General features: G+C 34.8%; 1 protein-coding gene, 1 long non-coding RNA gene and 1 other non-coding gene across 5 annotated transcripts; 2 read left to right on the top strand and 1 right to left on the bottom strand.

Annotated features, from left to right (window-relative positions):
- Positions 1 to 28179: 28179 nt before the first annotated feature.
- On the bottom strand, positions 28180 to 29048 carry LOC139858486 (uncharacterized). Of its 2 annotated transcripts, none has more exons than XR_011762964.1 (2): positions 28945 to 29048; positions 28180 to 28543 (listed from the first exon to the last, which is right to left on the bottom strand). It is a non-coding gene; the product is annotated as an uncharacterized lncRNA (long non-coding RNA). The 2 variants fall into 2 exon arrangements; XR_011762965.1 differs by lacking the exon at positions 28945 to 29048 and adding an exon at positions 28845 to 28866.
- A 4486-nt stretch (positions 29049 to 33534) lies between these two features.
- Positions 33535 to 36528, top strand: LOC139858670 (homeobox-leucine zipper protein ATHB-16). 2 transcript variants are annotated; one of them, XM_071847507.1, is made up of 3 exons: positions 33535 to 33991; positions 34737 to 35098; positions 35859 to 36528. In XM_071847507.1, the coding sequence occupies exons 1-3, from the start codon at positions 33931 to 33933 to the stop codon at positions 36270 to 36272; spliced, it is 837 nt and encodes a 278-aa protein (XP_071703608.1). In that variant the 5' UTR covers positions 33535 to 33930; the 3' UTR covers positions 36273 to 36528. The 2 variants fall into 2 exon arrangements, with proteins under 2 accessions (XP_071703608.1, XP_071703607.1); XM_071847506.1 differs by having other exon boundaries at positions 33536 to 33991; positions 34734 to 35098.
- Positions 36529 to 52091: 15563 nt separating this feature from the next.
- LOC139860929 (small nucleolar RNA R71) lies at positions 52092 to 52198 on the top strand. The gene has a single exon (XR_011763555.1). It is a non-coding gene; the product is annotated as a small nucleolar RNA R71 (small nucleolar RNA).
- The last annotated feature ends 19891 nt before the right edge of the window (positions 52199 to 72089 follow it).

Below are 72089 nucleotides of genomic sequence, written 5' to 3'. Positions count from 1 at the left end.
TTGTAAAATCAATATATTTAAAATTGTAAATATTTGAAAAATTAATATAAGTTTGGTGTGAATTTATAATATGAATTTTTAAATTAAGTTTGGTGTGAATTTTTTATTTTTAAAATATGAATTTTTAATTTTATGCATTTCAAATTTTAAGTTTAGTGTGAATTTTTAATATTAATTTTGAATTTTATGTATTTTTAATTTAAGTTGGTGTGAATTTAAAAACAAAAATTTACTTTATCTCATTAAGTTAAAAATATGATTTTTAAAATTCGTCGTAAGTTGAAGACTAGGTCGTTGAACCGAAATTGCTTTACCCAAGGGAGGGACGAGAACTTTTATTATCATTATTTTTAATCTTATTGAATTAAAGTATGCCAAAAACATTAAAAAACTAAAAAAAATCTAAACTTTTAAAACAATCGCTTGAAAAAGACAAATTTTAAAATTTTGTCGAAGGACGGACTAGGACATCGATCCGAAACGACCTCGTCCTAAATAACAAGGGAAACAAAATTTTAAAATTAATTACTTAATTGTTTTAATTAGTATAAGATATAAAAAAAAATACAAACTCCGCGACTCGCGGAGTTTGATGGGTCAAACACCGCGACTCGCGGAGGGACCGAAATACAGAAAAAAATAAAACGCAAAAAACTGATCAGTTGAACACCACAACACACAAAACACTGCGATAAAACCCGCAAAAACCCGAAAAAACACCCCCAAATTCACAATTTTTGACCGTTAATCATCAAATCTTTTACTAAAATCATGTTGAGAAGGATGCTATCAACGAATTACTCAAGAAAAACGGTAAATTTCTACACCTAAACACCATTTAATCCGAAAATTAGTGTTCTTGAGCAATTTTTTCCTCAATTTGATTTTGATGCTTTTTAGTGTAATTATGCTTAAATTGTTTATGTATTATGCTTGTATAACCTAGATTGATGCTATTTAACATGATTAGAAGCCTTAAACTTCAAATTTTGAGTAATCTAGGATTTGTGTTCTTGAGCAATTTGGGGCTTATTGATATAAACAGGTTATGGCCGATTTTTGTCATGAATTGTTGCTAAATTAAGTAGTGTAACATGTTTAGGTAGTTAAATGATCCAAACTTTGAGCCTAAACATGATTTTGAGAATTAAAGTGGACTTTTTCAAGTCTAAAATTCATGAACTTGATTTTTGAAAGATAATGCCATTTGAAACTTGTTTAATTGCTAGTAATGATTATTTTGACATGTTATTTGAGTTGAATGCTTATGAACTTGGCGAACATTTTCGTATATGCTTATTTGAAAAAGTGTAGATTTGATGAAAATATGAAAATGAGCTTAAGTTTGATATAAATTGATCATGTCATTGTAATTATTTTGATTGATGATTTTGCTGACACTAATGCATATTTGGATGCACAAAAATTGTGTTTGATGTGTTTTGCAGACTGAAAGGGGTGAATCTTCATCCCAAGCTCGCAATGCTCCTGCTGAGAATGCGGAACAACAGGAGGTGGATAACTACTACAAACAAGATATACCTCATCCAGTCATGACATTTTTTGATATGCACTTGGAAGATTTGCACCCGAACCTGAGATTTGACAGACTTTGGATAGATTATCCAAAATACCAAAGGGGTTTGCATACTCTTCATTCTAAAGTTGTTGAGGTACCTAGGGTCATAGAATGGGGACCATTAGAAGCTGTAGAATTGGCCGGGCCAATTAGGGAATTACTTGCACAGAGGTATGGTAATTCTACTTATAACGATTGGGAACGGTTATTCAACATGCGTAGACCTGTATATAAAGTATGGTGTGAAGAATTGTTGTGTAGTATAGAATTAAATGATCGGGTAGCTAGTTTAACCGATCGATCTTTTATTAGATTTTTGTTAGGAGGTTCGATGTGCCACATGTCTTTACTAGACATGGCTCAGGCTTTACGTATATATACGCCTGAGGAGTTAGCATCTGCCGATTGTAGAGGGTTGATACTAAATGGTAGAAAGATAGACGAAAATTTTGATACGCATGGTGTATGGAGTCAAATGACTAGCCACACCGATTTAAAGGGGGAAATTACTCTTATTTGGATATAGATAGAGCTGAATTAAGAGTAATTCATAGGTTTTTAGCTAATTCGATTACACAAAGAGGTAAGAACAAGGAAAAGGTAAATGAACAGGATTTGTTTTACCATATGTGTATTCGAGACCCACAAAGCGCTGTAAGTATACCTTATTGTGTGGGTTATTATTTATCAGCTATGGTTAGGGGGATGAGACCGCATAGCATAATAGGAGGTGGTATATTTATTACTTTGATTGCTGAATATCTCGGTGTGGATATAAGTCGGGGGGGATTATTAGTCGAAGAACCAGAACCCCGCGATACAATAGGTTTAAATGTATACCATGGTGCAAAAATTTTGAAGAGGCGAAATAACGCCGCAGTACAATACCATGGTAGACATCCACAGGTTGAGAGAAACCAACAGCAAGGTAATGTAGGAGGGGGGAAATGAAATGGCAGAAATGCAAAGGTTTATAGCTTCACAAGAGTATGAAAATGCTTGACATAGAGCATTTGAAGATTGGCAAGTTCATCAAAACCTAATCATAGCTTATTGCCAACATATAGGTAGAAACTATATTCCTACTCCATCACCCATATTCCCTCCCTGGTGTATAGAGATTCAACCACCGTATCCTACGTATAACCCAGCCGAAGCATTTTATAGCACCTATGGTTATGCATGGAACCCCTTCTGGTATCAGTATCATCCCTAGTCTACTTAGTTTTTTTTTTATTTCATTATTTGTAATGTTGATACATTTAATACTTATGTTGGATTTGTAATAGTTTTATTATTTTCTAAATTTTATTATTAGATTTTAATAATTTTTGAATGTGGGGTAATATACCAAACTTCAAAAGTATGTATATATGTTTGCAGTTTATCTTATGTACACAACAGGGTAAAACAACGCATTTTCAAAGACTGGTATTAAGTTCAGCAAAAGCAACTAATTTTGACGACAAGATGCAAAATATATGTGAAATAACAACAAGACGGAATGAACAAATGATGTGCACCATTTATCATTCAGCAAACAAACGCCAATATATTTGGAAACTTTGGTAAAATTTAATCGTTTTCACACAAATCACCCTCAATAATTTAAATTATTACTGATTTCTTGCAAATGAGGGCATTGCAAGATCTTAAGTGTGGGAAGGGGTTAAATTCTTTCGGATTTTTAAAATTTTTATCTTAAACACTTGGTTACCATTAAAAAAAAAATACTAGTAAAGTAGTAGTTGTATTAGAATCTAGTGCTCTCTGATAATAAAGAACAGCCCTAGTCTTATATACTGACTACCCAATCCTAGTAAAATTTTTCAAAATTTTCAATTAAATGAACTCAAAATCATGTTTATACATATTTATGAATGATAAAACTAGGTTTTAACACCGAAATTATTGTTACCTCGGAAAGGACATAAATTGAGAAACAAACCAAAATATTAAAATTCATTTAAAATGGAATAGAGGACAATAAAAAGGAAAATAAAAGCCAAGTGTGGGAAAATTCTCCAAGTTATTCAAAACATATGTCACATATTTTTGTACAAATAACTGAAAATACTTTTGCTTTGGACTAAACTAAACTGTTTTACCCGATGAAAGAAAAGAAGATATGGATCTACACGATGAATCAATTCCATCATTAAAAGGAAGTAAAGTCTTCCGAAAAAGAAACGCGCTTCTTGATTTAGGTCAGGAAGTTGTCGTCCAGACCAGCTGTAGGTTGACGAAAAATTTAGAAAAGTCATCACTAAAATCAGCAGGAAATCCACGGACCTCAGCATAAAACAGGGTCGCCAAGTGGTCAGACTTATCCTAACCATGAGAGGATCTGTCTTGTAAAATGGGGAGGGCACCGTGCAAATTAGCTAGATAAGACTAATGAATCAGATCCCCAGAAAGGATAATCTCCTTAAAGATTAAAAATCAGCTTTTAAGCCTGATATTACTCAATCTTAGAGATTGACCTTAAAGATTGAGAATTCAAACTCATGGAATTCAATGATATCTAAACTCGAGCTTGAACGAGAAAATATTTTGATAAAATTACAAACCGATTTGTTTTCTGAAAACCCTATTTTCAATGCGTTCATTACCATTGAACTTAAAATCCTAGAAATTCACCTGGAATTCATTAGGTCACCTGAACTAAATCGGGTGTCAACCGTAAGAACGGTGGTTGCATAGCATGGTCAAAGACAGAAACTTGTGCCAGACCGACAAATTATAAGGGTGAGCTTTACTATTGCTCCTACCAAGGATAGTAATTGCGTCCGACACGTTATAGACCATAATTAAAAGCATGTCAGGGGACATTGCCTTAACAGTTGCTTGTTCAACGCTTTCCTTTACAACCGGATGGTAGTTTGCCGAAAGGTAATATACGGGACAAGTAAACTGGACGTGTTGCTTTAATAATACAAGGTTAGCAAGTGGGTAACACAAAACCACAAGTTTTGAGCTAAAATTTTCAAATCTGAAACCCACCAAACCCACAAAAATAATTTGCAAACACCGATGAAGGGTTATTCCGGAAAACTTATCTAGGGTAAAAGATAGATTTAATTTTCAAAAGATCAAATGTTTTCATAAAGATCCAATTTCCTTAATGGATCTAAATTTTTATAGTCATGTGGGACTGTAAACCATATCGTTACTACCATTGTTTATACCGCCGTATAGAAATCACTGATGTACAAAGTGTGAAGAATAAAGAAGTGATTCTAGTATTTCAAGACTATATTGCTTGAGGACAAGCAACGCTCAAGTGTGGGAATATTTGATAATGCTAAAAACGAACATATATTTCATAGCATTATTCCCCAAGAAAGACAAGCTTTTAGTTGCAATTGTTCTATTTACAAGTGATATTCGTTTAAATATTAAAAGGTGAAGACAAAAGACAGATTCGACGAATTGAAGACGCAAACGACCAAAAAGCTCAAAAGTACAAAATACAATCAAAGAGGTTCCAATTATTGATAAGAAACGTCTCGAAATTACAAGAGTACAAGATTCAAAACGTAAAGTACAAGATATAAAATAGTACGCAAGGACGTTCAAAAATCCGGAACCGGGACCATAGTCAACTCTCAACGCTCGACGCAACGGACTAAAAATTACAAGTTAACTATGTATATAAATATAATATAATATATAATGAATTATATTAATTATATATATATTATATTTATAAAATAAATAGTCGGCAAACAAAGAGCCAAATGTGGGTGAGCTGTAAAAACAAACTCCGCGACTCGCGGAGTTTGAAGAAGGAAAGGGTCGCGAGTCGCGGAGCCCCAAATTTAGAAACTGCCTATAAAGCTCGCGCATTCTGATCATAAAAAAACTAACATATATATCCATCCATCTATCTAAACGTAATATTTATATTTATAATTTATATTTTAATTTTAATTTTAATTTTAATCCTAATAATAAGGGTATGTTAGCGAATGTTGTAAGGGTGTAAGTCGAAATTCTGTCCGTGTAACGCTACGCTATTTTTAATCATTGTAAGTTATGTTCAACCTTTTTAATTTAATGTCTCGTAGCAAAGTTATTATTATGCTTATTTAATACCAAAGTAATCATGATGTTGGGCTAATTACTAAAATTGGGTAATTGGGCTTTGTACCATAATTGGGGTTTAGATAAAAGAACGACACTTATGGAAATTAGACTATGGGCTATTAATGGGTTTTATATTAACTAAACAATACCTTGTTAATTTAATATACAAACTTATAAATCGACGTATTTATATATAACCACATACGCTTGACTGGGTACGGTGGGCGGGATATCTATAAATACCAATAATTATTCATTTTACCGGACACGAAACTGGATTAATAGTTAATAGACTTGTTGAAACAGGGGTGAATTACATTCAAGGGTAATTGGTGTAATTGTTAACAAAGTAGTAAAACCTTGGTTTACACGCAGTCGATAACCTGGTGTATTCATTAAAGAAAGTATTAAAACCTTGTTACAATTCGAATCACCAATTAGTTGGAATATTTGACTTCGGGAATAAAAATAATTTGACGAAGGCTTTCGCTCTTTATATTTATGACTGATGGACTACTATGGACAAATCCGTATGGACATATTAAATAATCCAGGACAAAGAACAATTAACCCATGGGCATAAAACTAAAATCAACACGTCAAACATCATGATTACGGAAGTTTAAATAAGCATAATTCTTTTATTTCATATTTAATTTCCTTTATTTTATATTTAATTGCACTTCTAATTATCGCATTTTTATTGATATTGTATTTAATTGCACTTTTAATTATCGTACTTTTTAATTATCGCAAGTTTATTTTATCGCACTTTTATTATTCGCAATTTCATTATCGTTATTTACTTTACGCTTTAAATTAAGTCTTTTATTTATATTTTACATTTGGTTTTAACTGCGACTAAAGTTTTAAAATCGACAAACCGGTCATTAAATGGTAAAAAACCCCCCTTTATAATAATAATATTACTTATATATATATATATATATATATATATATATATATATATTTGTAATTTTATAAAAGTAACTAATATAGCGTTAAGCTTTGTGAAAAAGATTTTCCCTGTGGAACGAACCGGACTTACCAAAAACTACACTACTGTACGATTAGGTACACTGCCTATAAGTGTTGTAGCAAGGTTTAAGTATATTCATTCTATAAATAAATAAATATCTTGTGTAAAATTGTATCGTATTTAATAGTATTTCCTTCTAAAATTTAATAGTATTTTATACCCCTTAGCTTTAACTATCAGCATGCTAGTTTTTACACTAGACACGTTTTTCGGTTTTAACCTCAAATTCCGATCGAGGGTAACTGAAAATCGTAGTCTCAGTCGGCGATTAGCAAGCTATTCGCCCCCATAATCGAAGTATCATGGAACTTGAAACCGAATGTCCTAAAAATGATTTTACACAATATAATTCATAAAATAGCATAAGTTTTAGAGTAAAATTATATCGTGTCCAAATATCATCTGTGAACCATGAGTTTGTACACCTCAATTTGTTATGGCATATGTATGTTGACCGCGTTCAAACATAGATGCGTTTGATCTTTACGGAGATCATCCATCTGGGGATTAGATTCATTAGTCTTAAAAGCTAATTTGCATTGTGCCCCCCATTGTACGAGACAGATCCATCTCATGGTTTGGATAAGTCTGACCCCCAAAAGCCCTGTTTGATGCTGAGGTTAGGTGGATTTCCAGCCGATTTTAGGGATGACTTTTCAAGATTTTTTATCAACCTACAGCTGTTCTGGACTACCTCTTCAAACATAAGTTAGCAAGTGTGTCAGTTTGACTTCCTTCACAGTAATTGGTATACTCAGGTTTATACATTCCAAATCAATGATATCTACAATAAACTTCATGGAAACTTGTGATAAATGGTTCTAAACATATGGGTTCATAATTTTTTTTTTATATACTTGGTTTTCCTTTATATTGTTTTAATCAAATAAACTTATGTATTTTTAATGTATGGAGACAATAATTTCGATTTTTGACACCTAGTCTTTAATTGCTCGTAATTACCTTAAAAATTGATTAGATATATTTGTTTAAAAATTTTCAAAATTTTCATAAAAATCACCAAGTTATAAGTTCTCGAAAATTTATATATTTCCACCCCACACTTAAGATTATGTAATGCCCTCATTACATAAAATCAGATTAAATGTATAAATTTGAGAGGACAAAAAAATGTAAAGTGTTTAAAACTTCCTTTGTTAAGCAATTGGAGATTGTAAAATGCTTAATGTATGAACATATCCAATCCTTTTTATCACAATAATGCTTTCGTGTTTCGCTATGTCGAATCTTATCATCGTAAGTACATGTCAACAAATATATCAAACACAAACGAGATGGGGTTGTACTTTAGTAGTACAAAAATTTTACCCCACACTAAAAGTTTTTGTAGAAATAAAATAAATAAAGGTAAAAGTAAATTAACACACCATAAAAATTATTTTATACAAACAATTACAAAATAAATAGTTCTAAAACTAAAAAGAAAAACTAGAAAAATGACCACGCAGGGCCTCCTGATCTTCCTGTTCTCGCTCCTGTTGCTGTTGGTTAACAGCTCTCATTCTAAAGAATCCCTGCATAACATTTTAAAACAAAAGAATTGTCCCGATTGGGTATGTTAATCTTAGCAAAGAATTCATCCTGACATACAAGCTTGTTTCAACACCATAGGAATCAATCAACACTTTACTTCTAATAATTAAAACAAACAACAATAAAACAAAAAATCATAATCATTAATCAAGTTTCAAAAACAAAGTTTAATTCCCAAGTGGAAACACGCAATGATCTAAGCATATATAATCTAATTCAATCACATTGCGTATAATCCGGCTCCTAATCATCTTTATACTTGATTCATGACAATTACAAAAAATTATAAAATTTAGCCAAAAATTAAAATCACAAAATCAATCAATCAAACTTAAATTCAAAGCTTCTACTACTATCAAAACATCTAAAAACATTGAAAAAGACCCAAAATAACACAATTCAATAGCAATTCCTCAATTTTCCCAATTTACATAAACCCTAACTTTTCAATAATTAATTAAACATCAAATTCTTATGCTAATCGGGTTTAACATCACACTAACAACATAGATATAGCATTAATCAAGCAAAAATTCAACAATATCATGCATTAATTCGGATTAAAGCCATAAAAATAATAAATGAAAAAGTTGAAAAACAAGTGGTAAAAATGGGTTTAGGACCCTTACCAATCTCGGCATGTTGAAAGGTAGATGAATTGGAAGAGATTGATAGTGTTAATGTAGTGTTTGGGTGTGATTTTTGGGGTTTTTGTGTTTCTTCTTCGTCCACAAAGAAAAAAAATAAGGGAGTGTGAAGGACAAGCTGCTGCTCGATCTGATATCTGGACTGATTTTAAACTCTACGCGTTTCGTGTAGTACTACGCGTTTTGCGTAGATTTTATTCTACGCGTTTCGTGAGGATATCCCCAAGATCCGCGTAAGTATTCGGCTATTTTTTTTCAACTTTATAATTAATCAAACTTATAAAATTTCTTTTTATAAATTTATATTTGTTGCTACGAAAATTTCGGTTGTTATACCTAGTCCTTATCCGTTTATAAATTTTAAAAATTAATTTATAAAATTTAATAATTTAAAAGTTAAAGTTTTTTAATATTTTTCGAAAACAACTTGAAAATAAAACACTCTATTTTTTTTTCTTATTAAATTTTATAAAAGAAAATTAATATTTAGAATTAAAAACAAGTACATAAAAAATAAAAATTAAATGAATTTAAAATACACTCTATATTTGTTTATATATATATATATATATATATATATATATATATATATATATATATATATATATATATATATATATATATATATACTTTTAAACCAACTAATTTTCAAACTTAAAACTTTGTTTCCTATCAACTAGGTAGAGACAATCTCAGTTGTTACACCTATCATTACCCACGACAAAAGTTTACAAGTTATATATCTTTACGGTTATTGATAAAAAGTATATTTTTAGTAGTTTTAATTTTTCTTTTGTTTTTGGTGGTTTACTATTTAAAAGATATATTATGAATCCAACAATAAATTTCGTGCAATTTGAAGAACGACAATTCAGTTATTACACTTAGCATTATCGTTTTCAATGAAAACATGTTAAACTCAAGGTTTATCAATTTTAAATGGTAGACCCTTTTTAATAAAAATACAACAAACAATTACAAACTAAAACACACCAAAACATAAATTCAAAAACACAAAAATTCACAAAATCAAAAATGCACAAACACATAATTGGCGAGAAAAAGGATTAGATTGTGAAACCGCGTTGACTCGCCTCGTAGTGGAGTCGCATCATTTTGCCCCCCATGGCTTCATAGGCATAACCTCGTTGGTTTAAGAGGTTTTCCTTTGAACATTTAAAAGGCCCTTCTCGGCATAAGGTTACGTACTCGAAATTAGAGTCCGTCTGGTTCCTTGGGCACTTTCCGTAATGAGCTGGTTTTCCACATTTTACACACTTGCCTAAATGACGCGCTCGACGTTTCTTAGCTGATCTTGATTTTCCTTTGGCATAATTTTTCTCGTTAAGTTCTTGCCTTATTTCTTTACTCACCTGATCGCATCTTCTTTTTATATCTAAAACTACATCTCTACGTAAAATTTTATCGCATATCAAAAAGAAGTGGTTGTAGACATATTGATTGCGCATCTTGAAAATAAACAAAAAACGAAAAGAAGAAAATAAAAATAAAAAAGGTAGAATGGAGGGAGAAGACTAGTTCTTTAGTGTCTGCAAGGGAAAGACCGAACAAACCCCACTCTTAAAAATGAAAATAAAGTTCGAGAATGGAGTTGAAAACCTTAAAGTTACCCTGAATTTACTTGTCCTTAGGGTAGAATGTGATCTCGTCTCTTTCCGTAGTATTGATTCCTTCAAAGTATAATTTAAGTCGATGACCGTTCACTTTGAAAGTTCCACCGTCTTTGCTATATAATTCTGCATATCCAGATGGAAAAACTTGTTTTATTATATATGGCCCAGTCCATCGGGATCTAAGTTTCCCAGGTGAAAACTTAAAACGTGATTGGAATACTAATACTTTATCCCCTTGTTCAAATTCTTTCTTTTCTTTTAACCGTGCATCGTGCCATCTTTTAGTTTTCTCCTTGTATGTTTTAGAGTTTTCATATGCTTGTAGTCTTAATTCATCTAATTCATTTAGTTGTAAGAATCGGTTTTCTCCAGCTTTCACAAGATCGGTATTACATTCTCTCAGAGCCCAGTATGCCTTGTGTTCAACTTCGACGGGTAGATGACACGCCTTACCGTAAATCAATCAGAAAGGTGTAGTACCGATGGGTGTTTTGAACGTAGTTCTAAATGCCCAAAGCGCATCATCTAGCTTTCGATGCCAGATTTTTGGATTATTTTTAACTGTTCTTTCTAAGATACGTTTAAGACCTCTGTTTGTGTTTTCAACTTGACCACTCGTTTGAGGGTGGTAAGAAGTTGAAAAACGATGATTAACTCCGTACCTTTTAAGCACTTTCTCGAGTAGTTGATTTGTAAAATGAGTTCCACGATCACTGATTAATGCTTTTGGAATCCCAAAACGCGAGAAAAGATTTTTAAGAAAACTGACAACAACTCGAGCATCGTTAGTGGGTAGGGCTTTTGCTTAAGCCCATTTAGAAACGTAATCGACTGACACGAGAATGTATTTGCATTTGTTAGAAGCGGGGAATGGACCCATGAAGTCAATACCCCAAATGTCGAATACTTCGCATACTAGGATGCTTTGTTGTGGCATTTCGTCTCTCTTGGAGATATTTCCAGATCTTTGACAAGCATCACAAGTTTTTATCATATTATATGCATCTTTGAAAATTGTAGGCCAGTAAAAACCTGAGTCAAAAACCTTTTTGGCTGTATAGCTTGGTCCGAAATGTCCACCAGCCGGTCCTTCATGACAGTGCTCTAGAATTTGTTGCGCTTCTTTGCCGTATATACATCGACGAATAACTTGGTCAGCCCCTATACGAAAGAGGTTAGGGCTTTCCCAAAAGTAAAACTTCAGATCAGCAAAGAATTTCTTCTTTTGCTGATAAGTTTGATTTTTAACAAGAATTCCTGCGGCTAGATAATTAGCATAGCCCGCAAACCATGGAATTTCTTCTTCTATTTCAATTCTCATAAGGAACTCGTCTGGAAAAGTATCGTAAATAACAGATTCGTCGAGTGTTTCTAAGTTAGGATTTTCAAGACGGGATAAGTGATCCGCAGCGAGATTTTCAGCACCTTTTTTATCCTTAATTTCAATGTCGTATTCTTGTAGGAGTAGAATCCAACGAATTAGTCTAGGTTTAGCATCTTGCTTTTTGAATAAGTACTTTAGGGCTGAATGATTGGTATAAACAATTGTTTTAGATAACACTAAGTAAGATCTAAACTTATCGAAAGAAAAAACTACTGCAAGGAGCTCCTTCTCAGTAGTCGTGTAATTCAACTGAGCTCCTGTAAGTGTTTTACTTGCGTAGTAGATTGGTTGAAATTTGTTATCTTGACGTTGACCTAAAACAGCTCCCATCACGAAATCACTAGCATCACACATTAGCTCGAAAGGTCTGGACCAGTCGTGTGATACCATAATGGGCGCATTTGTAAGTTTATCTTTTAGAATTGAGAAAGCTTGTAAGCATTCGTCATTGATGTCGAATGTACTGTCTTTCTCGAGAAGTTTAGTCATGGGTCTAGCGATTTTGGAAAAATGCTTTATGAATCGTCGATAGAATCCCGCATGTCCTAAGAAACTTCGAATTCCTTTAACGTTAGTTGGAGGAGGAAGCTTTGATATTACATCGATCTTAGCTTTGTCTACTTCCATTCCATCTCGAGAAATCTTTTGTCCTAAAACAATGCCTTCCTTCACCATGAAGTGGCATTTTTCCCAATTTAAAACAAGATTTGATTCCTCACAACGAATTAACATTCGCTCAAGGGTGGAAAGGCATGAATCGAAGGAGTCTCCAAAAACAGAGAAATCGTCCATAAAGACTTCCATACTTCCTTCTATCATGTCATGAAATATTGCTATCATACACCTTTGAAAGGTGCCTGGCGCGTTGCATAATCCGAACGGCATTCGTCGGTATGCGAATGTACCAAATGGACAAGTAAATGTTGTCTTGTGTTGGTCTTTTGGATCAATGGGAATTTGAAAATAACCGGAGAATCCATCAAGGAAACAATAGTATTCTTTTCCCGCTAAACGTTCTAGCATTTGGTCAATATAAGGAAGTGGGAAATGATCTTTCCTTGTGGCATCGTTTAAACGACGGTAGTCTATACAGACTCTCCAGCCAGTGACTGTTCTTGTAGTAACAGGTTCATTATCATCATTAAGAACGACAGTTGTACCTCCTTTCTTGGGTACTACTTGTACAGGACTAACCCATGGGCTATCGGATATAGGGTATATTAACCCAGCATTAAGTAACTTGATAACCTCCTTCTTGACAACTTCTTTCATGTTAGGGTTTAACCTTCGTTGTCTTTGTACCACGGGTTTAAAATCTTCTTCCATTAGAATCTTATGAGTACAATAAGCTGGATTAATCCCTGGAATATCGGTTGTTTTCCAAGCAATTGCTTTCTTATGAGTTTTTAGAACGAACATTAACCTACTCTTTTCGTCATTGGAAAGTTTTGATGAAATTATAACAGGTAATTGTGATGTACCTTGGAGAAAAGCATACTCCAAATGTTCCGGGAGTTCTTTAAGCTCCAAGGTTGGTGGTTCTTCCAAGGAAGATTTTATTCGGAACCTTTACCATCGGTAATATCTTCAAAGGGTTCATCTTCCTTGGGAATTTCTTCCTCACAACAATCTTCATCGATTACTACTTTCAATAACTCGTCAAGTTCGAGTTCTACATCGAATTCATCACCTTCACTCATTGAGCTGAAGTTCGAGGTGTCGACATTTAGTAATTCTTGCAATTCTTTTTCGACACAACAATCAACAATATCTACCTTATAACATTCGTCATTGGAAGAGATAGGTTGTTTCATAGCTTTATCTATGTTTAGGGTAACTCTATCTTCCCCTACACCTAGACTAAGCTTTTTGTCTTTAACACGCACAATTACGTCAGCGGTATTTAAAAATGGTCGCCCTAGAATTAGGGGAACCTTACTATCTTCTTCCATTTCGAGGACAACGAAGTCGGCAGGAAAGATTAAATGATTGACTTTAACTGGTAGGTTTTCGGCAATACCAATAGGATAGTTAAAAGTTCTATCTGCTAGGTGTATACACATCCTAGTTGGTTTTAGATCATCTAGGTTTAGTTTTAAGTATAAGGAGTGTGGCATAAGATTGATACTTGTGCCTAAGTCAGCTAATGCATCGTACATTACTGAATCTCCCATCAGACACGGAATAATGAAACTACCAAGATCTCCGAGTTTCGGTGGCATCTTTTGCTTTTGTAAAATTGATGAGCATTCCTCATTGAGGAATGTGGTTGAAACTTCTTCATATTTACCTTTACCGGCTATGAGATCCTTAATAAACCTTCCATAATCTAGCATACCCCTAAGAACTTCTGCGAGTGGCATGTTAATGCTAATTTGCTTGATTATATCTGCAAATTTTTGATATTGGCTCGCGAGTTTGTCTTTCTTTAATGCTTTCGGGTATGGAATAGGTGCTTTGTGCACCTTCAATGGTGGTTCTTCAATTTTCTTTGATATGATCTCAGGTGGATCATCTTTTTCTTGTTCTTTCTCAACATGCTCATCTATATCAACAGGTTCTTGTAAAATAGGAGAAGATAAAGGAACTTCTGAGGTCTTACTAGTTTCTGGGTTAACAGTTAAACCACTTCTAGTAGTTATAGCATTTACATGCTCATTCCTTGTTTGATTGTTATTGGGATTCAATTGAGTATTTGAGGGGAGAGCGCCTGGTGGCCTCTCTGATAGTAACTGTGAGATCCTTCCAACATCTCTTTCTAAATTCTGAATCGTAGCTTGTTGATTTCGAATTTGTTGAGTTTGAATTTCTGTAGTTTGTTCGTGCTTAACCATAAAATCTCTTAAGAGATCTTCTAAACCGGATTTCTTCTCGGGCTGTGGTTGTATAAGTGCTTGTGGTTGTGGTTGTGGTTGTGGTTGATTGTGTTGGAAATTATTTTGATAAATTCGTTGAGGTTGATTTCGGTTGTTTAGGTTATTGTAACCTGGTGGTGGATTTCTTTGATTTTGATTTTGATTTTGGAAATTCCGGTTGTTTTGGTAAACCGGATTTCCTCCTTGATAGTTATTATTATTTAAACCTGAAGGTCCCCCTGTTTGATAGTTGTTAATTGGAGGATATTTTCGGTTATTTGCTTCTATCGCTGGAAAATCGTTGAAATTCATTTCACCTTTTCGCAAGTAACCTAGGAAATTTACTTGCTCTTCCATCGTTGTTTTATCACAATCTCTAGTAAGATGGTGGCCTTGGCACATTTCACATCCTACCCTGATAGCATGCATTTCCTTGGTTACTTTCTCAATTTGTCTTGCTTGATTTGCCATTTGTACTTTTAAAGAAGCAATTTCATCATTGCTTTCGATATTAGCAACGGTTGATGATCTAGAGAATTCTATCTCTTGATGCCAATTATGGGAATGTGCTGCTATATCGGCAATGATTGTGTGAGCGTCTTCTGGCGTTTTCTTCATTATCGAACCACCGGCTGCAACATCGATATCTTTTCTAGTAGCAACATTTACTCCTTTATAAAATATTTGGACTTTTTGGAATTTATTCAACCCGTGTTGAGAACATACCCTAAGCATTTTGTTGAATCAGGTCCAAGCTTCATAAAGGGTTTCGTTAAGCTTTTGTTTGAAGTGATTTATATCACTTTGCAATTTTACTGCTTTTGAAGCAGGGAAGAATTCTGACAAAAATTTGTCCATCATGTCATTCCAGTTTTCGATATAACCTTCTGGTAATGAATCTAGCCAATCTCTTGCATCGTCCTTTAAGGACCATGGAAAGATTTTCAAACATGCGACTTCATCGGAGACATCCTTAATTTTGAATAGTTTGCAAATGCTTACAAACTTACGAAAATGCTCGTTAGCATCCTCATTTGGAGCTCCACCGAATTGGCATGTATTAGTCACCATGTGAAGGAATTGACCTTTTATTTCAAAGCCGTCAGTCATCGTAGGTTGAATAATTGCGTGATCTTGACCTGTTCTTGTCGCCTTCATTAATGCTTCCATCGTTTGATTTGTAACAGCCATATCTGGTTCTATGATTTGTTGAATATCTGGTTCAGAGTTAGAATCTAATGAAAGTGATTCTAAATCCTCGGCGAGAGATTCTACTTCTTGAGCTCTTAAGCGTTCGTGAAATTCTCTTTCAGGTTCAGGATATGGAGGAGTTAATTCAGTGTTGGAGGAACGTAAATTCATGCATTAATTTCTATCATAACACTAAAAACTTTTCTAGGAATGAATTCCTATAAAAGGTTCGAATAACCTAAAGTTTATTAAAATTGTTTAAACGTAACTGTTCCCCGGCAGCGGCGCCAAAAAGTTGATGCGTTGAAACAGTACCTTTATTTATGAACGGATTTGAGTTGTTTTGTTACACGAATTGTTTTATTGTTTATATGGTGTTTTAACGATTTTAGGTTGGTTTCAAACATATATAGGCAACTGGTCCTATCCGTGTAGTTTAGTTTGTTGGTAAATCCGGTTCGTTCTACAGGGAGACAGTGTTCAATGGTTTTTAATAGTCTTTGAAGTTAAACTTTTTTTAAGGGGAGTTTGGATTAGGAATTGATAATACTACATAATAATAAAATATAACTTAATCCTAATTTAATTTAACTACTTATTAATTTATACGAATACATTATTTATAATTATTAACTTAAAAGTGAATTAATTGAAGTTATTCTAATAAGTTTATTACTAAATGATAGTTAATAGAATAATAACTTTTAATAAAACTAATTGATTAGAATTTTGTTTTGAGCAATTATATTATAAATTTATTTAAATTGACTAAATAACATGTTTTAACTAAATTAATATAATTTAATAGGAATTATAATAATTAACTAAGTATAAACTAATTACTAACTATAAATTATAATAATTAATACTAATTAGTAAGATTAAAACATGTATAAAAGAAAATTATAATAATTAATACTAATTATAAATTAAAAACTTAAATATAATAATAAAATATTTAAAACCCTAAATTTTAACCTAATTCGCTACAGTATTCGTATTTATACTTACGCGTTTCGCGTAGTATTATACGCATTTCGCGTATGATTTAAAATATACGCGTATCGTGTAGAATTATACGCGTTACGCGTATGATATGATTGATGTGACAAAACAGTGACGAATAAACTGAATTATAATGTTGTGTAATAATTTTTTTAGTTTTACTTTACTGAATAAATAAACGTAAATAATAATAATAATAATTAGCAATATATAAATAGGGAGTGTTTACTTAAATGTGTCACCTCTAGATCCATGGATTGTTTTAAGTTTAAGCTCGTATTAAAATGTTTAGTATAAAACTTATATTTTCCTTTCGAATAAATAATAAGTTTTGACTAACTAAATTAAATCTAATTTTCATTGGATTATATTTAGATAGTTACTAGTCCTTAAGTATTAAATTGAGATCCAACCCAGTTTTGACCTTCGCCAAAACCCAAATCATAACGGTTTCCCTTTTTACAATTTCACTATTATATGACTAGTGATATTACCCAAACCACCGAACCTTACTTTTAATTTAGTGTTAGTAAATTAGTCATAAGTTCGTCTAGATCACTTTTAATGTTGAAGCTTAATTTATATAAATAAAAATAACTTTCGTTATTTTAATCTAACAAATTAAGTGACAGGGGTTAAATATCCAAATACATAATAATGGTTCTTTTAATTAGACTCAATGTTAAAAATACTAAAGTTACCTTTTAATTTTTACAAATGATAACAATCCATTTCACTAGGGGCTCTACATCTAAGCAAACACTAGGGAAATTAGCTACTCATTATACTAGGGAAAACGTAAAATATAAATATACAAACATAATAATAACGATAAAAATTGATAACGATAATTTTAATAGAATATACTTACGAAAATCTTCACTCTCATTTACTTTAAACGGTAGAAAATTACAATAATAACACCCCTTTAGCGCGTACAATAATACCCTTAATCACGAACAATACACCCTTAATATTTGAAACTATCCTAATTCTTCAAACTTGAAAATTAATTTGGTACAGAACTAAATTATACGGAGTACTTGAAAATACAAAAATAGTAACTAAAGTAATAAATTGTGATGTAAAGTAATTGGTGTAGTATCTCTGTCTTGAACTAGTATCAGTATTATAGCATTTGAGAGTTTGTGTAGTAGGTCAAAAGTATCATCTTTGCTGTACCACTTGAAAAAGAATCGATATTAAAACATAAAAGCAACCGTCCCATTTGCATTTGAATCTGGATCTGGACAGACTATTACGCATTTCGCGTAGATACCCACACGATCCGCGTAAGGCTTAAATACTACGCGTTTCGCGTAGACCTTCACACGTTTCGCGTAAGAATAGCCAACAGTTTTTTTATTTTTATTTTATGTTTTGTTCTCTGTTGATCCCGTGTTTACGTATATCGACTTGTAACTTTTTATTTGAACTCTTCTCTTCGATCATCTTGAACTTGCATTCGGGTAAACATTATCTTGATACATATTTGGTTTAAATCCGTCGTTTTTATCGTTGTTTTATCAAACTTCAAGCTCGTGTTTACTTTTGTCGTTTTTCTCGTGAATAATACCTTTGAATGTCTTCGTTTCGGTAAAAGCTGATGAAATATAAATGATATTGCGTCGGAATATATGTATGTTTAAAGCAATATCAGTAGACAAGGGTAAGGGTGTTCATTTGGATTAGGGGCCTCCCGCTTTGTTTTGATAGGGGATGCTTTGGATGAAGCTTTTGGAAGTTGATCTAGTTTTGGGTAGTTTAGCCCCAAACCATGCTCGAGTGTCGTTTGGTTTAAAACTATCATCTATGGGTCGAACTTGTATTACAATTGACTAATGGCCTTCGTGCCTTTTGTAAACATTAAAAAATTGCAAGTTTAAATGGGATTATGTAATGGTTTACATCTTCCGATTTATCGAATGGCGCGTTATTGGTTTATATTAATAAAAAAAATTATCCAGTTGAATACGGGTTGGGTTGTTTTAAGTGGTGTCAGAGCATGGTCAAAGGGATTTATGTGACTTGAGATAGGTGCCTAGACTTAGATTTTATTGTGTATGTGTTTTATGCGGGACTTGTAGGAGATGGGTCAGACCGGGTGTGGTTAGTGCCTAGGTTATGTGATCTAACCTTGCGCTAATTGTTTTGTGTTGCATTTGCAATCATCAAGCGAGATAGACATTGTACTAGCAAGTTAACGCGACGTGCTCGCGTAACAATGATTAGCTACCATTGTTACGGGTTCAAATCATGTCTAACAAGCGATGTACGACGATTGTTGAGCAAGATGGGGCGGTGTGAGATGTACTTTTATGCTTTTATGTAAAGTCCTTTCGTTTCATTGTTTAACCTATTTCCGTTTTATAGTATGAAGACGAGAAACGGACCTGAGAACAATGAAGGGGGTACGAGTGAGGATTTCGAGTTTACGGCCAAGGTTGAGGCCATTATGCAAATGCGTCATGTGGCCTTTTTAGAAGACGTTAAGAAGATGTTCTTAGATTCGATTGACGAACAAGTAGTCAATCTAGTCAAGGAATAAGTTAAGATTGTTCTTCAAGAAGATAACGTCGGAAGGCTAGACTTCCACTATAAAAACTTCAAAGATGCTCAACCTCCTACCTTTGATGGTGAACGAGACCCACTCCAGAGTGCTCGTTGGATCTCCGACATGGAGGGGGCTTTTCGTACTAGTGAGTGCCCTCTCGATAAAAAGACGAGGTTTGGTAGTAGCATGATGAGGGGTGATGCCAAGTTGTGGTGGGATGCGAAAATCCGACTTTATGGCAAAGAACAAAGTATGAGTTTGACGTGGGACGAGTTTAAGGCGGAATTTTTCAGGGAGTACTGAACTTCGGCCGATCTTTCAAGGCTTAAGGACGAGTTGCGTACTTTGAGGCAAGGGTCAATGGATTTGAACACTCTCAAGTCCACTTTCTTATCAAAGACCCAATTTTGCCCGGAGTATGTCGGGAATGACCATATGTTGAAAGAAGATTTCTATCGAACCTTGAATGATAATTATCAAGAAAGGATTAGTAGGAATTCGGCGAAAACTTTTGATGAACTATTTGATATCGCTAAGGGTTTTGAGTCGCTTGCTCCGAGAAAGAGTGACTTCACCTTTGGCAAACGAATATTTGAAGCTACTAGTCACTAGAACAAGGAGAGTAGGAGTGTGACCGAGAGCGTCGGTAGTGCGAAAAGGGGGCTTCTAAGAGTTTTGGACCCACGTGCTACAATTTTAGGCGATAAGGGCACTTGGTCCGTGATTGTACGAACCCATCTTCTAACAAAATCGTTTGTTTTAATTGTAATAAAGAGGGTCACCGAAGGACGGAATGTCCCGATTTGAGGGGTGATCAAGTTAAGAAGCTAGAAAAGGCGGCGGGGACGGCGAGGGGACGAAATTACTTAATGACCCATGATGAGGCCAAGCAATCAAACGAAGTTGTCTCAGGTACTTTCATGGTTAAGTCTAATCCGGCAACGATCCTATTTGATAGCGGTGCTAATTTATCGTTTGTTTCTTCAAGAATTGTGTCTAAGCTTGATAAACTGCTAGCTAAGTTAAGTCATTCGGTAGAAGTTGAAATAACGGATGGTAAGACGGTGCTAGGGGTTGATGTTTATAATGATTGTGATATTGTGTTTGGTTCTGAAACGTTTAAAATTGATCTTATCCCGATGACCTTGGGTGAATTTGATATTGTCATTGGTATGGGTTGGCTCGATCGTCATAGAGCCGATATTGCATGCCATGAAAAATCTATTCGTGTGAAGACCCCAAGTCAGAGAGAGTTAATTATTCATGGCGAGAGAAGGAGAAGACTTGTGCCACTATGCACTATTGCACAGGCACGTCGTTTTCTTACTAGTTGTGGTATGGCTTTTCTTGCTCATGTAGTTGATACTCGTGAGGAGCCACCATCCATTCGTAAAATTCCGGTGGTTAGTGAATTCGAAGACGTTTTTCCGGATGAATTACCGGGTGTTCCAGCGGAAAGACAAGTCGAATTTCGCATTGAGTTGGTTCCGGGGGCTACTCCCATTGCTAAAACTCCTTATCATTTAGCACCGAAGGAAATGCAAGAGTTGTTAAATCAAACTCAAGAGTTGCTTGAGAAGGGTTTTATCCGACCGAGTGCTTCGCCATGGGGCGCTCCGGTTTTATTCGTGAAAAAAAGGATGGTAGTATGCGGATGTGCATCGATTATCGAGAGTTGAATAAAGTGACGATCAAGAATCGTTATCCATTGCCTCGGATTGACGATTTGTTTGACCAACTCCAAGGTGCAAAGTATTTCTCTAAGATTGACCTACAGTCCGGCTATCACCAAATGCGGGTCCGTGAGGAAGATATTGAGAAAACGACTTTTCGAACGCGTTACCGGCATTATGAGTTTGTAGTTTTGCCTTTCGGTCTTACAAATGCACCGGCGGCATTCATGGATCTTATGAACTGAGTGTGCCAACCTATGTTGGACAAGTCGGTGATTGTGTTCATTGACGACATACTTGTCTATTCGAAGAGTATGAAAGAGCATGAACATCATTTGCGTAGTGTGTTGAAGACGTTGCGAAAGGAAAAGTTGTATGCAAAATTCTCCAAATGTGAATGTTGGCTAAGGGAAGTTCAATTCCTTGGCCATATTGTGAACAAAGATGGTATTCAAGTAGATCCGGGGAAGATTGAGACGGTGAAGAGTTGGGGACGACCGACTACGCCTACGGAAATCTGAAGTTTTCTCAGATTGGTCGGTTATTATCGTCGATTTATCCAAGACTTTTCTAAAATCGCTTCTCCATTGACAAAATTAACGAGAAAGAACGCGAGATTTAATTGGGAAAATGAGCAAGAAATTACTTTTCAATTATTAAAAGAGAAGTTATGTCAAGCTCCGGTGTTAGTGTTGCCGGAAGGGGTAGAAGACATGACAGTTTATTGTGATGCATCTTTAAATGGGCTCGGGTGTGTTTTAATGCAAAGAGGTAAAGTCATCACTTACGCCTCTCGACAATTAAAGGAACACGAAACGAGATATCTGACTCATGATCTTGAATTGGCGGCAGTGGTTCATGCGTTGAAAATTTGACGTCATTTCTTGTATGGTGTTAAGTGCATGATTTATTCGGATCATAAGAGTTTGAAACTTCTTTTTGATCAACGAGATTTGAATTATCGTCAACGTAGATGGATGGATGTGGTAAAAGATTATGATTGTGAAATACTTTATCATCCGGGTAAGGCGAATGTGGTCGCGGATGCATTAAGTCGGAAGAGTCAACATCCGGTGATACGAGTAGGATCGTTACGTATGATTATTACTAACAATTTTCATATAAAGCTTGGCGATACTCAAATTGAAGCTTTTGTTAACAACAAACATGAGGAACGAATCGTGGGCCAAACAGAGTCTATTACCTTAGGCCCGCATGGTTTGTTGTCCTTTCAAGGACGAGTGTGGGTGCCTAGAATGGGAGATTTCCGACGAGTGCTACTCGATGAAGCACATAAGTCAAGGTATTCCATTCATCCGGGCGCGACGAAAATGTATCTTGATTTAAGGAAGGAGTATTGGTGGCCGGGCATAAAACGTGATGTTGTTAAGTATGTTGACCAATGCGTCATGTGTTTGCAAGTTAAAGCCGAACACCAAAAGCCGTATGGTATGTTACAACCGCTAGAAATCCCGAAATGGAAATGGGAGCACATTACCATGGATTTCATTACAAAGTTACCAAAGACGGCGAGAACCCAATTTGATTCGATTTGGGTGATAGTTGATCGACTGACGAAAAGTGACTTGTTTTTTCCCATTCGGGAAGCGATATCGTCGGAGACTTTGGCTAAGTTGTTTATCAAGGAAGTGATATCAAGGCATGGGGTTCCTATATCTATTATTTCGGATCGAGATACTCGTTTCACATCTCGGTTTTGGGAAAAGTTTCATGAAGATATGGGTACACAATTGAAATTGAGCACGGCGTACCATCCTCAAACGGACGGTCAAACCGAACCTATGAATCAAACATTGGAGAATATGTTACGAACGTATATTATCGATTTTGGTGGTAGTTGGGATGAGCACTTACCTTTGGTGGCATTCTCGTAAAACAATAGCTATCATGCTAGTATTGGAATGCCACCGTATGAGATGCTTTATAGGCGTCGGTGTCGGACTCCTATATGTTGGGGGTGAAGTGGGACAAAGAGAAATCGGGAGTACCGATTTGGTTTTAGAGACGAATAGCAAAATTGAGATGATTCGGGCGCATTTGAAAAAGACTCAAGATAGACAAAAGTCGTATGCCGACAAACGAAGGCGACCGATCGAATTCCAAGAAGGCGACATGGTAATGCTTAAAGTTTCGCCATGAAAAGGTGTTATTCGGTTTTGAAAACGAGGAAAGTTAGCTCCTCGATTTATCGGTCCTTTTAAGATTTTAGCTCGTGTTGGTGAAGTCGCGTATCGTTTGGATTTACCCGAAGAGCTTGCGGAGATCCATAATACATTTCATGTTTCCCATCTCCGTAAGTGTCTTGCGGATGATTCTTCATGGGTACCATTAGACGAGATTGAACTAAACAACAAGTTAGAGTTTGTTGAGAAGCCGATTGTTATACTCGATGAAAAGGTAAAGAGGTTGAGACATAAAGAGGTGAGAACTTTTAAAGTTCAATGGAGTCGTAGTAAGGGTTCCGAGTTTACATGGGAACCCGAAGAGTTTGTATTGGTGTATTTTCTGACTTGTCATGCGGCTTGGATCGCGAGGACGCGCTCCGATTCAAGTGGGGGAGAGTTGTAACACCCTGTTTTCTTCATACGTGTCTTAAGGTACTTATTTAATCGTTAGAACGTTTATAGTTCGCTCGTTTATGTGATGAAATGAAATAAAGTGTTAGTTGATGTGTGTGTGTGTGTGTGTGTGTGTGTATATATATATATATATATATATATATATATATATATATATATATATATATATATATATATATATATATATATGTTTGAGAATGTATGCATGTATAAGTATATGCATGGGTTTTGATAGTATTAAGTCATGTGAGACTTAAATACGAAGTTTATATATATATATATATAGGAAGCGTGAACGAGGTGTACAAGTCGAATAAATCAATAGTTGTGTTAAGTTGTCAAAATGGTCAGTTGTAGGCCATTGCCGCGCCGCGAGGTTCCTGGGCACGTCGCGACACATAAAGCAAACCAAAATCAGGAGTGGATTAAAACAGCTCGAAAATCTAGTGTATTGCCGCGCCGCAGCAATTGAAGTCGCGCCGCGACAAACCTGCAGATCTGACCCGTTTTTCTTATTTAAAAAGGGGTGGTCCAAGGGTATTTTCATCTTTTCACGTATGGATCTGATTGGGACATTAAATCTCAACCACTTATCCATCTTTATTCAATTCTGTTCTCTTTTCTTTCTTCATTTTGCTCTAAAACTAAAAACCCACTTAGATTCAAACTAAGATTTGAAGGTGAGGAATTGTGAATCGATCTTAGGAGCAAGAGGTAATATTGTTCCCCTCGTTCTTCGCTACGAGTGGATAGTGTTGGTAAGTCTTAACTCCATGTTTTAAGTTTTAGTTAAATTATGGCTAGGGTTTTGTTCATTTGAGACTTGTAAGACCCATTTGGGGGTTAAATGGGTGAATTTGGGTAATATTGATGTACGAAAACCCTAATAGCTATGATATAGGGTTTTGGTCTTATGAATTGAGATTTGTAAGTGTTAAATTGTGTTGTTAGTCACTAATACACTTGTAAACGATGAAAGATTTGTTAATGGGTTAAGTTTAACCAAAACTTGTAAGTCAACATGCTAAAATGGGTCAAATGGGAAACGTTGACCTAGTTGGTAGAGATGGGTATGAAATATTCTAAGTTTGGGTTAGTTGGAGTTAGTAGACTCTAATCACTAGCTTTTAGTGATTTATGACGAGTCATGGCCATTAATGGGCGGTTTTGGTGGATGGGAGTCATTTAATGCATTAGGTCATCAAATGCTCAAGAGTAAGTGTTGGTGGTTAATTCCACTAGTTTGTATGTTAATTAAATGCATAATGTGATAGGTGCATTACATTGAAGGTTGCGAGCTTGATTTCCTAGTTCACCAAAGACGATAAGGTGAGTGGAATAATTATATGCGTATGTATATAATGTATTTATTTGTATGCTATGGTATGAACCAAAGAGCCGGTAGTGCCATAGTATGTGCGATTGTGCTATGATGTGAACCAAAGAGCCGGTAGCATCGTAGTACGTGTGTTGTAGTGTGAACCAAAGAGCCGGTAGCACTACGACACGAGTTATTATAGTGTGAACCAAAGAGCCGGTAGCACTTATAGCGAGTATGACTCGGGTTGTGATGTGAACCAAAGAGCCGATAACCGATGCGTATGGTGTGAACCAAAGAGCCGGTAGCACCATGACGCGAGTATGGTTAACCATGGTTGTGCGTTGTATTTGTAGCGTATTGTATTGTCGATTTTTATGCTATTGATTGTGCTAGTTGCGGTATTGGAGACTTTTAGCTTGTACTTGCGATGGTATGCTAATTGTATTGCTAGCATGTATGCGGTATGTGAGTATGTGTTTGCAAGTAGGTATATTATATATGTATGTGTATAATTATTGCATTCATTAAGCGTTTTGCTTACCCTCTCGTTGTTTACTCTTTTAGGTTCTGGCGTAGACAAGGGTAAGGGTGTTCATTTGGATTAGGGGCCTCCCGCTTTGTTTTGATAGGGGATGCTTTGGATGAAGCTTTTGGAAGTTGATATAGTTTTGGGTAGTTTAGCCCCAAACCATGCTCGAGTGTCGTTTGGTTTAAAACTATCATCTATGGGTCGAACTTGTATTACAATTGACTAATGGCCTTCGTGCCTTTTGTAAACATTAAAACATTGCACGTTTAAATGGGATTATGTAATGGTTTACATCTTCCGATTTATCGAATGGCGCGTTATTGGTTTATATTAATATAAAAAAAAATTATCCGGTTGAATACGGGTTGGGTTGTTTTAGGTATATTGATTTTGTAATCATACGATGGTTTGTATATATTTATACTACTGAATTTTGAAAGGAAATGATAGTCTTTTGGATGTTATAATGTTAAAATCCTCTTCTGTGTGCATGTGGGTGAGTTCGACCCGTTTGACCAACCGGGTGTCAAATTAGGCATTTGTCAATTTAGATACGTCCCATACGTTGTATCAAGTAAATTGGGTATTTTAAAAATGAGTTGAAGGTGCAATTTGGTAAAAGGGTATGTTTTGACTCATTTGGTATAAATGTCAAAAATGATTATCTGGCCTACCTTGTGGACTCGCAAAATTAACATGAGTTAGTTTTGGTAAAAACTAATAACTGGGTTACGAAGTAGATCTATCAAGCTTTAAAATGGTATATTATATGTATGGCTTTGTCGAGTATAAATGCATTTTTAAGTGTTCGCAAAACTGTACAGTGAGGATGTACAGTGCTGAATTAAATAGCAACATAGCAGCAGTTGCTGATGTAGCAGCTTGGTGGTCTATTTTCGTAACTCAATAACCTCTAAAACATTCTAACTCATTTATTCATATCACACAAAAAACAGCCATAGATATGTTGTTGCTCATAAATCCGCTAATAGTCCAGACTTCCTTTCTCTTTTGCATATAGGTCTATGCTTGGATAACAATGTTCTTTGACTTTTTAAGATCATCATGTGCTTCCTCATAGTGATATCTTCTCTATATAATGCTCACAATTTTTTTAAACAATGCCAACGAGTTAGTAGGTTACACCTGCGAAGCACAATCAGGTGTGTGACGATAAGTTAGTATCTCAATTTGATTTATTAGTATTGTCGAGTGTGTTTTTTTTATTTCTATTTATTAGATGTAATTTTCTGAATTCAGGTATATCATTATTTCATTCGAATTTCACAGACAAACTATCTAGCAAAGATTTCAGCAGCAGCAGCTCGATGCCTATCTCAGGTAAACCAAGCAAGGAACAAGAAAAGACAACCAATGTGTTCATCTTGAGAGATCTTTCACCAAACTGAAGAAATGAACCCCCCAAAAAATGAAAGAATGATCACTAAAACAAGCAACAACCTAAAACAACCATGCGTATGATAAAATAACCTAACTAGCGCAACCATTTTGTCTGCATATTTAGTTAGTGTTGACTATATAACCGCTATATTAGTAAGTGTGTCTCTTTTGTATAATAAACAGTCGGATAAGTAAACTAAAAATGTATGTAATTAGTAGGAACCGTTGTGTTAGTAAGCGTATCTATTTGGGCCCGCACAACTTCATTAAAATGATAGCCAAAAACAATCAGAACTCGGCCACGGCTTCGCGCGGCCCGATACACTCTAGTTATTAAAAAAGTTGGTAAATAAAGTATATTCAAAGTTTTACAATCCATGTAACAATTTGTAATATACTTGTGCTACTACCAACATTCATTTATATGTACAATTAGTTTATTTTTACTCTTTTACTCATAAAACAACAACACTGACCCAAACTACCATAAGACAATAACTATTGCTTAAAAGAACCCATATAAGCAAATTATATTGCATGTTTCAACCAACAAATGCTACATAAGCATTGTCATCAAGTTATTTGAAAAGATCTTTCGAATACCAAACAAATATAATAGTTATAGTCAAGAACCAACTCAAATGATTAACCTCGCAGTTAGATACAAATAGCAGGATTAAGTCACTATTAAGTGACTGCCTAAGCAACTATACCATGGTGTTAGGTCAGATTGGTAGATGGGTTGTGAAAAATCATAACACCAACATTTATCATTGTAATACAAATGGTCATCAGCTATATTACAATGGGGGATGATTCTCACACACACTTTTTTGATCCTCACACACCTATTTTAACCTTTTACTCTTCTAATAATACTCAATTGGTGTGTGAGGATCAAAAAAGTGTGTGTGAGAATCATCCCCATATTACAATGGATCATACTATTACATTATATTAATTCTGAATTTGAACACATTGAGAGAGAGATTCTAATAACTTCAAGTAATAAGCATTTAAACACCAATAAGCACGACAACATACACTTGCTGCATCCAACCAATGGTATGTAGTAATTAGTTACACAGTTTTTAGAATTGCTACATGTAATAATAACACTGATGTATTCATAATTTAATATTATTATTGAGTCAACAATCTCATCAATAGTCTTTCTTAAATCCAAATTAAGGATTTCAACACGACAACATGAGCAATTTGGCTAGAAAAATATAGAGGCAATTTATAATTGATACCATGTTCTCTTTTTGTCTCAGATATTTCATCGAACACCGTTCATGCACTCAATAATCACCATTTAACCACTAACCTTTTGTACCAGTATATAATCCATGGAAGACGTCTTTTAACTTCTTAATGTTTTGAGATCAACAACAGGTGTAGCAACCACATCAGAAGCGACAGAAACCGCTCCCATTTTCTGCTTCTTCTTCATTGAAAACAACGAATGTATATATCAGCCGAAACCTGAAAATTTATCACCCGCTGTAAGAAATTTAAAGTGTTTAACATGTAGCAATTCATGAAATTTAGTATTACATAGAGATTTAATTAAAAAATGTAACAGATTAAACCTAAACACATGAAAATGGTTACTTTATTAAAATAAAAAGGAGATGAGATTGAAAACGTAAATAAAGAAGGTCATATGCAATCTTAAACAATAAAATCACAGAAAGCGGAGATTAGAAGTAATAACTGAGATTAGAAGTAATAATTGAGTAACAACACATAAACCCTAAATTATTTGGAGAAAAGAAACCTTAACCTGAAAGGAAGAAGAAGAAGAAGAAGAAGAAGAAGAAGAAGAAGAAGATGATGATGATGATTCGTTCGGAAATGTGTAAAACAGAGAAGGAAGCCCTAACCTGAAAGGAAGAAGAAGAAGAAGCTGTTGAGGAGTGCATCTTCAAAGGGGTGTCTTTTCGTAGGGGTTATTATTTTGAATTTAGAAAAAATGAGCTTATCTTCTTGACCCTTGAAACCAATATAATTGTAAAGATTATATGTTTAATTGTAAATTAAATAAATGATTAATGATGTCATTTAACTTGATTAAATTTTCTTCTTCCATTTTTTCATTTTTTAATTAAGAGAAAAGCCTATTTATGATGTCATTTTTTTTTAGAAATTTAATAAAACTTATAGATAAGACTGTATTAAGTTATAATGAGCATCTATATTTTAAATTTTAGAGGTGTATTGCTTAAAAAAAATAGTTGATGTATGTTTTTAATATGTTTTTAAGGAGATTTTCCTCGCTTAGTCAAAAATAATTCGTGCTTGGAGAATATGCTCGTTCATATGAGGGTTTTCTCGCTTACTCAAAAATAATTTGTATGTTTTATATCGACGTTCGACGTTGAATCTTAAAAATCGATATTAAAATTAAAATTGGAAAACCGATTCTAAACATATAAAATCATATAAAATCCGGAAACCGACCTTGAAAAACTAAACTAAAACAAAACGGATTTATTTTAAACCGTCTTTTAACAGGAACCGATTAAAACCAATAAATCTATAACCTATTATAATTCTTATGCATATGCCACGTGGCTCTCTACCCTACTACTTACTCTCTTTTACTCATAGCCTGCCATCTGTCTTTTTATAATTGGCCAATTCTTAAACAATTAAATCAAGAATTAATAAATCCACGACCAGTTACCACATTCATTATACAATTCCTCTCTCTTCAGATAAACACACTTCCTCTTTCTTCAAAATTGGGCAAACCTCATCTTCAAGGCGGTGATTATGGCCTCCAGTCGCCGTAATAGATGACGCGGACATCACTAAATAATCCGCCATATTTTCATACACATAACGGTATAAATTTCATATAACCTAGCGACTTCTTAAAATATAGCTGGAAATTTCTATGGTGAATAAGTCTGTTAGCGGACGGCGACGGTTCATACCGATCATCTGCCTTTTCAAAATACTATAAATTGCTTGAACTTGCTTGAATATTTCCTGGTCCTTTTATATGTTTATCGGAAGGTTGACGAACGATTCAATTGCTGAATTATAAATATATTATTTTTACAAATAATAACTGTATTATATTTATTCAACTTTGTTTAGGTGTATAAACCACCGTTACACAGTTTGTGTTTAACAAATCTATTTCAGTCTTTTCAACTTTGTATTCTTTTTGCAGGTAATCATTTACTCATATGCTGGTAAATACGTAGTTGTTTTCCAATATCTTCATATTCAATTCACCATGGTAGCCGGACTAGACTCTATTGTGTAGGTAATTGTTATATGAAATCAGTTCATAGTCTTATTCATTGTTAATGTTAGCCATTCATAAATTCATAATTGTGAGTTTTTTTATATGTATAATATATAAATTTTGAAGTTTAATCTTAAAACAGTGAAGAATGTTTTCCTTAAAATGTTAAATTGTTAAAAATGTGTTTTTTAAAATTTTAAAATTTATATTTTTGAGTAAAATTTAAAATAAAGATCCATATCATTGATATAACTGACAACAGTTTCGCTACAATTTTGGGATCACATTATCACTACCTAATAACTTGCGGATGTCACCAAAGTCGCTGATATTTTGGGATCACATAATCACTACCTAAAATAACTGACTGCAATTATCGAATTAGTTTCATTGATTTGGATACGAGATACCAACATATTTTGAGGGTTTTTTTGTAATTACTTAAGTTGTTATTTGACACTATATTACTTTCATTTTATTTATGTTCATGTTTGAAATTTTTAACTGAAGCTGCTGGTGAGAATATTTGTATCAACGGTATTATTGTTACTTTAAAAAGCTGAAGGTATATTGATTTTCCTATTGTTCTATTTTAATTTATTTATTTTTTTACCATGTGTGAATAATATATTGATAGTTATATTTTCATACGGTTTTGTCCATGTGTCATTTTACTATTATTAAACTGCTCCAGTAGGTGGATTTGTTTATGTATATGCTGAAGTTAAAGTAATGTAAAACTGCTCGATTTGTTTATATATACATATATAGAATGGTGTTAAATTACTGTATTAGGTGTTTATGTATATTTATTCAGTTCCATCATTTTATTTTAAATACTTGGCAAACGTTTAATGTTGGGTCGGTTTGGGTAATGGGTTAAAATGGGTTTGTGTAGAAATGGGCCATGAGTCAAACGGGTAAAATCTTTAAACGGGTCTAAATGGCTCAGGCTGGGTAACGGGTCGAAACAGGAGTAGCAGTAAAATGGGTCGAATGGATTAAAACGGGTCATGGGCCAAATAGGTCAAACGGATATGGTCGGGTTAGGACCCATTTTTTTCTTTTTTTTATAAATGAAATAGAAGTTTTACAATGAGGAGAAATGGACTGTCGTTTGATTTATATATTAGGTGTTTATGTATATTTATGCTGGTGTTATCTATCAGGTCATAATAGTTATTGTTTTATGGATATGGGTCGACTATGTCATTACTTGTGGGAAACGGGTCAAGATTGCCACTATTGCTGTCTACTGGGTCATAATTTCAGCCTTATTTCTAATTCGGGTCATTGCTGCTACTGATGTTTATTATTATTATTATAATTATTGTTGTTGTTGTTGTTGTTGTTGTTGTCGTCGTCTTCGTCGTCGTCGTCGCCGTGGTCGTCTTCTTCGTCTACAGAAAATTACTCTTCCGTTGTTGTTATTGTTATTTCTCTATTGCTGCTAATATGTTTCATCAAAGCGTGTCAAATTGCACAAATTAGTATTTCTTTCTTATTAAACGCTCAAATATGATCGGTAAGACTTATTTCTTTCTTATGATGATTATAAAAAGATATTAGTACGTCAGGTTGAATGAACGCTAATTGATGTAGGGTTTTCGATTGAAGTGAATGCCTTAATTTTCTTCAATATTATTCAGTTCCATCATTTTATTTTAAATTCCTGGCAAACGTTTAATGTTGGATCGGTTTGGGTAATGGATTAAAATGGGTTTGTGTAGAAATGGTCCATGAGTCAAACGGGTCAAATCTTTAAACGGGTCTAAATGGCTCAGGCTGGGTAACGGGTCGAAACAGGAGTAGCAGTCAAATGGGTCGAATGGATTAAAACGGGTCATGGGCCAAATAGGTCAAACGGTTATGGTCGGGTTATGACCCATTTTTTTTGCCTTTTTTATAAATGAAATAGAAGTTTTACAATGAGGAGAAATGGACTGTCGTTTGATTTTGAATTATTACAAGTTATGAAAAACTTCAATCACTGTTTAGATCTTTATATCTGTTTCTTTTTTAGAGAATAAATAAGACATACACATAAGTTATTATGCATTCAAACTTATGCATATGATTGAAAGTTAACTTTACTTTTACTTAAATTTACTAAACCATCACCGAATCCAATTTGATCCGGTTTAACCATGACATACTACAATTAATCAGAACTCGAAAGTAAAATTGATTGTTGCTCGTGGTTTAATGCATGTCAAGTTAATGTAATTCTACAACAGTATACATAAAGGACTAAACGGGTTAGTTTTTCTTCTGTAGCGTTTGTTTGTTTCTTTCGTTTTTATATCTTAAGACTTCATCGTTGTTTATTTTGTTCACGTTCAGGGAATATTGAACCAAATGAAGTTGAATTATTGACTCAACAGGTTGAGAATATATTTTTGCTTGGGATTGTGGAGCCATTGTTGCATTGAAAATGTTGTTGCATTGAAAGTGTATTACATCATAGCTTTTATAATTGGCCAATTCTTAAACAAGGAGAATGAAGTGTCAAAGACTACTAAAAACGTAGTGTACAAGGAAGTTCTACAACACCTATAGCAACATGTTCGTACAATCATGTTATTTTATTTATATTGCAGTTATCTATATAAATTTATAACATTCATGAAAGCGTTACCAAACATGTACTTATAGTTATTTTTATGTTATTCGTATCAAGTCAGCTTTCGTTGCTCATATTTCGGATATCAGAAGAATCTGCTATTTATTGAGGTTGTCAAAGTAAAGAAAACATCTTTTCATAAACTCTGGGTTAATATGAACAATTTTCAATGTTAAATTTTGAAGTCAATTACAAACTTTTACATGCATTTTATCGTTTCATTTTATTGTTCAACATGTACATTGACAATCCTTCACTTAGTATAACGTCTACATGTTTTTGATCTTTTTTTTTTATCATTAACAATGTAAATGTAACATGCGTCCATTAACATACTGTTAGTTGGCAAGGTAGATAAAACATGTGTACTTAATATATGGTTCCTTAATATATAACACATACATTATCTATAAATTTTAAAGAATTACTATACAAATTTTTTTAGCCACCGTTCTCTAATCAATGGTATAAATAGAATACAATGAATATAGATAGATATAAAGTAGACCTAACCCCAGTAAGATTTTAACCACACCACTGGCCATAGTTCGAGTTTATTTAAAGAAAGGGAGTGTGAAACCCAGCTGGGCTAGAAACCAGTTTTCTCATCTGCCCATACCCATCAATCCATTTCTTTCTTTATCTCTCTCATGTTTTCTTTTACAGATCAACTGTTCATGGACCACAGTTCTCTTCTTCCTTGATCTTCACAACTAATTTCTTCATCTTAAAAAAGTCCATTTTTTTCACTTCTTAATATTACTTTAAAATCTCAAAACCTCAATTACTAGCTATAAATATAACAAAAATGGAGAAGAATAAACATGGATGGAAAAACAAAAAGAGTTCCGTCACTCACTGAGATCATCCAAACCTCCAGCACCATATTCAGCCATCTTTAGTCAAACTTTAAAGATTTGTGTGGTCACTGTGTATCTTCATCTTCTACTTTTGTAATAAAATATATTTCTACCATATTTTACTACCATGAAAAGACATGGAAGCTCAGATTCCTTGGTTGGTTTACTACCCATGTGCCAAACACTAGGTAATACTCTGTAATTGGACTCATAGTATGTATATAAAATATAATAAAATATACTCTGTAATATAATAATATAATATAATCTGAGAGAGATGATATCTGAGCTTCCATGGATTACCACACATCGAAGCTTAAATGCATGTATGACTGTAACAAACTCGACATGGGACAAGATTCACAATTTTTCAGTCTTCGTCCCAATTAATTAAATCCGGACAATATATAAATATATAAAAAAAGTTTAAGAAATACTACTACTACATACCAAAATTTTGGTTCAATTTTAACTTTTTAACTGTTTCTTGTATAACTTTTACTTTAAATACTTTTGTTTAATGTTTAATTTATAATATTTAAATATTTAATTAACACACATTTCAAATCAAATTTATTGGTATAACTTTAATTAAATATTATATAACACAAATAAAAATATATATAATTAAAATTAAAAAAGAACTTTGAAAAAAAAAAACTCTTATTTTAGAAAGGAGTGAATTATTTTATTTACTTTATAGATTTACCCATATTTTATTTTTAGAAGATCCCTTGTTATCATCCAAAAAGAAATATTTAAGAAATTAAATTGTGAGAGGAGGATATGTGCAGCTTAAAGTATACAGTTTATAATTATGTATTGTCACTATATGATAATTTTGTGTACTGTGTTAGTACTACAGATCATTTTTATTAAAAAAAAATTAAAAGGGTAAAATTAAAAAAAAAAATGTTTATGAATATGCAGAAGAGAGCAGCAGTCCGGGTGCAGGATATGCGCGTGAGTTTCAGTCGATTTTAATGGACGGTTTAGATGACGATGGTGGTGGTGATCAGATAACGGAAAAGAAACGGCGATTAAGTGTGGAACAAGTGAAAGCGTTAGAGAAAAACTTTGAGATGGAGAATAAATTGGAGCCTGATAGGAAAGTGAAGTTGGCTCGTGAACTTGGGCTGCAACCGAGACAGGTGGCTGTTTGGTTCCAAAATCGTAGAGCACGTTGGAAGACTAAACAACTTGAAAGAGATTATGGTGTGCTTAAGACAAGTTTTGATTCGCTTAAACATAATTATGAGTCGCTTAAACACGAAAACGAATCTCTACTCAAACAAGTATGTATCCACTCAAATATCATATTTAGTACTTATTTATCTAAATTACTGTATTACGTTTATTAAGTTTAACAATAGTAGGCTCCACACACAAAATCACTCAAAACGCCCCAATTGCTTTCATACCACCAATAGCGCCCCTAAAAAAAGGAAAAAAAATAAAAACCCGCCACATAGTGGGCGTTATAGACCTTATTTTTACAGATCTAGGAAAAACGTCACCGGTGAGTAGGCGTGTTTGAACTTTTAGGCGATGTTTCAAATTTCTGTTTTGAAAATGCGTTTTCAATACTTATAATCAGATAATCTGTAGGAAAACGTTTTATACATTAGTAGTGTTTGAATTTGATTATGTTACTTGATAACGTGATAATCTAATAATCATTTTTGTAAGTGTTTGATAAATTAGATTATTTGATAAATTAACAAACAATAGGAAGAATCGGGCGATTATTTTAAAGCTGAATTTGCCACACTATATTAATTATTATTTAATTATTGACAATTTGAAAACGTAACAATCAAATTATCATCTTATAATCACCAAGTCAAACACCTCCTTAATGTTAAAAAATTGAAGGGTGTGTTGTACTAAAAAGTTTAGGAGTGTTTAGACTAAATTTTATAGTTGAAGACCAAAATTAAGGGTGTAATTGTGTGTCCACACTTGTTATAGGATTAGGATATGTGTATAATTTGAGTCTTTTAAATGTTCTATTTTAAATAAACAGTATAAACACTAAGTTGTCTGTACGAGCAGATTCGGGGACTTAAGTCGAAATTGTATGGTGAAGACGAAGAAAGCAACGTTCCAATTAAGGAAGAAACCGACGATAAGCCAAAATCACCAGAAACGTACGAAAACATGGATGCTACGGCATATTTTCCTGATTTTAAAGATGGGTCCTCAGATAGTGATTCTAGTGCAATCTTGAACGAAGACAACAATAGCTCGAACATTGTAGCTACGGCAGATGTGGTGAATTGTGACCGATTAACGGAATCAAAAGCAATAATGTGTGATGCCCAAAAAGCTTATCAGCCTCAGTTTGTGAAAATTGAAGAACACAATTTCTTCAGTGGGGATGAGTCTTGCAACTTCTTTTCCGACGAGCAAGCTCCTACGTTGCAATGGTATTGTCAAGATCAATGGAACTTAACGAAGGAAACTTAATGATCGTTAATTTAATCTTCTTCGATTACCACCGGTGGAAACAATTTTAGAATAAGTTTTAAAAATGTAGATTAAAAAACAAGAATGAAATTGGTGGAATGAGGGAGGTATTTTATAGGAGATCATCGATTTAGTTAATGTTAGTAACTTTTGTGATGAACAAGCTGCCAACTTTGAAGGGATGGAAGATCATGTAATGCTAGCAAATAATCAAGTCATCAATGGTAGTAAGTTTAAATCTAGATGAATTTAATAATTTGGATATGGATTACTTAATTTAACTAAAACTCATGACTACCATTTAAGTTAATTACAACAATACCCAATTTTACGAATGTAGGGTATAGGGAGGTGGTGTGTAGACAATCATTCCTCGTACCCTAGATTAGAAGAAAGTCACTAGTCCACTCGCGGGTATAGAACCCGCGACTAGATAAGATCGTCACTCCCTCTACTCGAGAGCCAAGAGATTGCTTCCAAAAGGACCTCCGGTCAGGAATGCTCATTGAAAATGAAATAGTGCGGGCATACGTACTTGAAGAGTTATGTGCGTCTAGAAAAATGCAATCATACAAAGTAGCCATAAAAGAAGATACATAAAGCAGTGATGCAGGAAAGTAAGAAAGATGACATGGATAAAATAATGCGCAGAGATATGTACATGGATTTTATTTCTTGAAATTTTGTTGTGTTTTTTACATGGATTTTGCAAGTCGTCTTGTCTATTTATAAGCTTACAATGTAGGTGATCAAATGGTTCTAGCACATTCTGATATTTTTAATAGCACTTCTACTACCTTCTAGTTAATCTCTACTAAAATATCTACTACTAGTAAGTATTAGTTAATTCTAGATTAATCTAGAAAAACATTAATATTTCAATATATATATATATATATATATATATATATATATATATATATATATATATATATATATCCCTACACACATAAGCTTGTATAAATACTTATACCTAAACATGTATACCTATAGATACTTATATATGTATATATACATAGGTAAAAATACAGACACGTAGATACACTTAGATACATGTACCCTAGATACATACATATACAGATACAAACATATACACTGCTACCCATATATAACCTAAAATAAACATACACATAGATACGACTATCAGTTAGACACACTAATGCAGATCTGGTTCGCTAAGACCACCGCTTTGATACCACATGTAAAGACCCGTCATAATCCATAAGAACGAATACAATAACATATGATTACATTGCGAGATACTTGACCTCTATATGATACATTTTACAAACATTGCATTCGTTTTTAAAAGACAAACTTTCATTACAGCGAAAGTTGACGGCATGCATACCATTTCATAATATATCCTACTATAATTGACTTAATAATAATCTTGATGAACTCAACGACTCGAATGCAACGTCTTTTGAAGTATGTCATGAATGACTCCAAGTAATATCTCTAAAATGAGCAAATGCACAGCGGAAGATTTCTTTCATACCTGAGAATAAACATGCTTAAAAGTGTCAACCAAAAGGTTGGTGAGTTCATTAGTTTATCATAATCAATCATTTTCATAATTTTAATAGACCATAAGATTTTCATTTCCATTTCTCATAAACATAATCTCATATCAGGCATTTCGCACGGCATAGAGAAAAATCATTCATATGGTGAACGATTGATAACCGAACTAACAGGATGCATATAGAATATCCCCATCATTCTGGGACTCTCATCGGACATGATAATCGAAGTATTAAAGCATTCGTAACCCGAATGGAACATATCAAGGTCCATAGATCTATCTTTAGGATTCGCGTCAATTAGGGGTCATTTCCCTAATTCTTAGGCTACCAAGCTAAAAAGGGGCATATTCGATTTCGATAATCCAACCATAGAATGTAATTTTTGAATACTTGTGTCTATTTCGTCAAACATTTATAAAAGTTGCGCATGTATTCTCAGTCCCAAAAACATATATTGCAAAATCATTTAAAAAGGGAGTAATGAAACTCACAATACTGTATTTTTGTAGTAAAAATACATATGACGATATTGAACAATGCAGGGTTGGCCTCGGATTCACGAACCTATATCAAGTATATATATATATATATATATATATATATATATATATATATATATATATATATATATATATATATATATATATATATATATATATATATATATATATATTAACACATATAATTAACACGTAATAATAATCAAACTAGTTTATGTATATTGCTTATCATATCGAGATCATAATAAGATTAAGTTTAAATTTGGTCGGAAATTTCCGGGTCGTCACACGAACAGTCTAGAGTAAAAAAACTCTAAACTCTAAACCCTAAGCCCTAAACCTTAAACTCTAAATCGGGCTAAATCTTGAAAAAAACTTCACATATGATGGAAAAAAATCACTCGAAAAATAACATTCAGGAATAACATTACGCATGATGCATGTTATCAGTTTTTTCTTCGAGCATTTTCCCGTCAAAATAATAACATTTATCACAAAGTGTCTTTCTAAATATTCATATTTTAGCGTGCTCTTAATGTTGGAAAAAGAAAATTTCGAAAAAATAAAATATATATATATATATATATATATATATATATATATATATATATATATATATATATATATATATATATATATATATATATATATATATATATATATATATATTACCCATCTACCCAAAAGTTATTAAAATATAAGAAGAGGATTTATAAGTTTCAATTTTCAATTGCTATTATAAAATGGTAAACTGCCTTTTTTTTCAAAATTTAGTAGTAACTAGTTTTTTTGGACCGCGCTTCGCCGCGGGAGAAGAAAAATATAAGGGAAAGCTTAAAAAAAAAAAAGCTACAGTGCTACCGTACTTGGTCGGGCCGGGTTGGGGGTCAACCCGAATGTAATTCGGTTTCTACAGTGATAAGTGGGGTGTTGGGCCAATGGGTTTGTGACATGAAGTACCACAATTGGAATATACAAGTGGTTAGCGCGCTCCGCTGCGCGATCACATTTTGTTTTTTATATAGCATACCATTGTCATATTCATATACTTACATACACTGTTTCGAATCGCTAGTGTAGATAAAGTTGTTGTTCCACTATACTAACTTTTGAAAAACCTAATCTACAACTCCCAGAAGTGTCGATCTGCATCAAAGTTATCAACATACATCAAGCGAAGCATTAAATCGACTATCCTTCAGTGCAACGTATATAGTTTGCAGTCATTGAACAAATTGTTAAGATAAGGTGAAACTCCCAAGACTATTAATCTGGAGCCTGAAAATAAATGTAAAAATAAACCTTGAAGAATAATCTATTGAAATGGATAGCTAATTTAACCTATCCATTTGAATATTGAGTTACACAATTAAATATATATGAGAGTGATACATTACAATAGATAAAACATATGCTATTTAAGTAGAACATCAATAAAATTGAGCAAACTAACAGATGGAAATTAGCAGCTGAAAATTGTCGGTATTTGGAACGGTACCTGCTTTAACCAGTCCAAAAGGCTTTTCTTGTTTTGGAATTGCAATGCTTTGATGTGTTGCCTAACATTCAGTTGATTTATGCAACAGATCATTGCGATCAACCAACATCATTTTTTGTCCATTCCGCTGAGCTAATTTATCTCAAGAACTATAAGATAATATGTAGCATAAAGTTGTGATTTTGTAGTAATACATGTCGAATAAAAGGTGAATAAAATGATTCATATACTAACAGAAAAAACTTCTCTTGGCCCATTGATGCATCATTAAGCTTCTAATTGCTCTTAAATATAAAGAAATTTTTGGAATTCAAAAAACATTATACTTGCCTAAAGATCAAACCAAAACTTTAATAGTGTTAGTAAAACTTCAAGGAATGCACACACAAAAGCACCAATATTCATAATAACTTATTAAATATTACATCTTATAATATTACTTTTTCAAAACTGAACTTCGCAGGTGACAAAAATATTTGATTTTGAGTTCAAATTATTCGTGACTATTAACGCATATTACCATTTCGAAGTTGTATACGTAATTTATTATGTAACCATTTTGCTTGTTAGCGACAAATGTAGGATCCTAGATCTCATGAATACCAATGAATGTGAAGAATAGTCATTAAGATTGAGAGAGAAAGTCAATCAGTCAAGATTGACTTTCCACGGCTCTCTTGAAAATCTCTACATAACAGTGGCTAAACTTAGTGTTTCTAGGGAGCCTTGGATCCTTTATATAGCCCTCGTATAAAGGATCCTCCATAAGGATAGGGAAACACATTTTACTCTTTCTCGGGGTTCTAACATGTAACACCCCGTCAAAAATCCCTTTAACGGAATGTTAACGCTGGTCCCAGTGCTTGGCTTGACTTCTACGTAACAGCAATATTCTACAGCGGAAGCAATTAATACCTGAGAATAACAACACGCAAAAACAGGTCAACAATAATGTTGGTGAATCTACAGGTTTAAAGTAATATAACAGTATCTGAAAAACAGTTATCAGAAAAATAGTTTAGTTTTCTTGACCACGAGATTCTATCATTTGCATAAATCGAGCACCTGAATACTAGCAATGACCCGAGTATAGAAGCCACTATACCCGCCTTACCTCGTAAAATGTTATACACTTGTTCAAATGTATTTAATGTTCAAAGTAAATGCACCACAGTTTTTATAGCGGGTGAGGTTGTCAACCTAACGGATCCGTCTATCTAAATTGTGCTTACACCGATGGTATTAAAAGTATTCAAGTTAGAGGCTTTTTGAACAAACTCATTATGCATATGTGTAGTACTCATGTCAATACTAAGTATTTGAAAATGTAAATATAACAGCGTGTATTCTCATCCCTGAAAACATGTAAAAAGCGGGACTGTAGACTCACCTTTGAATAAAGCTCGGATTGAAAAGTGAACAATTAACTTGTACGGTTTATAGCCGAGTAATGCAACCTAAGTATACGTATTTAGGTTGGTCAATATATGTATCTTAAATAAGTGTGGTTTCATAGTGTACGTTGTCTTATTGCTCGACTCGACGCGTTTCAAAGTAAAAGTCAACTATATCATGCAAGTCAAACAAAGTCAACCGAAGTCAAACCGAAAGTCAAACTTGATCAAAGTAGTCAACTAAAGTCAACATCAGTAGGTTCATGTCAAATATTGGTCAACATGTCATACCTAGGTCAAACAATACGTTTTAGGTCATGAATGATCATTTTCACAATTTCAGTTTATCGTCATGCACAAAGTTTATGAACACGTAGCATACTTAGCACATTATCTCATAGTACAAAATTCAAGTAATTATGAAAAACTCCGGATCATAAATATACTTAAAATCGATTCCAAAAAGTCCAGCCAGGGACTCATACGACAATTAAAAGTCAGGAATCAGAAGGGATACATTTAGGGTTTGCCAAGTCAGTTTCTGACCGCGCACTGATTTCATTTTGGCTATAACCGGAGTTTGGAACATGCAATTGATACAAGACCAGTGGCCATAGTTCAAAGACAAATTAAAGTAACACATATAAAAAATCTAGCAACTTTTGTTTAGCCAATTTGTACAGTTTATTCGTGCAAGTTGAACATTCAGTTTTCAGCTCAAATCCGAATTCACATAAAGTATGGCTCTATTGTGCCCAATGCATAAGGTTTCAGAGATTGAAATAAACCAACAATAAGTCACATATCATGTTAAGTTTCATTTTCCAGAAGCACACATGCTCATGCAATTCACACAATCCACAGAGTACAAAACCGTGAGCAATTTACAGATTCGATTCTCATTTAGTTAGTCACATTCGCACGCGATTATCCGAAGATCTAGATACAATTAGCCTATGATATCCACATGAAAGATGAAGTACTTTTTGTCTACTTTTCAGATATGCAAATCTTTAATCACAGAAGTCAGCACATTTTATCATACAAGGTTATTTTCATGCAAGTGCTGTATAAAACTACTTTTACATTAATTCAAGCATATCTCGGGTTATACATAAGCAAACGACATGATATCCTAGTCTAAATTGAGTGTTTTTAAATTATATTTCCAGTGGTATAAGTATCACATGCCAATTCGTTGTCTATCAATACCAGATTTCTGATCAAGCAACAAAAACACAACGATAATTCAAATCGACATAACTTAATCATACGGAAACGAAATCAAGCGAATCCAAAGCCTAAACTCAATAGTTTTTCGCAAGGAATCTGATTATAACATAATAATTAACATTTGAAAAACCAAAAATTACTGATCATGTACTAAACAATTCGGTTTTAACCCTAAACAATCAATACGAACAAATTAACGATTAAACAAGCATACAAACACGATGAATCGAGCAATTGACAGACATAACTATGAAACCTTATGAAATCAGAATTTTTAGAGATTAGGGTTCATGTGTTTATACCTTTGATCAATAAATTGTTAACACCAACGCGTAGAGAACGATGTGAATTGCACTTTTCGTGTTCAAGGTATAATCTAAAAATCAATTTTGAGTGGTGTTGTGTGTGTGATGGTGGTCGTCGATCATGATGGGAGGGAGAGGGAGAAACGGCTGCAATTTTTAGGGAGGAGGTTTATGTGAGTGTTAGGTTTAGGTTTAGTCTTACATAGTTAGGGCCTAACACTAATTAGCATGGATTATACACAAGTGGCCCAATTTAGAAAATAAAAAGGGGGAGGAAAAGGGGTGTTCAGCTGATGGGGCCCACTATGGGTATCCCCGGGCTCGTGTTTTGCAAAAGCGCGTATTCGTGGTCCGTTTTAAGTGTCGTTTAGTCGTACCAAAGGCCCGGAACGCTAAATCGATCGTTAAACGCAACCAATCGTTTAATTTATTAAAAACCCAATAAATTAAATATTTTAAAAAGTTAATTATTAATAAAATTAATTATTAAAATAAACCCGAGCGTTTCGTTGCTCAAAAAGCTATTATCAAAATCGTATCGTTTTTATCGTATTTCATTATCCGAAATATTTATTTGAATTAATATCAACCCATATTAATTATTGTAACCCTCCGAAGATCAAGTACGCATTTATTACCCATAAACACATAAAAGTTAAGTAATCGCCGTTATATAAACTAACGGAAGGTTAACGGAAATAACGGAATAATCAGGGTTGTTACATTACCCACCTGTTATTGAAAATTTCGTCCCAAAATTTTAGTGATTGTCCGCTGAAGTAGTTTTCTCGGGAAACAATTGCGGATACTTCAGCCTCATCTGGTCTTCATGCTCCCACGTGAACTCTGGTCCTCTTCTCGCGTTCCACCGAACTTTAACGATAGGAATTCTGCTTTGCTTCAACTGTTTGACCTCACGGCCCAAGATTTAAACATGTTCCTCAATGAAATGAAGTTTGTCGTCGATACGTAGTTCCTCTAAAGGAATAATCAAATTATCATCGGCTAGGCACTTCTTTAGATTGGATACATGAAAAACGTCATGAATACCGCTGAGTGCTTGTGGCAATTCCAATCTATAAGCTACCGGTCCAACTCTTTCAGTTATCTCAAATGGTCCAACATATCTAGGACTCAGTTTACCTCGTTTCCCAAATCGTACAACACCCTTCCAAGGTGATACCTTAAGTATAACCTTATCACCAACTTGGAACTCTATGTCCTTCCGTCTAACATTGACGTAACTTTTTGACGACTTTGAGCCGCTCTCAGTCGTTCCTGAATCTGTAGAATTTTCTCAGTTGTCTCCTGAATAATCTCAGGACCTGTCAACTGACTATCTCCCAATTCGCTCCAACAAACGGGAGATCTACACTTCCTTCCATACAACGCTTCGAAAGGTGCAGCTTTAATGCTCGCATGGTAGCTGTTATTGTATGAGAACTCATCCAGTGGTAAATACTTATCCCATCCGTTTCCGAAATCAATGACACACACTCTCAACATGTCCTCAAAAGTCTGAATAGTTCGTTCGCTCTGGCCATCCGTCTGGGGGTGATATGCTGTACTCATATCTAAACGAGTCCCCATTGCTTTCTGTAATGATTGCCAAAACCTGGAAGTAAATTTGCTGTCGCGATCGGATATAATGGATATAGGCACTCCACGCCTAGAGACGACTTCTTTAATGTAGATCTGAGCCAACTTCTCCATTTTATCAGTTTTCCTTATTGGTAAGAAGTGTGCGGACTTAGTGAGATGATCCACGATAACCCAAATAGTATCGTAACCTCCCGCCGTTCTTGGCAGTTTCGTGATGAAGTCCATGGAAATACCTTCCCACTTTCACTGGGGAATCTCTGGTTGAGTTAATAATCCTGATGGCTTCTGATGTTCAGCCTTGACTTTAGCGCAAGTCAAGCATTTCCCGACATAGGTAGCAATTTCAGCTTTCAAATTTGGCCATCAATAAAACGCCTTCAAATCGTGGTACATTTTATCTGATCCCGGATGAATTGAGTATCTCGACTTGTGTGCTTCCTCCAACACTAGCTCTCTCAATCCACCAAACTTTGGTACCCAAATTCGGTTAGCAAAGTACCGTGTTCCGTCCTCTTTGATGTCAAATTTCTTATCCATTCCTCTAAGAAATTCAACATCGACATTTTCTTGTTTCTTGGCTTCTTGTTGTGCTTCGTGGATTTGTGATGTGAGATTCGTACGGACAACTATGTTAAGAGCTTTAATCCTAAGAGGTTTCTCTCTCTCCTTTCTGCTTAAGGCATCCGCCACAACATTCGCCTTGCCCGGATGGTATTGAAGTTCGCAGTTATAATCGTTAAGTAGTTCCATCCAATGTCGTTGTCTCATGTTGAGCTGTTTCTGATCGAATATGTGCTGTAAACTCTTATGGTCAGTGAAGATAGTGAACTTGGTTCCAAACAAGTAGTGTCTCCACATTTCAAGTGCAAAGACAACAGCTCCTAACTCAAGATCGTGCGTAGTGTAGTTCTGCTCGTGAATCTTTAACTGACGCGATCCATAAGCAATAACCTTGTTTCGTTGTATAAGCACGCAACCCATACCTTGACGTGAGGCATCACAATAAACAACAAAATCTTCACTTCCCTTGGGTAGAGACAATACTGGTGCAGTTGTTAACTTATCCTTCAACAACTGAAATGCAGTCTCTTGCGATTCTGACCACTCAAACTTCTTGCCCTTATGAGTCAATGCGGTTAATGGTCGGACAATTTTAGAGAATCCTTCAATGAATCTCCTGTAGTAACCAGCTAGACCCAAAAATTGCCTAATCTGCGTTGGCGTCTTTGGAGTTTCTCAATTCTTAACCGACTCAATATTTGCTGGATCGACCTGTATTCCATTGGCCCCTACAACATGGCCAAGAAATTGTACTTCCGGTAACCAAAAGTCACACTTAGAGAACTTTGCATACAACTGCTCTTCTCTAAGCATAGTCAATATCGAACGTAGATGCTGCTCGTGCTCTTCTCTGTTCTTGGAGTACACCAATATATCAACAATAAACACAATGATGAATTTATCTAGGTATGGCTTACACACACGGTTCATGAGGTCCATGAACACTACTAGTGCGTTCGTCAAACCAAACGACATCACTGTAAACTCATAATGTCCATAACGTGTTCTAAACGCTGTCTTCGGGACATCAGCTTCTTTGACTCTCAATTGATGATACCCGGATCTCAAATCAATCTCCGAATAACAATTGGATCCCTGAAGTTGATCAAATAAGTCATCCATTGATGTGTGCAGCGGGGTGTACGAAATAGTATTAATTTTTACTACAAAATGCGACGAAATATTACACAAGTTTTATTTATTTATTTATCGAGTGGATATACCTAAACCTTGCTACAACACTTATAGGCAGTGTACCTAATCGTAGAGTAGTGTAGTTTTTAGTAAGTCCGGTTCGTTCCACAGGGAGCTGGTGAAGTTAACGCTATATTATTAAGTTTATTTGTAAAAATATATATATAAATAAGTAGTAGTATTATTATAAAATGGGGGGTTTTACCATTTAATGACCGGTTTGTCGATTTTAAGCGTAAAAATAAATGACAAAAATTAAAGTGCGTAAAATAAATTGCGATAAATAAAATGACAGAAAATAAAATGACAGAAAATAAAAGTGCGATGAAAAATACAATAAAACAATTATGCTTATTTAAACTTCCGTAATCATGATGTTTAACGTTTTGATTTTAATTAATTGTTACTCGGGTTAATTGTCCTTTGTCATGGTTTATTTGATACCTATCTGGTTTTTGTCCATAATAGTCCATCGGTCATAAATATAAAGTGCGAGTGTCCTCGTCAAATTACCCTTATACCCGAAGTCAAATATTCCAACTAATTAAGGATTTAAACTGTGACGCAGTTATCACTTCTGTCAACAATTACACCAGTTATCACTGTATGTAATCTACCCCTGTTTTGATTAGATATGAATATTAATTTACCCACTTGATCAGTTTGAATAATCAATTACCCAACCCGAATAATTAATTAAATGATTATAATAGATTCCATATGAACGTCACTAAATAGGACAACCATAATCATTATTAATTATTAGGATAATTAATTTGAAGATAGGTTCGACAGACTCCAATGAGTTGTCACTCAATTAGACAATACCCCCCATCTATTAATAGTCAATAGTCCAATTTCCACAAGTGTCGGTCTTTTGCCCAAACCTTAATTATGGTACAAAATCCAATAACCCCGTCTTAATATTTAGTCAAACATCACGATTACTTCGGCTTAAATAAGCATAATAATAACTTAGTTACGAGACATTAATTTAAAAAGGAAGAACATAACTTACAGTGATTATTAATCGCGTAGCGTTACACGGACAGAGTTCCTACTTTAAAACCCGTAAAACATTTCTTACAATAACCCAATTATTATTAATCTTAAATTAAACTTAATATTATAAATATAAATATAAATTACATAAGAAAGAAAGAAGATTGGAAAAAGGTGTATCTAAATCATCGATTTAGATGGCCTTTTATAGGCAAATGATAAATTGAAATTTTCACTTATGACCCCTGAACTATGCTCAATTAACAATTTTTTATTATTTAATATTATTCTTATTATGAATTATTTAAATATTATATTATATTCTTGTGCATAGTTGACTTGTACTTTCAGCTCCGTTGCGTCGAGCGTTGAAAGTTGGTTCATGCCTCGGTTCCGGATTTTCGAACGCTCTTTCGTACTATTTTATATCGTGTACTTTGTGTTTTGCGTCTTGTACTCTTGTCATTTTTAGACGTTTCTCATCAATAAATTGAACCACTTTAATTGTATCTTGTACTTTTTAGCTTTACGGACCTTTGTGTCTTCAATTCGTCGAATCTGCCTTTTGTCTTCGCACTTATTTAATATAAACGAATATTACTTGAAAATAGAACAATTGCAACTAAAATCTTGTCTTTCTTGAGGGATAATGCTATGAAATATATGTTCCTTTTTAGCCTTATCAATATCCCCACACTTGAGCGTTGCTTGTCCTCAAGCAATACAGTCTTGAAATAAGATAATACAAATCACACGAATCACTTCTTTATTCTTCACACTTTGTACATCAGTGATTTTGATAGAGCGGTATAAACAATGATAGTAACGATAGAACCATGGTTAAAGGTGGGTGTGTCATCCACAGTTGCCTTGGGTTTAGGTCAACGACACTTGCAATCAAATAGCCGATTTATTTTCGGTTTCCAAAGCAAAGTGCACATTTGAAAGGCGGTTTACAGTCCCACATGACTATAAAAATGTAGATCCTTTAGGAAATTGGATCTTTATGAAAACATTTGATCTTTTGAAAATTCAATCTAGATTTTACCCTAGATAAGTTTTCTGATTTGACCCACCATTCGTTGTTGCAAAATATATTTGTGGATCAATATTTTGGCTAAAAACTTTTAGGTTCGTGTAATCCACTGCTATCCCTGTATCGGAAAGCACACATCCAATTTACTTGTTCCGTATATTACCTTTCGGTAAACTACCGTCCGGTTGTAAAGGAAAGCGATGAACAAGAAACTGTTAAGGCAATGTCCCATGACATGCAGATGATTATGGTCTTTTGACGTGTCGGATGCTAGTACTATCCTTGGTAGGAGCAATAGTAAAGATCATCCTATGATTTTTCGGTCTGGCACAAGGTCCTGTCTCCGACCATGCTATGCAACCACCGTTCTTACGGTTGACACCCGATTTGGTTCAGGTGACCTAATGAATTCCAGGTGAATTCCTAGGATTTTACGTTCAATGGTGATGAACGCATTGAAAATGGGTTTTCAGAAAACAAATCGGTTTGTATTTTTGATCAAAATATTTTCTCGTTCAAGCTCGAGTTTAGATATCATTGAATTCCATGAGTTTGAATTCTCAATCTTTAAGGTCAATATCAAGGATTGAGTAATATCAGGCTTAAATGCTGATTTTTAATCTTTAAGGAGATTATCCTTTCTGGGGATCTGATTCATTAGTCTTATCAAGCTAATTTTCACGGTGCCTCCCCATTGTACGAGATAAATCCTTCTCATGGTTAGGATAAATCTGACCACCTGGCGACCCTGTTTGATGCTGAGGTCCGTGGATTTCCAGCCGATTTTAGAGATGACTTTTCTAGATTTTTCGTCAACCTACAGCTGGTCTGGACGACAACTTCTTGACCTAAATCAAGAAGCGCGTGTCTTTTTCGGAAGACTTTACTTCCTTTTAATGATGGAATTGATTCATCGTGTAGATCCATCCCTTCTTTCAAAAGTATTACAATAAATCGGGTAAAACAGTTAATTTAGTCCAAAACAAAAGCACCTGCAATAAACTTTACACAAACATGTGATAGATAGTTTTTAATTGAATAACTTGGTATATTCTCCCCACACTTAGTTTCTTTCTTTGCCTTTTTATTCTCCTTTATTCCATTTTAAATGAATTCAAGCGTTTTGGGTTGTTTCTCAATTTATGTCCTTTTTGAGGTAACAATAATTTCGGTATTAACACCTAGTTTTCATCGTTCATAAATATATATAAACATGATTTTGATTTCATTTAGTTGAAAATTTTTCAAATTTTCGCAAAATTTGGCAAATAAACCAAGTGTAAACCCGAGAGAATTTATAACCCTTCCCCACACTTAAGATCATGCAATGCCCTCATTTGCATGAAATCAGACTCTAATTATAAATTCACGAGGGTGATTAGTGTAGAAAAGTGATTAAAAATACCGAGTTTGCAAAAATGTTGTTGTCATATCACATTTGATATTTTGCGTCTTGTCGTCAAAATTAGTAGCTTTTGCTGAACTTAATGCTAGTCTTTGAAAGTGCGCTGTTTTACCCTGTTTTGTACATAACATAAAATACAAACATATATATATACATATTTTTAAAGTTTGATATATTATCCCACGTTTAAAAATTTATAAAATATAATATATATATATATATATATATATATATATATATATATATATATATTTTTTTGCATACTTTAGATCAATACAATTAAAAAAATAATGATAACAAAATTTATCGCCCCGTCCTTGGGTAAAGCAATTTCGGTTCAACGACCTAGTCTTCAACTTACGACGAATTTTAGAAATCAATTTTTTAAACTTAATGAAATAAAGTAAATTTTGTTTTTAAAATCACACAAAACTTAAATTTAAAAGGCATATTAATTAAAACCTAAAAAATAAAAATTCAGAATGGTGGGAGAAAACTAGTTCTTTAGTGTCTGCTAGCGGAAAAGACCAATCGGATTCCATTCTCGGAACTACACGAGAACAGAACAATTAACTCTAGACAGCATTTTCTTTTTAGAACATTTAAATCTCCCCACACTTAGGTAGCTGTGGTGTCGAAATTGTGATTAACTTCATCGTCAATTTCTCTTGGTCCATAATCAACTTGCATATCCGTGACTTTTTCTTTAAGCCATTGGTCGGATTCCTGTGTAATATCCACAATTTCAACTAGTTTCTCCTTTTCTTTAGGTGATAGATTGGATACTAACCGGTTACATAACTTAAAGTTCCCCTTGGTTCTAGCATCGCGAATCCGTTTAATAAGTTTCTTCATTGAACTATTAATAACGGGGTCATTTAATTTCGTATCAACAACGGGGTTCTTTGTTATCAGGTCATCATTAGGTGTTACTTCATTTTCCCCACACTTAGGCGTTTTATTATTATTAAGCACTACCGTTGGAGTTGGTAAAACAACATGGTTGTTACCAATCGTTTTTGCTGGTTCAATGGTTTTGGTTGGTGGAGATTTAGACTTTCGAATCATAAAGGTGATCGATTTGTTACCACTACTAAGTGTCATTCTTCCATTTCCTACATCAAATAACGCCCCGGTGGACGCAAAGAATGGTCGACCTAAAATTAGAGGAACGTTTGGGTCCTCTTCTATGTCAATGACAATAAATTCGACTAGAAAGGTTAAATTACCTACTTGAACGGGTAGGTTGTCAGCAATTCCAACTGGGTGCTTAATGGTTTGATCAAAGAGTCGAACACTCATATCCGTTGGACTTAACTTACCTACACCTAATCTCTTATATAAGGAAAGAGGCATAACACTCACACTTGCACCTAAATCTGCCAGTGCATCATACATGACACAATCACTAAGTAGACAAGGAACAATAAATTCACCCGGATCACCTACCCTAGGTGGAGGTTTTGGTGGAACTGTATTCACCGGGTTTACTTCTACGGCTTTTGTTTCTTGTACTTTCTTATTCTTTTTCTTCTTCTTCTTTCCAGAAGTATCACAATCTTTATTACTTATTACTTGCTCATACTCAACTCCTTTTCTTGGAAACGGGATGGGTGGTTTGTATGGTGACACCACTGGCTTTACATACTCGGGTGGTGGTGGTGGTGTAAATTCTTCATTGTTACTCTCATCTAAAACCTTCCCATCTTCTGGAGCTGGTTTTTCAGAATTTGTTGAAACCATATTAACATTCTCATTCCGAGGATTTTCTTCAGTATTACTCGGTAGCTTTCCTTGTTCCCTCTCACTCATTATGCTAGCAAGAGTACCTACGTGTTTTTCTAGATTCAAAATGGAAGCTTGTTGAGTTCTTAATGACTGATCAAACCTATCATTTGTTTGGGTTTGAGATGTAATAAATTGTGTTTGAGATTCAAATAGCTTTGCCATTATTTCTTCTAGATTTGGCTTTTTCTCTTCGGTTTGTTGTGGTGGTTTATACAAGCCAGGTCTTTGTTGATTGAAAGTGTTGGTTTGAGTCGGTTGGTTATTCGGACCTTGTTGGTTGTACGAATTATTGTTTGGTCCATTTGGATTATAAAGAATGTTTTGATTTCGATTGAAGTTTAGCCTTGGCGGTTGATAATTATTTTGATAATTATTTCCCGGCCTTTGGTTCATATAGGAAACATTCTCACGTTGTTCCATCGTTAGTTCAATGTGACAATCTTTCAATAAGTGTGGTCCACCGCATTGCTCACAACTGATTCGTATTACGTGAATATCTTTATTCATCTTTTCCATTCGTCTTTCGAAATCATCTATTTTTGCGGAAACGGAATCAAAGTCATGGCTAGAATCGGCTCTAGCCGCTTTAGATGATCGAAAGATATCTTTTTCTTGATGCCACTCATGAGAGTGGGAAGCAGTGTTATCAATAATTTTGTAAGCTTCAGTTGCGGTTTTCTTCATAATGGAACCACCAGCTGTTATGTCGATGTCTTTTCTTGTAGCAACGTTGACACCTTGGTAGAATATTTGTACTATTTGATAAGTGTCTAAACCGTGTTGAGGACATCCTCTCAACATCCTTCTGAATCTTGTCCACGCCTCATATAATGTTTCATTTGGCTTTTGTGTGAACGTAACAATTTCTCCTTGAAGTCTCACGGCTTTAGATGCCGGAAAGAATCTTTGAAGAAAATTTTCAACTAAGACATCCCATGTGTCAATCGCCCCTTCAGGTAACGATTCTAACCAATCTTTGGCTTCTCCCTTTAAAGTCCAGGGAAACAACATGAGATATATCTGTTCATCCTCCACTTCTCGGATTTTGAATAGTGTACAGATCCTATTAAAGGTACGAAGATGTTCGTTGGGATCTTCTTTTGGAGTACCACTATATTGGCACTGATTAGTTACCATATGTAGAATTTGTCCTTTGATTTCATAATCTGGAGCATTAACTTCTGGCTTAATAATGGCGTGACCTTGGCCCGTGCGTTTAGCTCTCATTCGATCTTCCATACTTAGAGGTTCCGTTACTTCCATAATTGAATTCGTTGAATCGGTATCACTAGATGATTCTGATTTAATGGTTCGTTCCTCAACAATCTCTGTTTGAATGATTGGTGGCTCCGGAGGAAAGTTTAGTGGTTCAGGATCTACGAACCGTTCCTGAATATTCTCTGGATTCTCAATTGTGAGGTTGTGTTCAAAAAATGGATTATCAGAAATTTGAACTGAAGTACTTGGTCGACTGGATGACGATTCTAAAGAAAAATCAACGGCGGTTATATTTGCTAAATGTCTTGATCTAGTTACAGGTGGTGAACGTACAAAAGGTGGTGAACGTCTTGCTCGGTGCATTCACTGAATATCCTATTAGTTTTTAAAAGGAAAGAAAAATTATAATAAGTTATCCAATCAATAGACTTTTCTGATTTTGCCCACGTTTCGAATAGCCAAAAGATGCAGCAGAGGGGCAGGATTCGTTTGGTCTCAATATAATTGAGTACTGTTTGGCTCCAATAACCCGGTCCACGTACAAATCCAACTATTACTACGAACCAGAAAATTTTGATGTCTATCAATTTAACCACTTAAAATAAATTTTCGTAATTTAAAGAAATTTAGAGAAGAAGTAGAAAAAATTCTAAGTCCTAAAAACTAGAATGGCGAGAAATAAGAAAGAAATAGATTGCGCGTCGAAAAATGTCGAAAAATAAAAGGTCGAAAAATAGGCGTCGAAAAATAAAAATAAGAAAGTAGCGCGAAAAACGGCGTCGCAAAATTCTAAAGCACCTAAATCTTAGTCTAAGGAATAAGCACTTAAGGGATTTTACGGCAAACCTAAAAATTCTAGAAATAAAAATAACTATGCAAAACTAAACTTAATACTAAAAATTGTAACTATAGTCTAAAAATCTAAAGGTAATAAAACTTAAAAAAAATTATTATTTATTATTTTTTTAAAAAATTTTTTTTTTTAAAATTTTTTTTTTTTTTTAAAAAAAACGAATTTTTTTTTTACAATTTTTTTTTTTTAAAACGAATTTTTTTTCTTAAAAAAACGATTTTTTTTACAACTTTTTTTTTTTTTAAAAACGATTTTTTTTACAAATTAATAATTTTTTTATAATTATTATTTTTTTTCAAAACTTTTTTTTTAATTCATTTACTATTCATGAATAGTAAATGAAAAGAAATTAATTAATTTACTATTCACATGAAAGCGACATGATAGAAATTATTAATTACAAGTTACATAATATACCCCTGAAGTATTTAATAAATACGACTTTTTAAAACTTTACGTATATTCTAAAATATTATTATATTATTATATTCTATTTCAATATTATTATATTATTATATTCTATTTCAATATTATTATAATTAAAAATATAGCTTTTTAGCGCTCCCCGACAGCGGCGCCAAAAACTTGATGTGTGCAGCGGGGTGTACGAAATAGTATTAATTTTTACTACAAAATGCGACGAAATATTACACAAGTTTTATTTATTTATTTATCGAGTGGATATACCTAAACCTTGCTACAACACTTATAGGCAGTGTACCTAATCGTAGAGTAGTGTAGTTTTTAGTAAGTCCGGTTCGTTCCACAGGGAGCTGGTGAAGTTAACGCTATATTATTAAGTTTATTTGTAAAAATATATATATAAATAAGTAGTAGTATTATTATAAAATGGGGGTTTTACCGTTTAATGACCGGTTTGTCGATTTTAAGCGTAAAAATAAATGACAAAAATTAAAGTGCGTAAAATAAATTGCGATAAATAAAATGACAGAAAATAAAATGACAGAAAATAAAAGTGCGATGAAAAATACAATAAAACAATTATGCTTATTTAAACTTCCGTAATCATGATGTTTAATGTTTTGATTTTAATTAATTGTTACTCGGGTTAATTGTCCTTTGTCATGGTTTATTTGATACCTATCTGGTTTTTGTCCATAATAGTCCATCGGTCATAAATATAAAGTGCAAGTGTCCTCGTCAAATTACCCTTATACCCGAAGTCAAATATTCCAACTAATTAAGGATTTAAACTGTGACGCAGTTATCACTTCTGTCAACAATTACACCAGTTATCACTGTATGTAATCTACCCCTGTTTTGATTAGATATGAATATTAATTTACCCACTTGATCAGTTTGAATAATCAATTACCCAACCCGAATAATTAATTAAATGATTATAATAGATTCCATATGAACGTCACTAAATAGGACAACCATAATCATTATTAATTATTAGGATAATTAATTTGAAGATAGGTTCGACAGACTCCAATGAGTTGTCACTCAATTAGACAATACCCCCCATCTATTAATAGTCAATAGTCCAATTTCCACAAGTGTCGGTCTTTTGCCCAAACCTTAATTATGGTACAAAATCCAATAACCCCGTCTTAATATTTAGTCAAACATCACGATTACTTCGGCTTAAATAAGCATAATAATAACTTAGTTACGAGACATTAATTTAAAAAGGAAGAACATAACTTACAGTGATTATTAATCGCGTAGCGTTACACGGACAGAGTTCCTACTTTAAAACCCGTAAAACATTTCTTACAATAACCCAATTATTATTAATCTTAAATTAAACTTAATATTATAAATATAAATATAAATTACATAAGAAAGAAAGAAGATTGGAAAAAGGTGTATCTAAATCATCGATTTAGATGGCCTTTTATAGGCAAATGATAAATTGAAATTTTCACTTATGACCCCTGAACTATGCTCAATTAACAACTTTTTATTATTTAATATTATTCTTATTATGAATTATTTAAATATTATATTATATTCTTGTGCATAGTTGACTTGTACTTTCAGCTCCGTTGCGTCGAGCGTTGAAAGTTGGTTCATGCCTCGGTTCCGGATTTTCGAACGCTCTTTCGTACTATTTTATATCGTGTACTTTGTGTTTTGCGTCTTGTACTCTTGTCATTTTTAGACGTTTCTCATCAATAAATTGAACCACTTTAATTGTATCTTGTACTTTTTAGCTTTACGGACCTTTGTGTCTTCAATTCGTCGAATCTGCCTTTTGTCTTCGCACTTATTTAATATAAACGAATATTACTTGAAAATAGAACAATTGCAACTAAAATCTTGTCTTTCTTGAGGGATAATGCTATGAAATATATGTTCCTTTTTAGCCTTATCATCCATCCTCGGTAGCGGATACCGATTCTTGATTGTCAACTTGTTCAATTCTCTATAGTCGATACACAATCTCATCGACCCCTCCTTCTTTTTAACAAACAAGACTGGAGCTCCAACTTGGGAATTCGTGGTTATGTGACACACCTTCTAGTACATGTCACAATTTAGGGCATTACAACCCTCATGTTCTTCACTATGGGAAGCTCTTGTAGTTCTAAAGGTGCAAATGCGTATATTGTATGCGTAACGGGTGCAGCTGCTGGCACCAAATCAATCCGAAGTTCGACTTCACGGTGGGGTGGACGTGTAACCTCAGGACAATCTCTAATAGTTGGGAAATATTCGGGTCTCTTAAATGTCGGCTCATCTTTACTCACATGTGCCAGAATTGCGAGACATTCTCATCTCCTGTACTTCTAGACCTTCGAGTAATTAGTGTAACATGACGGTGTACTGATCTCTGCTTCATACACTATTATCGTCGGTGAAAGAAATTCGAATAGTCTCCTGGTCGTAGCTGCCTCGGTTGTATCGTCAGATAACCAGTTTGTTTCAACCACTAAGTTAAAACTTCCCAGTTTAATAGTTTTATAGAGTACACGTTGTCTAAGGAAGGTACAGGTTTATAAACGTCGTGACCAATTTCTCCAGCGTTAAAGCTTCTCTCAGCACCGGTGTTGACAGCATATATAAACATTATGGTTGATGAGCGAGAACGTGATGATTTTCATGGAAAACGAAAATGAACAAGGTGTAATGGCAACTCAAACAAAATCTGATATTTAATCGAAAAGGGTTGGTACAAACTTCCAGATGTATATGCCTCGCGGGAAAATAGATAAAGTGTAGTTCGCGTCGATGTGTTCAAAGTTGGTTGGTAATGGTTGTGGGTATAATGAAAATGATTGCCGCTTAAGAAAAGTACGTTGGAAAAGAATGAGAAGGAATAGGTAAAAGTAGTATTACTAGTAGAAATGAGTGATGACGTTAGCGATAAGTAGCGATGGGTTGTGATAAGCTGTGATGATAGTAGTGGCATATAAGTTGTTAGATCGCATGCTCACATCATAAGTATATGTACATATGTATACCAATTGTACCCAATAAGGCATAATAGTCATCAGTCGGTAGACTCGTGTTGGGAAACAAATCATGAACGGCGGGTGGCTGAATGATTGGTAAGTTGGAAGTCGGGTAGACAATATCTACTATGTATTGTGCAGGCGGTTATCAGGAATTCCTCCTCTAAAGACGTATCAAAAATGAGTTGTGATGCACATTAGCGAGTAGTAAAACGCGGAGGTGTTGGTAGTGTCGAGTATTACTTAGTAGTGGTAAGCGGTAATGAGTAGTATCGAGTAGTAGCAAGTACCAAGGGGTAGTAGTAAGTAGTATTTAGTAATGACAAGCAGTGATTAGTCGTGACTAGCAGTGAGAGGCGGCGTTGAGTAGTAGTTATCAGTGATAAACAGTACTGAGTAGTGGTATGAGATGACGAGTGTGTTCAAGTAGTGTCTTAGTAGTGACAAGTAGTGATTGGTGGTGACAGACAGTGTCGATCAGTGATGAGTTGGGTCAAGATCACAAGTTACTTATAAGCTATATTAACAATTAATTTGCACATGTTAAGTTTCTTCTCACATTCGGGGTTATACGGTTTATGTTCTAAACGTTGTCTATCCAGGTAACCTACTTGACTCGGCCCCAATTCCTTATTTCGCGATGTCGGAACTTCTAATTGAGTTACCGTAATGTAATCCCGGTCATTACATTACGCTATCTCACATTTCCATTCGACATCACTCCATAAGTTCGAGATGGCGTAGTCAACTTAATTTAGTTAAATATGGCTTCGGGTGTACGTATGTGTTTCGTGATATAGTATATTTAGTCCAAGTCTATGTTGCATGGTATAAGGCGTATATGTATGTGGTGTAATGTGTAGCCCTACATGTAGCATTGTGAAGCAAATAGTGCAGGTATGGTGTATAAAAGTCGTCCAAGACACACGGCTATAGACTAGACTTCACTAATGCGCCCTACGGTTAGACACACTAATGTATCCTAGTTCCCTATAGCCACAGCTCTGATACCAAATGTAACACCCCGTCAAAAATCCCTTTAACGGAATGTTAACGCTGGTCCCAGTGCTTGGCTTGACTTCTACGTAACAGCAATATTCTACAGCGAAAGCAATTAATACCTGAAAATAACAACACGCAAAAATAGGTCAACAATAATGTTGGTGAATCTACAGGTTTAAAGTAATATAACAGTATCTGAAAAACAGTTATCAGAAAAATAGTTTAGTTTTCTTGACTACGAGATTCTATCGTTTGCATAAACCGAGCACCTGAATACTAGCAATGACCCGAGTATAGAAGCCACTATACCCGCCTTACCTCGTAAAATGTTATACACTTGTTTAAATGTATTTAATGTTCAAAGTAAATGCACCACAGTTTTTATAGCGGGTGAGGTTGTCAACCTAACGGATCCGTCCATCTAAATTGTGCTTACACCGATGGTATTAAAAGTATTCAAGTTAGAGGCTTTTTGAACAAACTCATTATGCACATGTGTAGTACTCATGTCAATACAAAGTATTTGAAAATGTAAATATAACAGCGTGTATTCTCATCCCTGAAAACATGTAAAAAGCGGGACTGTAGACTCACCTTTGAATAAAGCTCGGATTGAAAAGTGAATAATTAACTTGTACGATTTATAGCCGAGTAATGCAACCTAAGTATACGTATTTAGGTTGGTCAATATATGTATCTTAAATAAGTGTGGTTTCATAGTGTACGTTGTCTTATTGCTCGACTCGACGCGTTTTAAAGTAAAAGTCAACTATATCATGCAAGTCAAACAAAGTCAACTGAAGTCAAACCGAAAGTCAAACTTGATCAAAGTAGTCAACTAAAGTCAACATCAGTAGGTTCATGTCAAATATTGGTCAACATGTCATACATAGGTCAAACAATACGTTTTAGGTCATGAATGATCATTTTCACAATTTCAGTTTATCGTCATGCACAAAGTTTATGAACACGTAGCATACTTAGCACATTATCTCATAGTACAAAATTCAAGTAATTATGAAAAACTCCAGATCATAAATATGCTTAAAATCTATTCCAAAAAATCCAGCCAGGGACTCATACGACAATTAAAAGTCAGGAATCGGAAGGGATACATTTATGGTTTGCCAAGTCAGTTTCTGACCGCGCACTGATTTCATTTTGGCTATAACCGGAGTTTGGAACATGAAATTGATACAATACCAGTGGCCATAGTTCAAAGACAAATCAAAGTAACACATATAAAAAATCTAGCAACTTTTGTTTAGCCAATTTGTACAGTTTATTCGTGCAATTTGAACATTCAGTTTTCAGCTCAAATCTGAATTCACATAAAGTATGGCTCTATTGTGCCCAATGCATAATGTTTCAGAGATTGACATAAACCAACAATAAGTCACATGTTAAGTTTCATTTTCCAGAAGCACACATGCTCATGCAATTCACACAATCCACAGAGTACAAAACCGTGAGCAATTTACAGATTCGATTCTCATTTAGTTAGTCACATTCGAACGCGATTATCCGAAGATATAGATACCATTAGCCTATGATATCCACAAGAAAGATGAAGTACTTTTTTTCTAAATTTCATATATGCAAAGCTTTAATCACAGAAGTCAGCACATTTTATCATACAAGGTTATTTTCATGCAAGTGCTGTATAAAACTACTTTTACACTAATTCAAGCATATCTCGGGTTATACATAAGCAAACGACATGATATCCTAGTCTAAGTTGAGTGTTTTTAAATTATATTTCCAGTGGTATAAGTCTCACATGCCAATTCGGTGTCTATCAATACCAGATTTCTGATCAAGCAACAAAAACACAACGATAATTCAAATCGACATAACTTAATCATACGGAAGCGAAATCAAGCGAATCCAAAGCCTAAACTCAATAGTTTTTCGCAAGGAATATGATTATAACATAATAATTAACATTTGAAAAACCAAAAATTACTGATCATGTACTAAACAATTCGGTTTTAACCCTAAACAATCAATACGAACAAATTAACGATTAAACAAGCATACAAACACGATGAATCGAGCAATTGACTGACATAACTATGAAACCTTATGAAATCAGAATTTTTAGAGATTAGGGTTCATGTGTTTATACCTTTGATCAATAAATTGTTAACACCAACGCGTAGAGAACGATGTGAATTGCACTTTTCGTGTTCAAGGTTTAATCTAAAAATCAATTTTGAGTGGTGTTGTGTGTGTGATGGTGGTCGTCGATCATGATGGGAGGGAGAGGGAGAAACGGCTGCAATTTTTAGGGAGGAGGTTTATGTGAGTGTTAGGTTTAGGTTTAGTCTTAAATAGTTAGGGCCTAACACTAATTATCATGGATTATACACTAGCGGCCCAATTTAGAAAATAAAAAGGGGGAGGGAAAGGGGTGTTCGGCCGATGGGGCCCACTATGGGTATCCCCGGGCTCGTGTTTTGCAAAAGCGCGTATTCGTGGTCCGTTTTAAGTGTCGTTTAGTCGTACCGAAAGCCCGGAACGCTAAACCGATCGTTAAACGCAACCAATCGTTTAATTTATTAAAAATCCAATAAATTAAATATTTTAAAAAGTTAATTATTAATAAAATTAATTATTAAAATAAACCCGAGCGTTTCGTTGCTCAAAAAGCTATTATCAAAATCGTATCATTTTTATCGTATTTCATTATCCGAAATATTTATTTGAATTAATATCAACCCATATTAATTATTGTAACCCTCTGAAGATCAAGTACGCATTTATTACCCATAAACACATAAAAGTTAAATAATCGCCGTTAAATAAACTAACGGAAGGTTAACGGAAATAACGGAAAAATCAGGGTTGTTACATAACAATCTCCCCCCAGGAGTGAGACGGGTTTCCAAAAACTAACTCCCTACTAAAACATACAACATTACAAGGAAAGAATCAACTATTTCTAACTAACTCCCCCCAAATGATGCATGGCCGTTGATGAAGATCTTGAAATCTTCAAAACTTGATGTTATTGTTCTTTCAACGGTCTTTGAGGGTGCACAGCGGAATGCGCATTGAAGAACACATCACAAACTAAATATGTTACCATCAATCCCTCCCTTGACTTAGTTGTGATATGTCTTTAGAATTTGCTTGCATTGAGAAGTTGTTTCGAAACTTTAGAAGCTCCCCCTTCAAAGTACATGGGCTCTCATCAAAGTCTCATGACATAAATACCGTCGGTTTCAATACCGAGACACGCCTCTTGAACTTTCATCGTTCCAAAGAGTATTTTCGATACTAGTCATGAGAAAACTCCCCATATGATGTAGGATCTTCTTTGAGTCTCTAGCTCCCCCCTAAACAAACAATTCTTTCTTTGAAGTCCGAGTCCTATACCGTACATGTATAGAAGTCACACGCACATCAACCATATACATATCTCCCCCACAATGATGCTCGCATGAAATAAGAGCTTCATTGTTTAAAATGGTTGACGTGCTCGGCAAATCTCCAAAATATCATAAAGAATGCGTATGAGAAAAGTCGTGTGAATTCGAGCCTCGAAAGTAATTGAAAAATAAGCTTTGGAGGTCCAGATTCGGTAAAGGACCATCCTTGAAAATCTGACATTCTGTAAGGGGCCAATAGTGTCAATTTTGTGGCCAGATTCGGTATTGGACTTCCCTTGCAAAACCATGAAACATATTAGGGACTAAAGTTGACAATCTTCATCAGAGTTTGATAATTGGACTGAAATGCTTGTTGGGCTTGCAGATTCGGTAAGCCAAAAATAATGACAGCATCCCAATAACATTTTAGTTTCAATAGACTATGTTGTATGATCCATTAAAGATGCAGATTCGGTATCAGTCCATTAAGAGTCCATTAAAGCCCAAACTTAACCTGACCATCTGAATCAATACCGAATCATCTAAAGAAGCTTATACCAAATTATGAGACACATGATAACTGAAGATCATCAATAATACCGAGTTCATACATGCAATACAGAAGCATATATACCGAATATCATAATCATAAAAATATCAACCGAGTGCGTTCATCGGATACCGAATCTGATTCAACAGATATACCGAATCAGAAATCCAAACCATAACTGCCATCATCATTAATCTATGCGAACCAATTAATGTGTGATTTCGATTGAAATAGTTTCAATTGGCAGCGATTAAGCAGATTTCATGAACAAAATTCGATGAAAATATCAACAATTGAAGAATTGAAGATGAACAGTAGTGTGAATGTTCATATGAACTCAAAATTGACTTGTTTGATTCTGATCATTTCTGTTGATGAAGTAAACATGAAAGTTGGTTAGAATCATGTATCAAACACTCGACACTCATCAGATAACCTCGAAATTAACAGAATCATTTCAATTGATTTGTTGACCAACGATGAACACAACTTTGACTTCGAGATCTGAGTTTGCTTGATATTTTTCAGTTCAATTTGTTGCACCACGAAGCTTGTAGGAATGATTAGAAACCTGAATATGTAATCAATTCGATGTTAAACAGCTCGATTTGCTCCGGAGGCCAAAACGGTGAAGGATGAAGACGAACGATGAACTCGATCTAAATTGACATGAATTTGTTGTTGTTAATTCAATATGTTGATCACCGAAGGTTTGTGGATGATTAAGGATCACATATATGTGTTTAATTTGAGTTGAGAATCATCAATCAAATATTTGAAGGAAAAAAATGAGCTAATGAACGATGAAGGTAGGTTCGTACAGTAGCAGTGACAAATGAACTTGAATTTGTTTTGTTTTTAATAATCTGAATATGTGATGATGTGTAATCAGATTTATGATAACAAATGATATCTCAAAATATGTTTGTGTATTTTAATTTGAGATTTGGAATGATAAGAAATTGTGTTGGTGTATTTGTGTTTTGGTTGGATGTTATATTCGGTAAGTTCAAAATTTTCAACAATTGTGTCAGAAATGTTTTTCATCAAAAATGTGATAATCTTGAATGATTTTTGATAAAGATTTGTCAAAGTTTGAAGTGCAATGTGTCTAAAAATGAAAATGGACTGCATTCGGTACTTAAGGCCCATTCGGTAAAGCCCATGTCTTCTAAAAATTCGGTATTAATAAATAGCAGGGTCAAAGTCAAACTTTCTTTTACTTTTACCTAATTGCATACCGAATCTGATCTAAACTACCGATTCTGCCTAATCTACCGAATCCGTCTCTCTGTATCTTCAAATCTTTGGTATATTCTTGTTTTAATTGAATTTAAGTATCACATGTTGTAGATCTGAGATAATTGAACATTTATAAACCAGAAAATTAAGCAAATAACATGATTGTGACACTTAATTTTGAAAAATGTTGCTTATACCGAATCTGAGTCGTATTTCTTAATTCTTTGATTAAACTCATCTGATTTGGTTGATTAACATGAAATCTTGTCAAATCCATGTTAAATTAGTTGATCTATCAATTGACCGAGTCTGATTACATGTTTAATTGAGTATTTGATAGATTCTGTACATACCGAATGTGTTCTTGCTACAGTACCGAGTCTATTCAAGTCATTAACATGTTTTTCTGATTTGTTTGAGTTGTTAATTGATTGTGACTATGTTTTTGCATGATATAAGACTGAATATGCATGTTTGGATGATAATATGTGATTTTTGAAGATACCGAATCTGTTCTTGGCATTATACCGAGTCTGCTATTTGGTACTTTCAAAATTTGAGATTTTCAACTTGATAAATCTTGCATGCTTTATTTAAGTCTTTGGTATGAAAACTCAAGCTTATTTGATTTCAGAATCACAAGTTTTCATGACTACCGAATCTACTTGATTTGTGCTTAAAATTGACTAAGTGTTGTTCTGATTCTTTGTGTTATATAATTGACTTTGCATGATGACTTTATACTGTAATGAATATCATATGAATGTCGTGTTTGTCAATTACTTGTTCATATTTGGAATAAATGATGTTTTTAACTTAGAGAAATCATAAAAATTATAAAATTTGAAAAATACAACGGATTTCAAAGGCAAATAAGAATAGAGATATGTGCTTTATGTTAAATATCTCGTGGTCTTCTATTTCTTATTTATACAGCTAAATGGTGAACAATCACTTCATCAACTCTGAAACCAACATTCCTTGCAATTACTGGACTGCAATACTAGAGAGGCATACACTATGGCCTGCTCTAAGCTCAACTGTCAGTGTACCTGTAACAGATCTGGAGCTACTCAATAGAACCATTAGATTTGTGGAAGCTACACAACCTACTACTGCAAATCCAGAGGGTACACAAGCTCGATTTGAGTTTGAGCTAAGAGGAGTTCAAGGGATGAGGAGTATTACTAAGGCTGATTTTAGGAGGATCTTTAGGCTTCCTCTTGTACAGAATACTCCTGCTTTCCCTGCTACTCAGCAAATGATGTCATCAATCTTTGACTTTGGTTATGTTGGAGCAAACAATGTTCCACCGGCTAAGTTTCAGAAGAAATACCTGCACTCAAGGTGGTATGTGATCTTCTCAATCACCAACAGATGCTTGCTTGTAACGACCCTGAATTTTCCGACTTATATTTATTAATATTTATTATTAATACTTGCGTGATAATAAATGTATTCTTATACATTTTACTTGTTACCGTATTTGACATTCCATGTCCCGACTTGTCATTTTGACGCGTGCTTTTGACGAATAATATTTCGAATGTTATTTACGTACATGATTAGTTATTATTAATTATTTCTAATTAACTAATTTAAGTAGTTAATTACTTAGGCTTTATTTATTTAATTGTTGCATACTTACTGGGGCTTATATTTTGGACTTGAAAGCCCACCATACTTTTCTTAATGGACTACTAGTAATGTGATGCCCCGTACAAAATCATCGTGTACGAATCATCAACAACAGGATCATTACAAGGTTAAGTACTATATGCGATTTCAAAAAGAGTTTGCATTCATAAATAAAGTGATGTCTAAACTAACATCGAATGTTTTACAATCCAAAAGCATGCTTCACTAAGTAGAAGCAAATAATAAGTGTATGTGACCACAATGGTCGTTACAAGTCATAGTTCAAAAGTACTAAAGTTTGAATGCAAGGTAAAGTAGTTCATGCGATGACAACTCTAAGCAGCGGGTGTCTACAGCACGACTAGTACACAGCGGAAGCTAACCTCAAGCACCTGAGAAAAACATGCTTAAAAACGTCAACACAAAGGTTGGTGAGCTATAGTTTAAGTATAACATTAAGTAAGGTAGGCCACGAGATTTCAGTGCTACAAAGAGCGTTTCAAAATAGTATGATAAAGTATATGTTAACCGTGGGCACTTGGTAACTAACTTAACGTTTATACCCCCTGAAAGTACACTTGGCAAGTGCGTATGTCTACGAAGTATTAAACACTCGTTAAATGCTAGCGTGACTAGCCCGAGTGGGGATGTCAAACCCTATGGATCCATATCTAAGATTTGCGTTCACGGTTCAAAAACCAATGATTAAACGTTACCGAGCTAAAGGGAATGTTTATGCCGTTGTATAACCCACACATATATAAGTTTAAGTACTCGTGCCTAGTATGTAAAACATATAAAAGCGCATGCATTCTCAGTTCCCAAAATAAGTTAAAGTAAAAAGGGAATGCTATAACTCACAATGATAAAGTAGCAATAAAGTATGACTCGGAAAGTAAGCAAGTAATGAAGGTTGTCCAAACGGGTCCTCAACCTAAGTCAAATAGTACTAAGTCAGTAAATCATCCTAATAGGTTTAAAAGTATGTAAATAAGGTCTTAAGGGTCATCATCATTCATCATCAAACAAAAGGTGTAAAGTAGGTTTCGTTTATGAAAGTAGTTTAAAACAAAGGCTGACTTCAGTCAGTCACCACGGCCTTTACCCTTACTAAAACAAGGTGAGACCAGTGGTAATGGCTCCGTATATGAGTCCTTTAAGTGTGGTAAAATTTACAGAAGCAAACTCGTCTTCGTTTGACCGTGGCGACGGTCTAAGTGCGAGTAGGTCAGAAATTTCTGCACAACGTTAAAGGACATAGTGACGATCAGAGGGCCATAAATCCTAAACCGTAACTCGGATTAAGACGAGTCCTATATGAAAAGTTATCTACTCAAACAGAGATATTTGAAAATCAAGGTTACAGCAGCCCAGGTTTACTGGTCTGTTACATAAACAGCAGAACAGTAGGCTGTAAACAGAAACAGAAAGATAAGTGGGTTCCGGTGGGTTTTGGTGCTTGATGTTCATCATGGTTCTCATCCTTGATGCATATAGCTTCAAGTGTATAACTCATTGATGTTTTTAAATCATCTTTACCATGGTTTGACCATCATAACCCAAGTGAAAGTCTAAGACATGAAGCACAACTCAATTAAGTGTTGCAAGTGTTTTGATGAACCAAAGTTACATCAAAGTCTTAGATTTAACACATACATGAAATATAAAAGTAATACTAACTAAGTTTTGACAATTATGACACAAGTGTGAGTCTAAGACATATAGATCAACTCACTTAAGAGTTGTATGAAGTTGATGAACTAAAGTTACATCAAAGTCTTAGATCTAACACTTACATGAACTTTAAAAGTAAAAACAAGTTACAAACTTGAAAGTAAACTAACTAATCAAGATCTTAAGATGTAGAACATAGTTCTTAGTTAGAACTTGAAGATCCAAGACCCAAAAGTCTAGATATAAGGTTATTAAGTTAAATCCAACACAAGTAAATAAAGTTATAAATAAAAAGTTACACTTCCATGTTCTTGAATCTTTAAAGTTAACTTTAAATTTCAAGAAAGTATGAGATCAAGACTAACTTGTAGTACTTGACCAACAACAACAACAAACATGAAATTAAAGTGTATAAAATGGAGAAGTAAACTAAGTAAACAAGTAATTTGTTCATGGTTGTTCATACTTTAAAGATTCAAACCAAAGTTTGATCTTTAAGAAAGTAAACTTTAAAGTTTACTTCATGAATCACAAGTATGATTTTAATCAACACATGAACTTGCAATCTTTTAAGAAAGTATATGTAGAACATAACTAGTAAGTTTATGTTCTTGTTGTTCTTGTTATAACAAGATAAAATGAAGAATCAAACTAGAAAGTTTGGTTCTTGGAAACTAGTAAGTAAATAATAACAAGTAACAAAGTAACAACAACAACAAGTAACAAAACAATAATCAAAGAACAAGTGATGATGATGATTATGTGCATATGTAATTTGGTTTTATAAAGAAAAGAAGAAGAGAAAAAGTCTTCAAGTTACTTACAATATTTAGAAAGAAAAGAGAGAAAAGTTGAGAGAATATGGGAAGTAAATGTGTAAGTGTAAATGAGAGGATTCTAGTGAATGAAGTAATGAAAAAAAAAATTGAAACAACACTCCATATGGAGCCTAGGCCGACGGTTTTGGAGTGGGGGAGGGGGAAGAAAAATGTTCACTAGTCCATGCATGGTAAAGCTCATAAAAGGTGGTTATTAGATGGTTGTTTATGGGAACTAGTTGTAAGTATAATGTAACTTGATTCCTTTACACTAAACTAACTAGTTAGAGTTTAAATGGATTACTTACATGTATGTATGGGCTAACTAGTCCACTTAAGGGTGTAGGGTGGGCTTTATAAGCCCATGTTCAATTAAAAGCCCAAGTTGTATGTAATTAACAAATGAATCCAATTAAAGCCCAAGTAATTAACTAATAGCCTTAGTTAATTAAAATGATTAATTAAACTAATCATGAATGTAAATAATACTTGAAAATATTATTCGTGTAAGTTTCGCGTGTCACAAAGACGTTTCGGGCAATTAAAGCCAAGTACGGGCAATCATGGCAACATGTAAATGTAATAACATACATTCGTTTAATCACACGTATTAATAATAATAATTATTGATAAATAAACGTTGGAAAATCCAGGGTCGTTACATTACCCACCTGTTAAAGAAAATTTCGTCCCGAAATTTAAGCTGAGGTAGATGGAGGAGTCGGGAAAAGGTGAGGATACTTCAACATCATTTGATCCTCTCGCTCCCAAGTAAACTCAGGTCCTCGTTTGGCATTCCATTGTACTCGTACAATCGGAATCTTATTGCGTTTCAAAGTTTTGATCTCACGATCCATAATCTCAACTGGTTCTTCCACAAAGTGGAGTTTATCGTCAATCGTAAGTTCCTCAAGTGGTATGATAAGTTCAGGTGCAGCAAGACACTTCTTCAAGTTTGACACGTGGAAGGTGGGATGAACTGAGCTCAATTGTGCTGGTAGATCCAAACGGTAAGCAACGGGTCCAACACGTTCCAAGATTTCAAAAGGACCAATGTATCGTGGGTTTAACTTTTCACGTTTTCCAAAGCGAATCACACCTTTCCAAGGTGCCACCTTCAACATTACACGATCACCAACGTTGAATTCAAAGTCTTTACGTTTAAGATCGGCATAACTCTTTTGGCGATCACGGGTAGTCTTAAGTCTAGCTTGAATCTGAGCAATCTTCTCCGTCGTTTCATGGACTACCTCGGGTCCGGTGATTTGCTTTTCGCCTACTTCGGCCCAACAAATAGGAGATCGGTACTTGCGGCCATACAATGCTTCAAAAGGTGCATCATTAATGCTCGAGTGATAACTGTTGTTGTACGAGAATTCGGCTAATGGCAAATGTCTTTCCCAGGCCTTTCCAAAATCAATGACACATGCACGCAACATGTCCTCCAAGGTCTGAATTGTTCGTTTACTTTGCCCGTCAGTCTGAGGGTGATAAGCAGTACTCATGTCGAGACGGGTTCCCATGGCTTCTTGCAAAGAACGCCAAAATCTGGAAGCAAAACGGGGATCGCGATCGGAGATGATCTATAAAAGTACACCATGACGAGATACAACCTCCTTGATGTATAGTTGAGCAAGTCTCTCCATTGTATCCGTCTCCTTTATTGCTAGGAAGTGTGCAGATTTGGTAAGGCGGTCAACAATAACCCAAATAGTATCGTATCCGCCCACCGTCTTTGGTAGCTTAGTAATGAAATCCATTGTGATCCTTTCCCATTTCCATTGTGGGATTTCCGGTTGCTGAAGTAAACCAGAAGGTCTCTAATACTCGGCTTTAACTTTCGAGCAGGTTAAACATTTACCAACATAGGTCGCAACGTCCTTCTTAAGATTCGGCCACCAATACTGTTCTTTAAGGTCGTGGTACATCTTGCCAGCACCGGGGTGAATCGAATATCTCGATTTGTGTGCTTCATCAAGTATAAGGTTCCGTAGATCTCCATAAAGAGGTACCCAAATTCTTCCGGCATAACATCGGAGTCCAGACTCCCTAACCTCGAATCGAGAGACAAGTATGTTCAAATGTTCGTGAGATATATTCTCCTCCTTGAGAGCCTCATCTTGGGCTACTCTGATCTGGCTGTTGAGGTTCGAATGGATGGTGATGTTCAGAGCCCTAACACGAAGAGGTGCCGTCCTCTCCTTTCGGCTTAAAGCGTCAGCTACAACATTGGCCTTGCCAGGGTAATAACGAAGTTCACAATCGTAGTCGTTGAGCGTCTCGATCCATCGACGCTGTCTCATATTTAGTTGCTTCTGATCGAAGATGTGTTGGAGACTCTTGTGATCGGTGAAGATAGTGCTTTTAGTTCCATACAAATAATGTCTCCACAATTTGAGTGCAAAGACAACGGCTCCAAGTTCAAGATCGTGAGTAGTGTAGTTCCGCTCGTGAATCTTCAATTGGCGGGAGGCATAGGCAATAACTTTTGATCGTTGCATCAGTACACAACCAAAACCACTCTTCGATGCATCACAATAAACAACAAAGTCGTCACTGCCCTCGGGAAGCGATAAGATAGGTGCGGTGGTTAACTTCTTCTTCAAAGTTTGAAATGCTGATTCATGTGCGTGTTCCCAAATGAACTTCTTGCCCTTGTGAGTCAGCGCGGTCAAGGGACGCGCAATTAGAGAAAATCCTTCAATGAACCTTCTGTAGTAACCGGCGAGACCGAGGAATTGGTGAATATGCGTCGGAGTAGTGGGGGTCTCCCACTTGCTGATGGCTTCAATCTTGGTGGGATCAACTTTGATACCCTGGTCGCTCACAACATGACCCAGAAATTGAACTTCCTTCAACCAAAATTCACACTTGGAGAATTTGGCGTAAAGTTGCTCTTGTCTCAAGAGTTCAAGCACAAGTTGGAGGTGTTGCTCATGTTCTTCTTCGCTCTTAGAGCAGATGAGGATATCATCTATGAAGACGATAACAAACTTATCCAAGTACGGCTTGCAGACACGATTCATGAGGTCCATGAACACGGCAGGTGCATTTGTCAAACTGAATGGCATCATGAGAAACTCATAATGACCATAACGGGTCCTGAATGCAGTTTTCATCACATCACATTCCTTCACCCTCAACTGGTGATAACCGGATCATAAATCGATCTTTGAGTAAATGCTCGATCCTTGTAGTTGATCAAAAAGATCGTCAATTCTGGGGAGAGGATACCGATTCTTGATAGTCAATTTGTTGAGTTCACGGTAGTCGATACACATACGGAAGGATCCATCCTTCTTCTTCACAAACAACACAGGTTCGCCCCAAGGCGAGAAACTTGGTTGGATAAATCCTCGATCCAGTAGTTCTTGTAGTTGGCTTTGTAATTCTTGCATCTCGGAAGGTGCGAGTCTATAAGGTGCGCGAGCTACAGGTGCAGCTCCTGGTACTAAATCAATCTGAAACTCTACTGCTCTCTGCGGCGGAAATCCAGGCAATTCCTCTGGGAAGACATCAGAAAATTCGTTCACAATTCGAACGTCGTTCACGCTCTTCACCTCAGTTTCTACCGCTTTCACATGTGCTAGGACAGCAAAACGTCCCTTCTTCATAATCTTTTGCGCTTTCACGCAACTAATGAGGTTCAACTTCGAGGTACATCTCTCTCCATAGATAACCAGTGGCTCGCCATCTGCTTGTGGTATACGAAGTGCTTTATCTCCACAGATAATATCGGCCCTTATCTTACTCAACCAATCCATACCGACGATCACGTCAAAACTTCCCAATTTGATGGGTATCAAATCAATTTCGAAATCTGCACCAGCTATGTTGATAATAGCTCCACGACTAATATGGTCAACCTTTTCAAGTTTTCCATTGGCGACCTCGACAAGCATACTTTCTTTTAACGGGACTAATGACCAATTAATCTTAACGCAAAAATGTCTACATACATAACTTCTATCCGCACCAGTATCAAACAAGACAGAAGCTAAAAGATTGTTGATTGTGAATATACCTGTCACCAAGTCGGGGTTTTCTCGGGCATCCCTTGCATTAACGTTGAAAGCTCTAGCGCGCGGTGGTCCGCCATCTTTTCGCTTATTTGGACACGCATTTCTGAAATGGCCCGTCTGTCCGCATTCATAACATTTCTTCGGCCCGTTGGTGTTCGGCTTCCCATTCAAAGTGGTGACCTTGCAGTCTTTTCCAACATGCCCAGACCGTTGGCATTTCTCGCAGACAACATTGCAATACCCAGTGTGGTGTTTGTAACACCGCTTGTATTGAGGTAGGGTTCCCTTGTAGTTCGGGTTGGAGTTGGTGTTGTTGTTGGGGTTGGGGTTTCCACCGTTTTTGTTTCCTCTGAAACCCTCATGTCGTTTCGCCGGGTTCTGTTCATAGTTTCTTCCCCTGTTGTTGTTGTTGTTGTTGTTGTGGTTATCCCATTTGCGCTTCTCACTAGTACCTGCTTCAGACTTAGTTTTCTCCGGTTCATCGATGGTTATCTGATTCATCAAAGTATGCGCCATGCGCATCGCTTCAGGAACATTCGGTGGTTTGGACGAGGTGACGTTACCCTTGATGGACTTAGGGAGTCCCCAAAAGTATCTCTCCATTCGCTTGAATTCTCGGGTGACCATTGTTGGACACATCAGGGCTAGTTCCAAAAATCTCCTATTGTAACTATCAAGGTCGTTCCCAACGGCCTTTAACTGCATGAATTCCATTTCCATCTTTTGGATTTCGGTTCTCGGACAATACTCCTCAATCATGGCACACTTAAACGCTTCACATGGCGTAGCATACGCCTCATCAATGCCTTGTACCTGTGCCATTGTGTTCCACCATGTGAGCGCGCCGTCAGATAGCGTGCAAGAAGCAAATTTGGTTTTGTTGTCCTCCGAACAGTTGCTAACTCGGAATACTGATTCAAGTTACTCGAACCATCTGGTGAGACCAACCGGTCC

Source organism: Rutidosis leptorrhynchoides, chromosome 7 (genome assembly GCF_046630445.1).
Source record: "Rutidosis leptorrhynchoides isolate AG116_Rl617_1_P2 chromosome 7, CSIRO_AGI_Rlap_v1, whole genome shotgun sequence".
NCBI lineage: Eukaryota > Viridiplantae > Streptophyta > Magnoliopsida > Asterales > Asteraceae > Rutidosis > Rutidosis leptorrhynchoides.
This window is presented reverse-complemented; position numbering and strand designations above follow the sequence as displayed.

What these genes read in the sequence shown, in the direction of transcription:
- LOC139858670 (XM_071847506.1), top strand. Translation starts at nt 33,931, where the DNA reads ATGAAAAGACATGGAAGCTCAGATTCCTTGGTTGGTTTACTACCCATG. An exon ending in ACCCATGTGCCAAACACTAG is followed by an intron (nt 33,992 to 34,733) that starts GTAATACTCTGT and finishes ATGAATATGCAG; the next exon opens with AAGAGAGCAGCAGTCCGGGT. An exon ending in ACGAATCTCTACTCAAACAA is followed by an intron (nt 35,099 to 35,858) that starts GTATGTATCCAC and finishes CTGTACGAGCAG; the next exon opens with ATTCGGGGACTTAAGTCGAA.